The sequence below is a fragment of the Poromitra crassiceps genome (assembly GCF_964638095.1).
Source record: "Poromitra crassiceps genome assembly, contig: HAP1_SCAFFOLD_493, whole genome shotgun sequence".
NCBI lineage: Eukaryota > Metazoa > Chordata > Actinopteri > Beryciformes > Melamphaidae > Poromitra > Poromitra crassiceps.
Window position 1 is genome coordinate 58,100 of NW_028151915.1, and position 72,089 is coordinate 130,188.

The window sequence follows — 72,089 nt, forward strand, 5'->3', positions numbered from 1 at the left end:
TGGCTTGGCAGGCTTGACAGGGAGGGCCGCAGCTGCAGCCAACCTGCTGTCCAGGAGCAGCACCTGAAGACAGGTCAGTGTCTGTACTGTATCCTGATGCTCTATTCATGAGGGGAAACATTCCTCCACTATTTATTTATATTTCTCTTTTTTGTATGTTAGCCTTTTTTTTTTAGAGAGAGAGGGTCTTAATTATTTTAGAGGGTGGGGGGGGGGGTCTCATTCCCATGGATAACTGGCCAAAAAGCAATCTCATGTCACACCCAGATAGAAAATGTGGTGAAAACACAGCTCAGTGTTCAGGGCTCAGTGGTCCATGTTTGCTAGAAAAATCTTCAGGTATACGTGCTGTGCGGCTGCGGGGGTCGCGCCCAACACATTGACGTCATTTGACGCTCACGCTAAAGATCTCTCTGCAGTAGATGAACCTGCGTGCCAAGCAAACTTGCCTTCTTTCCCGACTAGAACACTCTTTGGAAAAAGTAGGTGTTTTTCAGCTAAATGGGACAACAGATACAGTTGGCTGGAGTACAGCATTAAAGTTGATGCTGTATTTTGCCAGCCTTGCCGCCATTTCAGCACCGATGTGAAGGAGGGAAGATTTAACAAAGCAGGACTGAGAGACTGGGGGCATATTAACACAGGTTGTGTTGGATCTGGTTGGATGCGTTGGAATCAGCGTCACCTAATTAGCATAATGGCAGCCACTTCCTGGTTACAAAAATAAGAACTACAAAAAATAAAGAACTACAACTCCGGCTAGGAAGGTCGTAGAGAGCTCTGGTTGGGTGCGTTGGAATCAGCGTCACCTAATTAGCATAATGGCGGCCACTTCCGGGTTAGCTTAGCATGCTAACATTAGCTTAGCATGCTAGCATCATTAGCATGCTAAAAAAAAACTACAAAAATGGAGGAGAACTACAAATAATCCGGAAGTAGCGTTTTTTGGCATTTCCGTTGCTCAGATCGAGGTAAAAAAGTGGTTTTTCGGGTTCCTCGCCCAATTACGAGTTGTTAGAGTGGTCACATGGCTATGGAAAAAAAATAATATTTAAACAAAAAAAAACGAATCAAGACGGATGTCGGATGCCACAATTCACTAAAATTCAGCCGATGAGGCAAGACCTTTCAAATTTGCTGGACACGTAGGAGACAGTCTAAAGCCTCCTCTCAGCAAAATCTAGGCTAATCGCACCTACGCTCAGCGAGCTGTGGTCCCGCACAGCTGAAAAGTCTCAGAAATCACACAAAATCAGCTATATTCAGCAACATTTCCAACTCATAGGGGCCAGGGACAAAGTTCCACTCAACATGGAGCAGTAATTCTCTCTACAGTGTAACTAGAGAACCCATAGTACATAGTCAAACAGTTGTTTTCGTGCTAGCTTCAATTACTGAATTTTACTGCATTTTCTTATATGGCACAAGACGACTTTGAGAGAAGCACAAACAAACCTAAGTACTTTTCCTAACTAAATGTTGCCAAAAAGCAACTTTCAAGGATAGTACCATTCGACTCCAAATGGCCTGAAACGTGCTCCTATCACATCCCCTGAGGAAGGATTTTGGCAAAAAACAGTAAAAAAAAAAAAAAAGCTAATGCTAATTAGCATGCTAATGCTAGTTAACATGCTAATGCTAGTTAGCATGCTGATGCTAGTTAGCATGCTAATGCTAGTTAGCATGCTAATGCTAGTTAGCATGCTAAGCTAACATGCTAAGCTAACATGCTAGCAACATTAGCATGCTAAAAAACCACTTCCTTTTTAACCAGGAAGTGGATGTAACTCCGGCTAGGAAGGTCGTAGAGAGCTCTGGTTGGGTGCGTTGGAATCAGCGTCACCTAATTAGCATAATGGCAGCCACTTCCTGGTTACAAAAATAAGAACTACAAAAAATAAAGAACTACAACTCCGGCTAGGAAGGTCGTAGAGAGCTCTGGTTGGATGCGTTGGAATCAGCGTCACCTAATTAGCATAATGGCAGCCACTTCCTGGTTACAAAAATAAGAACTACAAAAAAATAAAGAACTACAACTCTGGCTAGGAAGGTCGTAGAGAGCTCTGGTTGGGTGCGTTGGAATCAGCGTCACCTAATTAGCATAATGGCAGCCACTTCCTGGTTACAAAAATAAGAACTACAAAAAATAAAGAACTACAACTCCGGCTAGGAAGGTCGTAGAGAGCTCTGGTTGGATGCGTTGGAATCAGCGTCACCTAATTAGCATAATGGAAGCCACTTCCTGGTTACAAAAATAAGAACTACAAAAAAATAAAGAACTACAACTCTGGCTAGGAAGGTCGTAGAGAGCTCTGGTTGGGTGCGTTGGAATCAGCGTCACCTAATTAGCATAATGTCAGCCACTTCCTGGTTACAAAAATAAGAACTACAAAAAATAAAGAACTACAACTCCGGCTAGGAAGGTCGTAGAGAGCTCTGGTTGGATGCGTTGGAATCAGCGTCACCTAATTAGCATAATGGCAGCCACTTCCTGGTTACAAAAATAAGAACTACAAAAAAATAAAGAACTACAACTCTGGCTAGGAAGGTCGTAGAGAGGTCTGGTTGGGTGCGTTGGAATCAGCGTCACCTAATTAGCATAATGGCAGCCACTTCCTGGTTACAAAAATAAGAACTACAAAAAATAAAGAACTACAACTCCGGCTAGGAAGGTCGTAGAGAGCTCTGGTTGGATGCGTTGGAATCAGCGTCACCTAATTAGCATAATGGCAGCCACTTCCTGGTTACAAAAATAAGAACTACAAAAAAATAAAGAACTACAACTCTGGCTAGGAAGGTCGTAGAGAGCTCTGGTTGGGTGCGTTGGAATCAGCGTCACCTAATTAGCATAATGGCAGCCACTTCCTGGTTACAAAAATAAGAACTACAAAAAATAAAGAACTACAACTCCGGCTAGGAAGGTCGTAGAGAGCTCTGGTTGGATGCGTTGGAATCAGCGTCACCTAATTAGCATAATGGCGGGCACTTCCTGGTTACAAAAATAAGAACTACAAAAAAATAAAGAACTACAACTCTGGCTAGGAAGGTCGTAGAGAGGTCTGGTTGGGTGCGTTGGAATCAGCGTCACCTAATTAGCATAATGGCAGCCACTTCCTGGTTACAAAAATAAGAACTACAAAAAATAAAGAACTACAACTCCGGCTAGGAAGGTCGTAGAGAGCTCTGGTTGGATGCGTTGGAATCAGCGTCACCTAATTAGCATAATGGCGGGCACTTCCGGTTTTGCCTTCAAAATGAAAGAAAATGAACGAAAAAGGAAGTAGAATTTCCCTTGCTCAGATCAAGCTAAAAAGTAGTTTTTCGGGTTCCTCGCAATATTTCGAGTCTCTAGAGTACCTACACGGCTATGAATAAACATTCCTTCAAAATAAAATACCAAACAGGAAGTAGTTTTTTTTAGCATGCTAATGTTGCTAGCATGTTAGCTTAGCATGTTAGCTTAGCATGTTAGCTTAGCATGCTAACTAGCATTAGCATGCTAGCTAGCATTAGCATGCTAGCTAAAAAAAAAAAAAAAAGTTGACATCTCAAACCTGAATAACTCCTAGGGGAAGTAACTTCAAGGTCTCAAATTTTTTGTGGGAACTCCTCTCACACTCCTCTTTCCGCCCACAAGTCAAAACGGAAGTGGCATTACCTCAAAAAAAAATATGTAAAGAAGTCTCTATCTCCGGCAAGGAAGGTCGCACAGAAATGGGACTGACACCGTTGGATTCCTCGTCAAAAAGTACGTCGCGAATACCCCCCGTTTTCCTCTAAAACTTTCCTAGGGGGAGATTTTTGCACATTTAGTTTGAAAAAGTTGACATCTCAAACCTGAATAACTCCTAGGGGAAGTAACTTCAAGGTCTCAAATTTTTTGTGGGAACTCCTCTCACACTCCTCTTTCCGCCCACAAAAAATAGGAAATCAAAACGGAAGTGGCATTACCTCAAAAAAATATGTAAAGAAGTCTCTATCTCCGGCTAGGAAGATATAACAAAACCACCAAGAGCAACCGACACCAAACCATTTCATTGTATTCCTGCTTTATTGGCTCACATAGCCTACATGCAGCCTTATTTTAATTTGCCAGGCCAAAATACTGCCAAAATATGCTGGTTTTATGAGATGTCTGTCTGCCCCATAGACTGTAGGTCCACTCCCGCTTTCAACCACGCTGGCTTGTGTTTACATCTGGGCATTAGCAGGGAGGGGGCTTGCCGGGTGGCTGCGTAACATGTAGACGCAACAGTTTACAAACGTATGGCATCCATTCGTTCAGAATCAGGTCATCAACCATCCAGGTGTCTCTCTCTCTCTCTCTCTCTCTCTCTCTCTTGCTCTCTCTCACTCTGTCTATCACCCCCCTCCATATTCTCATCAGGTGCGGTGTGACAAGGCTGTGGACGGGTGGGTGTGCAGGTGTGTCCATTGATCCAAAATGACAGGTGGCCTCTGAGCCTGTTGCCTGGAGACAGTGGCTTGGCAGGCTTGACAGGGAGGGCCACAGCTGCAGCCAACCTGCTGTCCAGGAGCAGCACCTGAAGACAGGTCAGTGTCTGTACTGTATCCTGATGCTCTATTCATGAGGGGAAACATTCCTCCACTATTTATTTACACACATGTAAATCATCTACTATGTACATGACAGGATAGCCAGGCCTATAGACCATCCTCACAGCTGTTCACTCCTCACAGATCAACAGCTCTCTCTCTCTCTCTCTGTCTCTCTCTCTCTCTCTCTCTCTCTCTCTCTCTCACACACACACACACACACACACACACGCGCACAGTCGAATCAAACTACATTTAACATTGAATGCCACTATCCTTATACATGAAAAAAAGAAACATAGTCCACTATGATGTGATGTTGCACCAGCCCTTTAAAAAGAAACATTCTCTGCACCATCTCTTGACTCTCAAAACATGTTGTGAGACGAGTACAGCCGCTCAGCAGTGTGAAAGAGCGCCAAAATGCGTCATTTTGGTCCAATATCATTGCCTCTACCCAGAATGCAACACTCCTGCTCAGAGTTGCTCTCTCGCTCCATTGATGGAGTCAAATGTCAGCTGCTTCCAGTAGACTTTTTGCAGGTGGTTTTGAACAGAGAGGAGCTGGATGCTGCTCAAAACACATCCAGTATGCAAATGAGAGTGAGACCATAAGTCCTGTGATACAAGTGTAGGTGTGCCTGACGCCTGTACAATAGCGTGCGTGCGCCAGTGTCAGTGTCAGGTGGCAGTGGCAGTGGCAGTGTCAGTACAAGACAAGACTTGAGGCTGGTGTCAGTACCAGAACCAGACACAAGGCTGGCCATAATCTCAATGAATGAGTTGTTTGGATCTGGTGGCTCTGGCGCCGCCCTGTGGCGTCACAGGGTTTTACACCACTTCCTCAGTCTGCACATGTGGCCTGCAGAGAGGAGGTGAGTGGCGTTTGTTTGTGCAGCATTGTCATTGTATTGATAGCGTTTAGAAAGTAACATTGGTCCAAGTGTCAAATGTTTGTTTGCCTCGTTGTGAGCATGTAGTGAGTTGATGCTACATGTTGATTGTATGTTATTCAAGTGTCTGGTGTCTGGTGTGGATTACAATGACTCAGCACTTCCTGCAGCTCAGCTCAGCTCAGCTCAGCTCAGCTCAGTGGACGCTCATGCTGCGCAACTCAGCCGCATTTCTCTTTTCCTGCGCGGCTGTCTGTCTGTCTGTCTGTCTGTCTGTCTGCCACCGTGACTCTGTCAAGCACAACACATCAGCTCAGGGCAGACAGGAACTCCCAAAGCGCACAAATAAAACCAATTTCAAAGTGAAATAATGATTTGGTCACTCACACTCTCTCTCTCTCTCTCTCTCTCTCTCTCTCACGCGTGCGCACGCACGCGCGCACACACACACACACACACACACACACACACACAGACAAGGAGGCAAATTGTGACAAGACTGATCACTGATGTCATAAAAAAAAGTTGTTGTTCAAATAAATATACCAAGTAGTTATATAAGCTCTCTGGTTGTATTGCTTTGCCACGCACGCAATTTTGATTTATTTTAGTATTTTAATATATTCAAAGGAATATGTTTTGTTTAGAGGGAATATTGGAATATGATTTTGGGGCTATTTTGACAGCCCTACATCCCACGCTCCAGAATATCATCTAGCCTGATACGGGCTCTGCTGGGGAGTGCACTAATGCAGACAGGTGGAGCAGAGGAAAGGTGGGGGTGTCATGTTCTGTAAGAACTTGCCATTTATCTTTAAATTTGTCTCCCTCTAGTGGTCATTTGGGAGTAATTCTTTATTTTCTTGTTAATTCCTGCATTGGCTTCTCATTGGTTGTTTTTGGTCATGTGACAGTCACAACCAGGAAATGCTTTAGGTTTGCCTTTCATGTGGTCAGCTTGCAGCTCCAGCTACTTTCTCTTTTTCTTCTTCTGTTTTGTCTTGGAAAGCATCACTTGTAAGTTACATTTAAGTTAGTTATAATGATAAAAGTGTAATTTAATATATTCTGGTATGTTACATTTAAATATTTCGTTTATTTACATTGTGAATACTGCCAGTGCAAAAGTAGCCTTGTTATAGTGTTTTCTGCTAATATTTGATAGCCTAGCTGCTGCATGTCAATGCTAGTTCCTATTGGTGTTTTTTGATGGTGAACTTTGTGTATATTGTTTGGAGATATATTTACAGCTATTTACACATCACATTTAATTTGATATTTGTATGTTATGACTTAGCAGCTGTCATTTACATAATTGCATGTCGTTGTATGTATGATGTCTTTCAAATAGCATTTAGTAATTGGTGCTATCTTTTGGTTTTATTTCAGTTTTACAAAATAATTCACTCATGAGAATGACGACAACAGTAAAGGACATTCAACTTTACTCCAGCCTCCGACTTTCTCTTGAAGTCTGTTAGCTATCTGTCAATTTGTGTACAGACACACACATCGAGGACAGAATAGGGGGAGAGGGGATCCTTTAAGTCCTAACTAAAGGATAGTGTCTGTCAGACACTATCAACATGCCACAAGTGAAGAGTCACTACCATCCTGGATGTGTTGTACTTGCTTCATACAGCCTGTAGTCGGGTTCAGGAGCACTGAGGAGGCTGATTTTTGGACAAAATAAATTCAATCTACTTTTTTCCCTACCACCTCCTCCTTTGTTACAGCAGAGTCTACCACAGTGACATAGCCTATAACCAAAACCACCAAGAGCAACCGACACCAAACCATTTCATTGTATTCCTGCTTTATTGGCTCACATAGCTTACATGCAGCCTTATTTTAATTTGCCAGGCCAAAATACTGCCAAACTATGCTGGTTTTATGAGATGTCTGTCTGCCCCATAGACTGTAGGTCCACTCCCGCTTTCAACCACGCTGGCTTGTGTTTACATCTGGGCATTAGCAGGGAGGGGGCTTGCCGGGTGGCTGCGTAACATATAGACGCAACAGTTTACAAACGTATGGCATCCATTCGTTCAGAATCAGGTCATCAACCAACCAGGTGTCTCTCTCTCTCTCTCTCTCTCTCACTATCTTTCTCTCTCTCTCTCTCTCTCTCTCTCACTCTGTCTATCACCCCCCCCCCCCCTCCATATTCTCATCAGGTGCGGTGTGACAAGGCTGTGGACGGGTGGGTGTGCAGGTGTGTCCATTGATCCAAAATGACAGGTGGCCTCTGAGCCTGTTGCCTGGAGACAGTGGCTTGGCAGGCTTGACAGGGAGGGCCGCAGCTGCAGCCAACCTGCTGTCCAGGAGCAGCACCTGAAGACAGGTCAGTGTCTGTACTGTATCCTGATGCTCTATTCATGAGGGGAAACATTCCTCCACTATTTATTTACACACATGTAAATCATCTACTATGTACATGACAGGATAGCCAGGCCTATAGACCATCCTCACAGCTGTTCACTCCTCACAGATCAACAGCTCTCTCTCTCTCTCTCTCTGTCTCTCTCTCTCTCTCTCTCTCTCTCTCTCACACACACACACACACACACACACACGCGCGCACAGTCGAATCAAACTACATTTAACATTGAATGCCACTATCCTTATACATGAAAAAAAGAAACATAGTCCACTATGATGTGATGTTGCACCAGCCCTTTAAAAAGAAACATTCTCTGCACCATCTCTTGACTCTCAAAACATGTTGTGAGACGAGTACAGCCGCTCAGCAGTGTGAAAGAGCGCCAAAATGCGTCATTTTGGTCCAATATCATTGCCTCTACCCAGAATGCAACACTCCTGCTCAGAGTTGCTCTCTCGCTCCATTGATGGAGTCAAATGTCAGCTGCTTCCAGTAGACTTTTTGCAGGTGGTTTTGAACAGAGAGGAGCTGGATGCTGCTCAAAACACATCCAGTATGCAAATGAGAGTGAGACCATAAGTCCTGTGATACAAGTGTAGGTGTGCCTGACGCCTGTACAATAGCGTGCGTGCGCCAGTGTCAGTGTCAGTACAAGACAAGACTTGAGGCTGGTGTCAGTACCAGAACCAGACACAAGGCTGGCCATAATCTCAATGAATGAGTTGTTTGGATCTGGTGGCTCTGGCGCCGCCCTGTGGCGTCACAGGGTTTTACACCACTTCCTCAGTCTGCACATGTGGCCTGCAGAGAGGAGGTGAGTGGCGTTTGTTTGGGCAGCATTGTCATTGTATTGATAGCGTTTAGAAAGTAATGTTGGTCCAAGTGTCAAATGTTTGTTTGCCTCGTTGTGAGCATGTAGTGAGTTGATGCTACATGTTGATTGTATGTTATTCAAGTGTCTGGTGTCTGGTGTGGATTACAATGACTCAGCACTTCCTGCAGCTCAGCTCAGCTCAGCTCAGCTCAGCTCAGTGGACGCTCATGCTGCGCAACTCAGCCGCATTTCTCTTTTCCTGCGCGGCTGTCTGTCTGTCTGTCTGTCTGTCTGTCTGCCACCGTGACTCTGTCAAGCACAACACATCAGCTCAGGGCAGACAGGAACTCCCAAAGCGCACAAATAAAACCAATTTCAAAGTGAAATAATGATTTGGTCACTCACACTCTCTCTCTCTCTCTCTCTCACACGCGTGCGCACGCACGCGCGCACACACACACACACACACACACAGACAAGGAGGCAAATTGTGACAAGACTGATCACTGATGTCATAAAAAAAAGTTGTTGTTCAAATAAATATACCAAGTAGTTATATAAGCGCTCTGGTTGTATTGCTTTGCCACGCACGCAATTTTGATTTATTTTAGTATTTTAATATATTCAAAGGAATATGTTTTGTTTAGAGGGAATATTGGAATATGATTTTGGGGCTATTTTGACAGCCCTACATCCCACGCTCCAGAATATCATCTAGCCTGATACGGGCTCTGCTGGGGAGTGCACTAATGCAGACAGGTGGAGCAGAGGAAAGGTGGGGGTGTCATGTTCTGTAAGAACTTGCCATTTATCTTTAAATTTGTCTCCCTCTAGTGGTCATTTGGGAGTAATTCTTTATTTTCTTGTTAATTCCTGCATTGGCTTCTCATTGGTTGTTTTTGGTCATGTGACAGTCACAACCAGGAAATGCTTTAGGTTTGCCTTTCATGTGGTCAGCTTGCAGCTCCAGCTACTTTCTCTTTTTCTTCTTCTGTTTTGTCTTGGAAAGCATCACTTGTAAGTTACATTTAAGTTAGTTATAATGATAAAAGTGTAATTTAATATATTCTGGTATGTTACATTTAAATATTTCGTTTATTTACATTGTGAATACTGCCAGTGCAAAAGTAGCCTTGTTATAGTGTTTTCTGCTAATATTTGATAGCCTAGCTGCTGCATGTCAATGCTAGTTCCTATTGGTGTTTTTTGATGGTGAACTTTGTGTATATTGTTTGGAGATATATTTACAGCTATTTACACATCACATTTAATTTGATATTTGTATGTTATGACTTAGCAGCTGTCATTTACATAATTGCATGTCGTTGTATGTATGATGTCTTTCAAATAGCATTTAGTAATTGGTGCTATCTTTTGGTTTTATTTCAGTTTTACAAAATAATTCACTCATGAGAATGACGACAACAGTAAAGGACATTCAACTTTACTCCAGCCTCCGACTTTCTCTTGAAGTCTGTTAGCTATCTGTCAATTTGTGTACAGACACACACATCGAGGACAGAATAGGGGGAGAGGGGATCCTTTAAGTCCTAACTAAAGGATAGTGTCTGTCAGACACTATCAACATGCCACAAGTGAAGAGTCACTACCATCCTGGATGTGTTGTACTTGCTTCATACAGCCTGTAGTCGGGTTCAGGAGCACTGAGGAGGCTGATTTTTGGACAAAATAAATTCAATCTACTTTTTTCCCTACCACCTCCTCCTTTGTTACAGCAGAGTCTACCACAGTGACATAGCCTATAACCAAAACCACCAAGAGCAACCGACACCAAACCATTTCATTGTATTCCTGCTTTATTGGCTCACATAGCTTACATGCAGCCTTATTTTAATTTGCCAGGCCAAAATACTGCCAAACTATGCTGGTTTTATGAGATGTCTGTCTGCCCCATAGACTGTAGGTCCACTCCCGCTTTCAACCACGCTGGCTTGTGTTTACATCTGGGCATTAGCAGGGAGGGGGCTTGCCGGGTGGCTGCGTAACATATAGACGCAACAGTTTACAAACGTATGGCATCCATTCGTTCAGAATCAGGTCATCAACCAACCAGGTGTCTCTCTCTCTCTCTCTCTCTCTCACTATCTTTCTCTCTCTCTCTCTCTCTCTCTCTCACTCTGTCTATCACCCCCCCCCCCCCTCCATATTCTCATCAGGTGCGGTGTGACAAGGCTGTGGACGGGTGGGTGTGCAGGTGTGTCCATTGATCCAAAATGACAGGTGGCCTCTGAGCCTGTTGCCTGGAGACAGTGGCTTGGCAGGCTTGACAGGGAGGGCCGCAGCTGCAGCCAACCTGCTGTCCAGGAGCAGCACCTGAAGACAGGTCAGTGTCTGTACTGTATCCTGATGCTCTATTCATGAGGGGAAACATTCCTCCACTATTTATTTACACACATGTAAATCATCTACTATGTACATGACAGGATAGCCAGGCCTATAGACCATCCTCACAGCTGTTCACTCCTCACAGATCAACAGCTCTCTCTCTCTCTCTCTCTGTCTCTCTCTCTCTCTCTCTCTCTCTCTCTCACACACACACACACACACACACACACACGCGCGCGCACAGTCGAATCAAACTACATTTAACATTGAATGCCACTATCCTTATACATGAAAAAAAGAAACATAGTCCACTATGATGTGATGTTGCACCAGCCCTTTAAAAAGAAACATTCTCTGCACCATCTCTTGACTCTCAAAACATGTTGTGAGACGAGTACAGCCGCTCAGCAGTGTGAAAGAGCGCCAAAATGCATCATTTTGGTCCAATATCATTGCCTCTACTCAGAATGCAACACTCCTGCTCAGAGTTGCTCTCTCGCTCCATTGATGGAGTCAAATGTCAGCTGCTTCCAGTAGACTTTTTGCAGGTGGTTTTGAACAGAGAGGAGCTGGATGCTGCTCAAAACACATCCAGTATGCAAATGAGAGTGAGACCATAAGTCCTGTGATACAAGTGTAGGTGTGCCTGACGCCTGTACAATAGCGTGCGTGCGCCAGTGTCAGTGTCAGTACAAGACAAGACTTGAGGCTGGTGTCAGTACCAGAACCAGACACAAGGCTGGCCATAATCTCAATGAATGAGTTGTTTGGATCTGGTGGCTCTGGCGCCGCCCTGTGGCGTCACAGGGTTTTACACCACTTCCTCAGTCTGCACATGTGGCCTGCAGAGAGGAGGTGAGTGGCGTTTGTTTGGGCAGCATTGTCATTGTATTGATAGCGTTTAGAAAGTAATGTTGGTCCAAGTGTCAAATGTTTGTTTGCCTCGTTGTGAGCATGTAGTGAGTTGATGCTACATGTTGATTGTATGTTATTCAAGTGTCTGGTGTCTGGTGTGGATTACAATGACTCAGCACTTCCTGCAGCTCAGCTCAGCTCAGCTCAGCTCAGCTCAGTGGACGCTCATGCTGCGCAACTCAGCCGCATTTCTCTTTTCCTGCGCGGCTGTCTGTCTGTCTGTCTGTCTGTCTGTCTGCCACCGTGACTCTGTCAAGCACAACACATCAGCTCAGGGCAGACAGGAACTCCCAAAGCGCACAAATAAAACCAATTTCAAAGTGAAATAATGATTTGGTCACTCACACTCTCTCTCTCTCTCTCTCTCTCTCTCTCACACGCGTGCGCACGCACGCGCGCACACACACACACACACACACACAGACAAGGAGGCAAATTGTGACAAGACTGATCACTGATGTCATAAAAAAAAGTTGTTGTTCAAATAAATATACCAAGTAGTTATATAAGCGCTCTGGTTGTATTGCTTTGCCACGCACGCAATTTTGATTTATTTTAGTATTTTAATATATTCAAAGGAATATGTTTTGTTTAGAGGGAATATTGGAATATGATTTTGGGGCTATTTTGACAGCCCTACATCCCACGCTCCAGAATATCATCTAGCCTGATACGGGCTCTGCTGGGGAGTGCACTAATGCAGACAGGTGGAGCAGAGGAAAGGTGGGGGTGTCATGTTCTGTAAGAACTTGCCATTTATCTTTAAATTTGTCTCCCTCTAGTGGTCATTTGGGAGTAATTCTTTATTTTCTTGTTAATTCCTGCATTGGCTTCTCATTGGTTGTTTTTGGTCATGTGACAGTCACAACCAGGAAATGCTTTAGGTTTGCCTTTCATGTGGTCAGCTTGCAGCTCCAGCTACTTTCTCTTTTTCTTCTTCTGTTTTGTCTTGGAAAGCATCACTTGTAAGTTACATTTAAGTTAGTTATAATGATAAAAGTGTAATTTAATATATTCTGGTATGTTACATTTAAATATTTCGTTTATTTACATTGTGAATACTGCCAGTGCAAAAGTAGCCTTGTTATAGTGTTTTCTGCTAATATTTGATAGCCTAGCTGCTGCATGTCAATGCTAGTTCCTATTGGTGTTTTTTGATGGTGAACTTTGTGTATATTGTTTGGAGATATATTTACAGCTATTTACACATCACATTTAATTTGATATTTGTATGTTATGACTTAGCAGCTGTCATTTACATAATTGCATGTCGTTGTATGTATGATGTCTTTCAAATAGCATTTAGTAATTGGTGCTATCTTTTGGTTTTATTTCAGTTTTACAAAATAATTCACTCATGAGAATGACGACAACAGTAAAGGACATTCAACTTTACTCCAGCCTCCGACTTTCTCTTGAAGTCTGTTAGCTATCTGTCAATTTGTGTACAGACACACACATCGAGGTCAGAATAGGGGGAGAGGGGATCCTTTAAGTCCTAACTAAAGGATAGTGTTTGTCAGACACTATCAACATGCCACAAGTGAAGAGTCACTACCATCCTGGATGTGTTGTACTTGCTTCATACAGCCTGTAGTCGGGTTCAGGAGCACTGAGGAGGCTGATTTTTGGACAAAATAAATTCAATCTACTTTTTTCCCTACCACCTCCTCCTTTGTTACAGCAGAGTCTACCACAGTGACATAGCCTATAACCAAAACCACCAAGAGCAACCGACACCAAACCATTTCATTGTATTCCTGCTTTATTGGCTCACATAGCCTACATGCAGCCTTATTTTAATTTGCCAGGCCAAAATACTGCCAAACTATGCTGGTTTTATGAGATGTCTGTCTGCCCCATAGACTGTAGGTCCACTCCCGCTTTCAACCACGCTGGCTTGTGTTTACATCTGGGCATTAGCAGGGAGGGGGCTTGCCGGGTGGCTGCGTAACATATAGACGCAACAGTTTACAAACGTATGGCATCCATTCGTTCAGAATCAGGTCATCAACCAACCAGGTGTCTCTCTCTCTCTCTCTCTCACTATCTTTCTCTCTCTCTCTCTCTCTCTCTCTCTCTCTCTCACTCTGTCTATCACCCCCCCCCCCCTCCATATTCTCATCAGGTGCGGTGTGACAAGGCTGTGGACGGGTGGGTGTGCAGGTGTGTCCATTGATCCAAAATGACAGGTGGCCTCTGAGCCTGTTGCCTGGAGACAGTGGCTTGGCAGGCTTGACAGGGAGGGCCGCAGCTGCAGCCAACCTGCTGTCCAGGAGCAGCACCTGAAGACAGGTCAGTGTCTGTACTGTATCCTGATGCTCTATTCATGAGGGGAAACATTCCTCCACTATTTATTTATATTTCTCTTTTTTGTATGTTAGCCTTTTTTTTTTTAGAGAGAGAGGGTCTTAATTATTTTAGAGGGTGGGGGGGGGGTCTCATTCCCATGGATAACTGGCCAAAAAGCAATCTCATGTCACACCCAGATAGAAAATGTGGTGAAAACACAGCTCAGTGTTCAGGGCTCAGTGGTCCATGTTTGCTAGAAAAATCTTCAGGTATACGTGCTGTGCGGCTGCGGGGGTCGCGCCCAACACATTGACGTCATTTGACGCTCACGCTAAAGATCTCTCTGCAGTAGATGAACCTGCGTGCCAAGCAAACTTGCCTTCTTTCCCGACTAGAACACTCTTTGGAAAAAGTAGGTGTTTTTCAGCTAAATGGGACAACAGATACAGTTGGCTGGAGTACAGCATTAAAGTTGATGCTGTATTTTGCCAGCCTTGCCGCCATTTCAGCACCGATGTGAAGGAGGGAAGATTTAACAAAGCAGGACTGAGAGACTGGGGGCATATTAACACAGGTTGTGTTGGATCTGGTTGGATGCGTTGGAATCAGCGTCACCTAATTAGCATAATGGCAGCCACTTCCTGGTTACAAAAATAAGAACTACAAAAAAATAAAGAACTACAACTCTGGCTAGGAAGGTCGTAGAGAGCTCTGGTTGGGTGCGTTGGAATCAGCGTCACCTAATTAGCATAATGGCAGCCACTTCCTGGTTACAAAAATAAGAACTACAAAAAATAAAGAACTACAACTCCGGCTAGGAAGGTCGTAGAGAGCTCTGGTTGGATGCGTTGGAATCAGCGTCACCTAATTAGCATAATGGAAGCCACTTCCTGGTTACAAAAATAAGAACTACAAAAAAATAAAGAACTACAACTCTGGCTAGGAAGGTCGTAGAGAGCTCTGGTTGGGTGCGTTGGAATCAGCGTCACCTAATTAGCATAATGGCAGCCACGTCCTGGTTACAAAAATAAGAACTACAAAAAATAAAGAACTACAACTCCGGCTAGGAAGGTCGTAGAGAGCTCTGCAGCCTGTTGCACCAGCTGAACGTAAGTTCTGTCTTAAGTTAGGGTGTAAAGTCCACACTAACTGCTACGTTCAAACTAGTTAGTTTGACACTAAAGTTGTGTCTTTGTTGAGTTGCACCACGGAGACGTAAGATACATCTTAACTAGTAGTCCTTAAACCTCACACTAGCCAAAATAGTGTCGCAGAAAATGACGTGTACAGTATCTGTGACCAATCAGTGAAAAGCACGGTGGAAACGGTGTTTATTTACCGTTTAAGTAAGTGGAGTGAAAACAGGACATGTTGCAAACCGCAAATTAGTGCTTTCATAATATTTCATCAACACTAATCAAATGAGAACGTTATTGAGTAACGTTCGTTTAGGTTCATATTACTGTTAACGTTTATCTGTGAGCTCTTCATCAGTAGGCTATTGTAGGCTAATTTACCACCATCCTGCCTCGTTAAATTGTTGCGGTTATTTTAATTTGTATGCAGTGCTGCAGCTTGTGGGCAACAAAAGCGTGAGTCATAAATATCAAAGGGTGTAATTACTGTAACAATTGATCACGGAGAGCGCGTTGCGGACGCAAAACAACGATGCGCCACGGTGCCAATACTCTTGTGCCAAGTTGCAATCCGTGCCAACTGCTATTTTACGGAGGACTTTACACCTAGTAAGACGTAGGTGTAAATTTTAAGTTCTAACTTATGCCTACGTTGTAACTATTTCACTTGGTGCAACCCAAATATTTTTAGTAGTGCGTAAACTCGGACTTAGTGAGACTTTACGTTCAAACTAGCTTACGTTTCAACTTACGCACAGCTGGTGCAACCCACTGCTGGTTGGATGCGTTGGAATCAGCGTCACCTAATTAGCATAATGGCAGCCACTTCCTGGTTACAAAAATAAGAACTACAAAAAAATAAAGAACTACAACTCTGGCTAGGAAGGTCGTAGAGAGGTCTGGTTGGGTGCGTTGGAATCAGCGTCACCTAATTAGCATAATGGCAGCCACTTCCTGGTTACAAAAATAAGAACTACAAAAAATAAAGAACTACAACTCCGGCTAGGAAGGTCGTAGAGAGCTCTGGTTGGATGCGTTGGAATCAGCGTCACCTAATTAGCATAATGGCAGCCACTTCCTGGTTACAAAAATAAGAACTACAAAAAAATAAAGAACTACAACTCTGGCTAGGAAGGTCGTAGAGAGCTCTGGTTGGGTGCGTTGGAATCAGCGTCACCTAATTAGCATAATGGCAGCCACTTCCTGGTTACAAAAATAAGAACTACAAAAAATAAAGAACTACAACTCCGGCTAGGAAGGTCGTAGAGAGCTCTGGTTGGATGCGTTGGAATCAGCGTCACCTAATTAGCATAATGGCGGGCACTTCCTGGTTACAAAAATAAGAACTACAAAAAAATAAAGAACTACAACTCTGGCTAGGAAGGTCGTAGAGAGGTCTGGTTGGGTGCGTTGGAATCAGCGTCACCTAATTAGCATAATGGCAGCCACTTCCTGGTTACAAAAATAAGAACTACAAAAAATAAAGAACTACAACTCCGGCTAGGAAGGTCGTAGAGAGCTCTGGTTGGATGCGTTGGAATCAGCGTCACCTAATTAGCATAATGGCAGCCACTTCCTGGTTACAAAAATAAGAACTACAAAAAAATAAAGAACTACAACTCTGGCTAGGAAGGTCGTAGAGAGCTCAGCAGTGGGTTGCACCAGCTGTGCGTAAGTTGAAACGTAAGCTAGTTTGAACGTAAAGTCTCACTAAGTCCGAGTTTACGCACTACTAAAAATATTTGGGTTGCACCAAGTGAAATAGTTACAACGTAGGCATAAGTTAGAACTTAAATTTTACACCTACGTCTTACTAGGTGTAAAGTCCTCCGTAAAATAAGCATTGGCACGGATTGCAACTTGGCACCGTGGCGCATCGTTGTTTTGCGTCGGTAACGCGCTCTCCGTGATCAATAATTATACCCTTTGATATTGATGACTCACGCTTTTGTTTCCCACAAGCTGCAGCACTGCATACAAATTAAAATAACCGCAACAATTTAGCAGGCAGGATGGTGCTAAATTAGCCTACAATACTGATAGAGCTCACAGATAAACGTTAACAGTAATATGAACCTAAACGAACGTTACTCAATAACGTTCTCATTTGGTTAGTGTTGATGAAATATAAAAGCACTAATTTGCGGTGGGCAACATGTCCTGTTTTCACTCCACTTACTTAAACAACGGTAAATAAACACCGTTTCCACCGTGCTTTTCACTGATTGGTCACAGATACTGTACACGTCATTTTCTGCGACACTATTTTGGCTAGTGTGAGGTTTAAGGACTACTAGTTAAGATGTATCTTACGTCTCCGTGGTGCAACTCAACAAAGACACAACTTTAGTGTCAAACTAACTAGTTTGAACGTAGCAGTTAGTGTGGACTTTACACCCTAACTTAAGACAGAACTTACGTTCAGCTGGTGCAACAGGCTGCTGGTTGGGTGCGTTGGAATCAGCGTCACCTAATTAGCATAATGGCAGCCACTTCCTGGTTACAAAAATAAGAACTACAAAAAATAAAGAACTACAACTCCGGCTAGGAAGGTCGTAGAGAGCTCTGGTTGGATGCGTTGGAATCAGCGTCACCTAATTAGCATAATGGCGGGCACTTCCGGTTTTGCCTTCAAAATGAAAGAAAATGAACGAAAAAGGAAGTAGAATTTCCCTTGCTCAGATCAAGCTAAAAAGTAGTTTTTCGGGTTCCTCGCAATATTTCGAGTCTCTAGAGTACCTACACGGCTATAGTACATGGAAACAGAGTGTCCCCTGTAGTGAGACAGTACATAGTAACAGAGTGTCCCCCCCGTAGTGAGACAGTACATAGTAACAGAGTGTCCCCTGTAGTGAGACAGTACATAGTAACAGAGTGTCCCCCCCGTAGTGAGACAGTACATAGTAACAGAGTGTCCCCTGTAGTGAGACAGTACATGGTAACAGAGTGTCCCCTGTAGTGAGACAGTACATAGTAACAGAGTGTCCCCCCCGTAGTGAGACAGTACATAGTAACAGAGTGTCCCCCCCATAGTGAGACAGTACATAGTAACAGAGTGTCCCCCCCGTAGTGAGACAGGACCTGTTGTGTTTGCTTGTGTGTCCCAGCTGCCAGATGACTACCTGTCCACCGCGGTGTCGGTGATGTTTGGGACGCACCTGGTGAAGGATGGTAATCTCTTCCCTGAGCTGGCTCCTCTGCTGTCCCGGGCCAGTCCTGCTGACCTCAAGGCTTTGCCTCCACTGCAGAACAACGCCAACGTGTGAGTGACAGAAGACAGTGCTGCTATGTTTCAGTGTTCGGCTGAGTGTGAGTGATAGACAGTGCTGCTATGTTTCAGTGTTGGACTGAGTGTGAGTGACAGACAGTGCTGCTGTGTTTCAGTGTTGGACTGAGTGTGAGTGACAGACAGTGCTGCTATGTTTCAGTGTTCGGCTGAGTGTGAGTGACAGACAGTGCTGCTATGTTTCAGTGTTGGACTGAGTGTGAGTGACAGACAGTGCTGCTGTGTTTCAGTGTTCGGCTGAGTGTGAGTGACAGACAGTGCTGCTATGTTTCAGTGTTCGGCTGAGTGTGAGTGACAGACAGTGCTGCTATGTTTCAGTGTTGGACTGAGTGTGAGTGACAGACAGTGCTGCTGTGTTTCAGTGTTGGACTGAGTGTGAGTGACAGACAGTGCTGCTGTGTTTCAGTGTTGGACTGAGTGTGAGTGACAGACAGTGCTGCTATGTTTCAGTGTTGGACTGAGTGTGAGTGACAGACAGTGCTGATATGTTTCAGTGTTCGGCTGAGCAATCAAAAGAATACTGTCACTCATTTCAATATATATTTCAATATATTTAGTCCTGTGCACTGTTGTGTGAATGATCATCCAATAGCACAGTCAGAAGCAATAATTTAAGGATAAAAATTACACATCAGTGTTGGGCAAGTTACTTTCAAAATTTAATATACTACATATTACTAGTTACTTTCATTTGAAAGTAATAAGTTACGTTACAATATTACTGTCTGTGTAGAGTAACTCATTACTTATTGCACTACCTTTGCATTACTTTCACAAAAATAACTGCAGTAGCAGAATGACATCGCATCCCTGGGACCATCCCAAAAAACAATTTAAACTGTCTTGAAGTCAGTGTAAAGTTTTGTAAACTGTCCAAAATTCTAAATGTTATCCTTTTCCTTCCTGTTATTGTCATCCATAGTGGTTATTTGCATAAAACACACAATTTGATTAGTAAATGATTGTATCTTTATTATTATTTATGTGCTTTGATTTTTTTTTTTTAACTCAATTTGTAACTTGTGTTACTTGACAAAGTAACTGGTATAATAATACTGAAATCCTATTGGTAACAACTGTTATATTACTGAGTTACTGCTAAAAGTAATATATTACATGTAATATGTTACTTTTGTAATGAGTTACCCCAACACTGCACATTATCTACACACACCTACGAATACATAGGAATTCTGGGTTGCTGTTTGAATGGTATTTGAAGTAGACATATTTTTCCTCTTGCTCAACAAAATCAAGGTAGCGGGAAGACTTCCACCTGGGAAAAGCACGTTTCTGCCATTTTGCATCTAAGCTTCCTCAGTACATGCCCATGTCAACTGAGAGGAACATTAATTGCGATGAAAAAAGTGGTATATCGCTTTTTGAAAACTCAACTTCAATTTGATATGAGTAACCATTTTTTATTTGTAACCAATTTTCTTACTGAAGTCAAAATAATTAATGATACTACTTGTTACTAAGAAAATAAATATACAGAGTTGGTTTCCACTTTATGTACACCTCCCCTTTTATGCACAGCCTCGACAGTGTGTTACCTATATGAATACATCATTAGTATAAAGCATGTACCGTAGTCAAGAGGTTCAATTGAATGGAACAGTGTGCAAGACATGTGATTTAAATTATTTTGAATATGGTATTATAGTTGAGGCCAGATGCGCTGGTTACAGCATTTCAGAAACAGACCCTGGGATTTTTGTGCAAAATAACTGTCTCAGTGTCTAAGCAGAAGGACCAGTGATGAGAAGGGCATCTCAGAGCATAGAGACACTGCATGAAATAGGCCACGCCCATCACGGGGGAAAAGCTCCGTTCATTTCCACACACCAGCGTCATTTTCCTTGAATTAAACATAGCTAAAAGCTGTTGTGTGGTGGGCTGCGCAGACAACAAATGTAAAAAATCACCAGTTATAGTTTTTTTGTACTCCTGAGCAAAACAAGGAAGCCATTGAGAATTGGCGAGAAGGAAAATGTGGATCTAGCTGTCAGGAAGTAAGTTGGAGTGTTCATCTTCCGTATATACGATCTTTTTGTGCAACACGCAACCATGCACGTGACATAGGAGAACGCCAGGATTGGAGGGGGGGTTTGTGTTTTCCCCCGTCTTGGGCGTGGCTTCTGAATGATGATGCGTTATGCAGTGTCTCTATGTGAGGAGGTTGTCTCTATAACTTGTCTCAGTGTCTCAGCAGAAGGACCAGTGATGAGAAGGGCATCTCAGAGCATAACTTGTCTCAGTGTCTTAAGCAGACGGGCCGCAGCGGCAGACCAGGTTGCACTTCTGTTGGCTAGGAACAAGAATGGTGAAAGAATGGAAAAACACTGCCTGGTCCATTTTGTGTGTGTGTGTGTGTGTGTGTGTGTGTGTGTGTGTGTGTGTGTGTGTGTGAGACATGCCAATAACACGCTTTGCCAGGGGTTTTGTAAGCAACATGAACCCATGGAGCATCCTTCCTGGTGTCAATAGTACAGCTTCCTGAATCCATGCTTTCCCCCCCCCCCTTTTTTTTTTTCCTTTTTAAAATATATCTGTTGAAATTGATATGGGGGAGGTACCTTTATCAGCCATTTTTGGCTTCCAACCTCTCCTGCATAATGAGCAATTTTTTAAATGATTACTGTATGTTATGTATCTATGTGCAAATAAACATAAACATGCTGGAAGAATGGAGACTGTTCTGGAGGCAGAAGATCCTGCCCAGCAGGAGGTCCTGCCCAGCAGGAGGTCCTGCCCAGCAGGGGGCAGGAGGTCCTGCCCAGCAGGAGGTCCTGCCCAGCAGGGCTGCAACTAACCATTATTTTCCTTATCGATTAATCTGTCGATTATTTTCTCGACTAATCGATTAGTCGTTTGGTCTATAAAATGTCACAAAATGATGAAAAATGTCCCCAAAGCCCGAGATGACATCTCCAATGTCTTCTTTGGTCCTGACCAACAGTCCACAACACAAAGACAATCAGTTTACTATCATAGACTAAAGAAACCAGAAAATATTATAGATATATAGATAATTGTATTTTTTTTCTTCTTAAAAATGTCAACGATTAATCGATTATAAAAATAGGTGGTCGACTAACTGTTGCACCTCCACTGCCCAGTACTAGATAGGTACAGCATAGTACTAGATAGGTACAGTACTAGATCGTACAGTATACTGTATATGTACCTAAGAAAGTGGGTACTGAGTGTGTAGCTACCTTAATCTAGTAAACAATAAGATTTATTCTGATGGTGTACAATCATGCTCTCTCACTTTTCTACACTTGTTTCCATCTGAGCACGTCCTGGTGTCAGGGTTCTGCACATGTGAGCACGCCCTGGTGTCAGGGTTCTGCACGTCCTGGTGTCAGGGTTCTGCACGCCCTGGTGTCAGGGTTCTGCACGTCCTGGTGTCAGGGTTCTGCACTTCTGAGCACGTCCTGGTGTCAGGGTTCTGCACATCTGAGCACGCCCTGCTGTCAGGGTTCTGCACAAAGCCATGTGTCATTGTGCCCAGAGGTGTCAGGAGCATGCATTATACAGTAGATATGTAGCCGAGCCTAATTTCTTATTTTATTTTGTTTGTTTATTTGTCCCGATGTCTGTTTTATTAGTGAACTTCCCCTAAATCAATTCTTTCTAATAGGTCCCACCCTACTGGTTTAACTACGTTAGTTTTTTGTTCCCCTGGGGTGGTATTTTGGTGTTACACGCCCGGACGCAAATTGCAGTTGCACTATCTTGTTGCCGGGTAGGTCACGTTCTCCATTTGCTCTCTCGTTTGATTTAGATATTTATATTTTCTTTAACTTAAAATGACACTATCCTGCTGTACAGAGCGCTGTAAAATGCTAGCGAACTCATTGATCCTGCGTCCTTAGTGTGGAGAGGTTTTATTTCGTTTCCAGACTGTTATGTTTTATTTAGCTAAGCTAGTTAGCTTCCCGCTAGCCAGTGGCTCTGTGCCTTTGCTGACGTTGGGTCCGGGCGCAGTCAGTACGCGGCGTGTGCCATTCAGAGTCACGTTATTTTTATAAGGGTCATATGGTGTAATGTGTATAGTAGGTTTATGTGTGTTTCTGTGATACCTTTTTGTAGAGATATGTGGAGAGAGAGACGTGAAGTGGTGTGTGACACCGTGTTTTTGTCTTTACATGTGAAGGTATGTTTGCTCAATGTGTTTATGTTAAATTCATATTTTGCACTAGAAAAGAGAGAATTGGGTTTATGTGGGGGGATTGTGAATGTGTTTTGTATCTTTTATATTTTAATGCACTCTATTTTGTCTATCTTTATATGCCATTTTATATTGTATATTGTACATTAGAATTGTATAATGAAAATGGCAGTTGCACTATCTTGTTGCCGGAGATATGTGGAGAGAGAGACGTGAAGTGATGTGTGACACCGTGTTTTTGTCTTTACATGTGAAGTAAACCCAGTGATCCCAGCAACGGTGTGTGCCTGTCATTCAGCCAACATCATAACATCCAAATACACAACGCAGAATAGTGGCTGTTACAGATACAATGTAAATGAACCTACTGTAGCTCGCTGGCTAGATTTAAATCTAGAAAAGCCACCATTTGTGCGCAGGTATTTGCTGTTAAGTCAACAATCGCAAAATATAGGTAACGGATACCTAAATAAATTAAATTATAAATTCTATATTTCAGTTTGATTCAGGTATACTATTACAGCAATCTCCAGAGCAGTGCAGATGCATTCCCTTGCCAGTCCAGTTTAGGTCTTTACCGGCTTCTAACAGAGTACAGTTCCATTCAGTTTGGTTTGCAGACAGGATTTATAGTAAAAGCACATAAAAATAACATAATAAAAACACAGCACAATAAAACATAAAAACACAACATTATTCCATACAGACATCAGCTGATATGACTGGACAGCGAGTCAGCAGCTCAAAATAGTGCAAAAAAAGTGAAAAAAAACAGTTAAAATAATAAATAAACTTCATGTTTTTTCTCCCGTCTGTCCATCTCAAACGGATTTTGCCAAAACTTTGTAGAAAGGTAGATCATGGACCAACTTAGAATTGATGAACATACCACGCCCAGTGACCAAAAGGGGGCGTGGCATCCAACTGACACCTGTTTTTGTGTGTATTTATTTTCCACTAGGAGGGAGGCCATTAACATGAACCTGCCACTCATGACTGAAGAACAGCGGCGGGCGTTTGGACAGTGGTACGTCCAGGCTATAGGCCCCCTCAACATAACCAGAGGTGGTCCATCAGTCATCAGCGACACCGGTAACCTGATCGTCTACCTGCCCTTCCACAACTTCCAACACCTCTCACCTGCTCAGGTATCAGCCCTCTGAGCTCTCCAACACCTGGCTGGGAAACCTGAGAAGTGGGCGCTCTTGTCAGTGCGATTAGCCCCGGGGCACAGCAGAGCTACTGTCACACACTGGTCAAAAGCAGAGAGCAGCCACCTCCATTGTGTCTTATTATGCTTGAGCTTGTAACTGACGTTCAATAAGTAAAGATACCAACACATGAATTAAGAATGGCGCAGGGATACAATGGTAACTGACGTGCTCACATATGAATACAAAAGAAGCTTTGAATGCATCATTCATATGATAACGCTCACGGGCGTGAAGCCGCAAACAGACGCATTATTTCTTATCTCATACATTTTTGATATCTGATCTCATACATTTTTATAATCTTATCCGATACATTTTGACCACCAACAAAATGTGTTCAATGTCACATTATATTTGAGTCACAAATAGGATCTGTGCCTCAGGATGATCTGATGTGTTTTGTGTTGTCATGTATCTCCAGCTGTTGCAGGGGCTGGACGTGCTGCAGATCAGCTCCCTGACTCACCTCCAGCAGCAGTTTGTAGCTCACAGCCTCATAGGCACCTACAAGAACCTGACAGCTGAGCACTTCACCAGGTCAGCAGCTCTGCAGACACCCCAAACTCAACACTTATAACCCATTAGCTCAATAGTGGATTTAACATTTCTGAGTACATTCTCAGTGTATGAGTTGAAATTGTTGTTATATACTACATAACGTTAGCATTTAGCATTTTGGAAGGAAAGCTGTGATCTGCAGCCCAGGTGTGTGTTGTTGAACCTTTAGGCTGGGTAAAGTGAGCTGCCTGGCAGAGCCAGAGGACCTGCTGGTTTACAAAGACACTGAGGCCTTCTCAGTCATCCAGGAGAACATCATGGCCTGTGTCCGCCAGGGCTACAGCCTGCCCAGCCACATGGTAGGAGCAGCCAAGTCAATATGTGGTGTGTGTGTGTGTGTGTGTGTGTGCGCGCGCGCGCGTGCGTGTGCGTGCATTAGGGATGGGACAATATTGAAATTAAATATATTCTAATACAAAAACAAACTAAAAAAGAAAGAAATCATTATATTAGTCACATTTTTATTGTTATACTTGCTCATCACAATTTTAGTTCTCCATCAAAATGTAGTTCTCCATCAAAATTATTTGCACTTTTTTAATGACATTTTAAATTGTACATCATAGCAAGCCAATGCCACTCCTAGAAAGGCTAAGAAATTAAAAATAATTCCGCACAGACAGACTTTGTTTTCAATGAGCTTTTATTTTTTTAACTTCGTATTGTGGTTGTATCGAATCGTGAACCCCGTATTGCGTATCGAATTGTGTCGCAAGATATCCATATCGACCCATCCGTGATATACTGTATGCGTGTCGATGTCTTACATGCTCTTCTCTCCGTGCTTGTTCCTACTCTCCTATGCAGATCTTCAGTTTGTTCCTGAACAACACAGAGTTCAAAGTTCCAGCCTCTGGGCACACCTCGGACCGGCTGGCCGAGCTGGCCCCTTTCCTGCCCTGGCTGGGTGTGCCTTTTCTGCAGGGGCTCAACCAGGCCCAGCTGCGCCCCGCCCTCCACGCCCTCTCCTCGGTGTCCTTCAGCCCCGCACAGGTACAGCATGTGATGGACCTAGTAGCTACATCACATGTAGCTACATCACATGTAGCTACTACCTACATGCACAACATAGGAATTAGCAAGCGCTAGCATCACCTAGCTCTCAGTAGGACCAGGTCCCATTGCCGACAATCTTATTGTCTATAGAGAGCCGCAGGAACGAGTCCGGAAATCATCGATGCTAACAGTCCTGGTTCTTCACTGTTTTCGCCTATGGGAGTTTTGAATGGGTTTTTCGCGCGATGCTTCGAATAATCTCTCTGGGCAACGCTGGCTTAATCAAACGCGAACCAGTGTTTAGTAATATCATCTTCACACACGAGGACCACTTTTATGAGTTTTGAAGCTTTTACGTGCCGTTAAAAGGGCGGCTAGCTAGCAAACGGCTAAATGAGACTACACTGTTGAGTCGATACGTCAATAACATCACCACTTCAAAGGACGAACACGGAAATTCTCTTTCCCTCACCTGGTTCAGCCCCGTTCAGCCCGGGGTAATCAGTGCACACATCAACAACAGTCCAGGTTGAGTGCTGACGTGACGTGGAAGCCTATGCGACAGTGTGTAGTTCTGGATTAGCTTAGCTCGAGCTTTTTACTTCTAGGGCTCGCATTTACGCTACAAAACTCATGAAAGTGGTCCTCATGTGTGAAGATTATCCGACTGAACTCTGGTTCGCGTTTGATTAAGCTTGCGTTGCCCAGAGACCGTATTTGAAGCATCGCGGCAAAAACCCATTCAAAAATCCCATAAACGGAAACAGTGAAGAACCAGGAAGTCCGGGACTTCCGCATTCTGACTACAAAAATACGTCATCCCTGCGGCTCTCTATTAGACAAGTTCATTATTATGACTCGGATTAGAAATGTCTGGTGTTACTAAGCTGCTCTAGTAGTTCATCCCTTTCACTGCATAAGACCTCATTTGTCCTGCATGGCTGAGTTTGCTGGTGGGGGTGGGTGGAGGGGGTCTGGTGGGGGTGGGGGGGGTCTGGTGGGGTTATAGGCTGGAGGAACAGCTGACAGGCAGCCAACCCTCAAGACACTGACCTGACCTCAGGTGGTGCCTGAGGCCACACTGACCTGACCTCAGGTGGTGCCTGAGGCCAGGACCTGTGCTTTACTTCACCCTCAGATAACATCTGAACTAGAGCCTCTGACGTTAACGTCAGCCTCACAGCTGCTGCCTTGCCTTCATACAGGATGCCATAAGGCAGGGATACTCAACTTGCTTTGCCCGGGGGCCACCTTCGTGAAATGATAGAAGGCCAGGGGCCAGTTAATAAACAAACAATACACATTTCTCTGTAGCGGATTGTAGGTTTTTGGGGTGTCAGCCAGAGTTTAGTCTGACAATGTTGTGTGCACACATAGTTAGTTAAGTTAAGTTAGTTAGGTTAAGTACACATACATAAGTGCCTGGGTAGCAAGCAGACAGCGGTATTTGACAATTTAGCAGCTAAATCATAAATTATTGAAAGATATTCCATATTCCAGACTGAAATGCAATAACAGAAGTGGAGTATTGGCCAGAATGACATGAACATTTGTTCACATTTATGAACATTTATTCAGCGGGTATCTTGCATGTTGCCTTCAGGTGCACTGTTAAAAAAAAATGCAATTCCATCGCGGGCCGCAAGTTGAGTATCACTGCCATAAGCCATAAGGAGTCTTGAGTAGATGAAACGAGAGGGCAGACAGCAGGATTGGAGAGGAACAGGAGACAACACCCCCCCCCCTCCCCTTTTTGTTGTTGTTTTGGAAATGTTAACCACAAGCATTTTTCCTCATTTGCTTTTATCCTTCTAAATGTTTTTCAGGCTGCAGTAATTGTAGACAAGTTGAATTCAGACATAGTAAGTACTTTTCTAAACATGTGAGAATGTGAATTCCGTGTGAAGGTGCTCCCTCCTGGTGGTAGTAGTAGTAGTAGTAGTAGTAGTAGTGGTGGTATTGAGGCCAAAGTATCTTATTACTGTCATAACTCGACATCGGTGTCTATTTTTAAAAAACAGCTGAAAACTCATTTTTATAGTCTGGCATTCCTCTAATTTGCACATTTATATTTTTATTGTTTTATTGTTTTATTATCTTATTGTTTTATTGTTTTTTGTTTTATGGTTCAGTCTTTTACTTGTGCGTATACTTGTTTTAATTGGGTCTGCTTTTATTGTTTTAGCTGTGTTTGATGAAGGCCCACCATTGTTATCATTTTACCTGCATCAATGTACTCCTATGTTTTTTATTGCCTGTTAAGCACTTTGTAACATTTGTTTTGAAAAGTGCTATATAAATAAAGTTTATTATTATTATTATTATAACTCTTTATCTATATTAACTATTCTCACTACTAACACAAACCCACATACACACAAGGTGGGTTTCCATCCAACTGTTTGTATGAAAAGTTTCGATTTGCGGTTTGCGCATTAAAAACCTGGAGACGTGGCAAAATTTGAAAAAAAAAAGAAAAATAGCAAAAAAGTTTTTAGGCATGGGGGAGGTGGAAAAGTCGGTGTATCGATAAAAGATAAATGCAATTTAGTGCAGTTGAAACGGATTAAGTGAATCTTCCGCTGTGTCTGGTTAACCAAACCCTCAAGTAACCAAACTCAGTACGCTACATATCTGCACACACTAAATACATCAGGTGAATATGATGCACGCTACATATCTGCACATACTAAATACATCGGGTAAATATGCAGCACATATTTAGGCACAATCTTAATTAAGGGGTTATTAATTAAGGTGTGCACGTCTGCCTGCAAGGCACATATCAACTCCCAATATTCGCATAATAGGAGTGGATGGAAACATGCATAATTTTGCATTGTCTCTTGCTGATTTTCTAAAAATTTGTCAAAATTGTACATACATTTGGAAACCCAACTACACACATACACACACACACACACACTTACTTTTCTTTTGGTAATTGAATTTGACAAATCTTCCCTTGTTGAAGCTGGTCGTGACAGGTTGTGTTGTCTTGTTCTGTGCAGGGTTCTCCATCTGTGATCGGCTGGTTGGATAACGTGGAGCCTCTCCTCTCCAGCACACCGCTGCTCAGTGTCATGTCCAGGACCCCTCAGCTGGTGGCCGACAGCACCTCTGTCTTCAGATGAGAGTGGAACACACAGCAGGTGGAAGCCCCCCCCCCACACACACACACACCCACACACACACACACACACACACACACACACACCAAACAGCTGTGAACCTACCTCCGCCCACAAAGGATGCAGGCACCCTTTGGGCCAAGCAGTAAGAAGATGCATGTTTCATCAAATTTGGAGCAGATTTGTCGGAGTTATGGCCTTTCAAAGTTTTACATTTTGACCTTCAACTAATAGCGCCCCCATAAAAAGGCAAATGCACAAATTAATTAAAACAAGAACAAATTAAAGTTTGCCCAGAAGTTTAATCAAACGTATTAAAACTTAATAAAACAAATGATAGAGTCGTCCACTAGCAGAATACCTGTGCAGTGTATCGTAGCAGAATACCTGTGCAGTGTATCGTGCTGCCTATAGCCATTGCGCAGCATCGCAAGTTCGCCCATTAATCTGCACGGGCCTTTGCTCACAGAGTTGGCATGCAGCCTTTCCTCTCTCTCCCCAGAGGGTTTTCATAGTCCACTTCCCTGGCTGATTCCAACAGGTGTGCTTCTCCACTCTGGAGCTCTGGAACATCTGCACATAAAGCGTACAGGAGACGAAAGCTCTGAAGCAGCAAGTTACAAACGACCGTTCGCACAACATCACACTTATTATAATGTAGAGGGGGGGGGGGTGATAAATACATGTGTGTACATATGTTACATATACATACATGTTACAATACATATGTTACATATACATACATGTTACAATACATATGTTTTTCCTGTTTCCTTCCCAGGTTATAGCTATATTCAGAGAAGTGGATGATACGAAACTAAAAGTCATTAAAAAAGACTACCTGTAAGTGCAATAAGTTTCTGTGTGTGTGTGTGTGTGTGTGTGTGTGTGTGTGTGTGTGTGTGTGTGTGTGTGTGTGTGCGTGCGCGTGCGTGTGTGCGTGTGTGCGTGCGCGGTCTGTACATTTGAGATGAATGGGCATCCTTTCTGTACTCATTCCTGTCGTCCTCGATCCAGAGGCTCTGAACACTGTTAGTCTCACAGGGCTGTTGTCATGTGAAATCCCTGTAACTCCAATCAGAGTTATTTTCAATGTTCTACTTCAATTGGAGGATTTGGTGCTTCTCTACAGGATGAGAAGATCATCTGCGCTCTTTGTCTCATGAAACCTTCTAAACCCACTGAATAATGTCACAAATTCAGTCCCATCAGGCCAAAAACAAGGCTGTTTCTCTGAGTTCCTCAAAAGGGGATATTTTGGAGGTACAGGGCTTTTCAGAGTCTCCGTTCACTATGTTGCTCCTTCATGGTCTGTCAGTATTTTACAGATTGATGTGTACATGCTATTGACATGCTGTGACTATTGACTGACACTATAAGCAGGACCCTGGGGACAGTGGGTCAGGGTATGAGCTGCAAGGTCTTAGAGAAGCTCATCAAGGCCAATCGCTCGTTTGCAGCCGTGAAAAGAATCCTGGTCTTCCTCAGAAGGCAGCCTGTTCTCCTCCACACCTCACTGGTAAATAACACAGCCTCGTTCTCCTCCACACCTCACTGGTAAATAACACAGCCTGTTCTCCTCCACACCTCACTGGTAAATAACACAGCTCGTTCTCCTCCACACCTCACTGGTAAATATCACAACCTGTTCTCCTCCACACCTCACTGGTAAATAACACAGCTCGTTCTCCTCCACACCTCACTGGTAAATAACACAGCTCGTTCTCCTCCACACCTCACTGGTAAATAACACAACCTGTTCTCCTCCACACCTCACTGGTAAATAACACAGCCTCGTTCTCCTCCACACCTCACTGGTAAATAACACAACCTGTTCTCCTCCACACCTCACTGGTAAATAACACAGCTCGTTCTCCTCCACACCTCACTGGTAAATATCACAACCTGTTCTCCTCCACACCTCACTGGTAAATAACACAGCTCGTTCTCCTCCACACCTCACTGGTAAATATCACAACCTGTTCTCCTCCACACCTCACTGGTAAATAACACAGCTCGTTCTCCTCCACACCTCACTGGTAAATAACACAGCTCGTTCTCCTCCACACCTCACTGGTAAATAACACAGCTCGTTCTCCTCCACACCTCACTGGTAAATAACACAGCTCGTTCTCCTCCACAGGTCCACACCTCACTGGTAAATAACACAGCCTGTTCTCCTCCACACCTCACTGGTAAATAACACAACCTGTCCTCCACACCTCACTGGTAAATAACACAACCTGTTCTCCTCCACACCTCACTGGTAAATAACACAACCTGTTCTCCTCCACACCTCACTGGTAAATAACACAACCTGTTCTCCTCCACACCTCACTGGTAAATAACACAACCTGTTCTCCTCCACACCTCACTGGTAAATAACACAGCCTGTTCTCCTCCACACCTCACTGGTAAATAACACAGCTCGTTCTCCTCCACACCTCACTGGTAAATAACACAACCTGTTCTCCTCCACACCTCACTGGTAAATAACACAACAATGATTTTGACTTCATTGACAGCATTTGTGTTTATTTGACTTTGTTCTTCTGGACAGAAAACCTGTGTGGTCAAGCAGCTGTATATGCTTCAGAGCTTCTCTCAACTGCTTGGAGAACTTGATGCTGAGATCGCCCTGGCCCTGCCGTGAGTCTGCAGCTATCATCCATTAGTCCACCTCACATATTCATGTTACACGCTTTTCAGGCACGTCATCTTGATCACACACAAAAAAACAACGAGGAAATGCTCATCTCAAATACTGATACAAACGGATTGCTTAGGTGCATCATGAAAAGAAGTAACCATCTCATTTTGAAGCGGTACAGCAGCTTCTATAGGTGGTGTGTGTGCGTCTGTCCGTATGGCTGAGATGTGAGCAGTGTGCAGATGTAGCCTAGGCCCCTACCTTCAGCTTACCTTTCCTAATTAAGGTTCAATCAATCCTAATCCTAATCAAGGAAAACGTTTAGAATACAGTAGCTGTGAAGTGGAGTGATATACACACAGTGAAGTGCTCGTGATGTTATACGAACTAGTAGGGCTGGCACGGATCAGAAAACCCACGGATCGGATCGCGTGACGGATTTTGAGCCACGGATCACGGAATTTTCGGATCAGCAAAAAAAAATATATATCAGATTTTTTCTCTCAAAATTAGATTTTCGATTAGATTTTTTTAATACTATTATAATTCTCTAACCATTTGTTGCCCTGCACAGCTCAAAAAATATTTTTTTCTCATAAGTGACACAATGTATGCTTTTACTCTGAAGGCAGAACGACCCAACTTCCTGTTTTAGGTGGCACTGCTATGCCTAACTTCGTGGCTGTTGCTTGCACCAGTCACATGACACGGGTACAGACCTACAGACCAGACCAGGTCAGTCTGGAAATATAACGTTGATGCTACGTTAAGCTACTCAGTGGCCCCACGTGTTGTTTTGTTGTTATGTGTCCTAAGGCAACATTTCACCGTCCGGTGATAATGTGTTTGTGAAACGTGTGCGCGCGTGTGTGTGTGTGTGTGTGTGTTGTGGCTCTCGTTATCTTGTGCAGCGCGCAACACGCTGATCGCATTCCTGTGCTTTTTCAGAGGTGTTGAAATAAGTTTGTGTGACTCTGTCTTTAGTAGCCACTAGCCACAGCCTTCAGACATAGTTTACAGCAGCGACAAGGGATGAGGAAGCTCAATTGTGCTTGCCATGATTATGCCTGTCTGTGTCTGGCTGCGCTGGGCGTTCTCATACACTAACATTAAACGTTAAATGAAACGAAGGGGGGGGGGGGTCCGCGGACTATTGATGTTCCGAACCGCGTTCCGAACCGTGGGGGCTGATCCGTACGGGTCACGGATTATCCGTGATCCGTGCCAGCCCTACGAACTAGTATAAACATGTCTGAACATAAGTCTATTCTTGGTTTTCATGCGGTTGTTTTTTGTGTATGTTTGCTCACAGGGTGACCAACATCAAGAAGTTCCCCGTGAACATGATGGATACTCTAAGGAAGCTGATTGTCCAGGACCCGCATCACTTCCTTTTGCTCTCTAGACTCAAACAGACGATCCTGGTGGACAAGATAGTGCAGAGGCTGGTCAGTGGAACTTACTACACTGCCTTCTGCTTTACTACACTGCTTCCTGCTTTACTACACTGCTGCCTGCTTTTATCAAGTTAAAAGCTATGGAAAGGAATGAGTGCAAATGAATGATGAAAGGTTGATCAATGTTCAGATGTTACTGGTTTGGTTTGTGGTGTTATGTGGTGGACAGTACTGGTTTGTGGAGTTATGTGGTGGACAGTACTGGTTTGTGGAGTTATGTGGTGGACAGTACTGGTTTGTGGAGTTATGTGGTGGACAGTACTGGTTTGTGGTGTTATGGGGTGGACAGTACTGGTTTGTGGAGTTATGTGGTGGACAGTACTGGTTTGTGGAGTTATGTGGTGGACAGTACTGGTTTGTGGAGTTATGTGGTGGACAGTACTGGTTTGTGGTGTTATGTGGTGGACAGTACTGGTTTGTGGAGTTATGTGGTGGACAGTACTGGTTTGTGGTGTTATGTGGTGGACAGTACTGGTTTGTGGTGTTATGTGGTGGACAGTACTGGTTTGTGGTGTTATGTGGTGGACAGTACTGGTTTGTGGTGTTATGTGGTGGACAGTACTGGTTTGTGGAGTTATGTGGTGGACAGTACTGGTTTGTGGTGTTATGTTGTGGACAGTACTGGTTTGTGGTGTTATGTGGTGGACAGTACTGGTTTGTGGAGTTATGTGGTGGACAGTACTGGTTTGTGGAGTTATGTGGTGGACAGTACTGGTTTGTGGTGTTATGTGGTGGACAGTACTGGTTTGTGGAGTTATGTGGTGGACAGTACTGGTTTGTGGAGTTATGTGGTGGACAGTACTGGTTTGTGGAGTTATGTGGTGGACAGTACTGGTTTGTGGTGTTATGTGGTGGACAGTACTGGTTTGTGGTGTTATGTGGTGGACAGTACTGGTTTGTGGTGTTATGTGGTGGACAGTACTGGTCTGTGGAGTTATGTGGTGGACAGTACTGGTCTGTAGATTGATAGGTTTTCTTTTATATCAGACACAGGTTTGTGTTCCTACCTGACATGTTTCGACGGTAATACTTCCGTCTTCTTCAGAGGTGTCACTAGATGGTGTGTGGACACTATGAACCTTTTTGGATTAGTACTGGTCTGTGGTGTTATGTGGTGGACAGTACTGGTTTGTGGTGTTATGTGGTGGACGGTACTGGTGTTGAAGCATCCCCTCTCCCCCCAGGGCATGTACACAGGCGAGTTCACAGAGGAGGAGTTCCGCTCGCTGGGCATTATGGCCACTTTTGTGGTGGACGAGGTGTTTGTGCAGCTGGACCAAAGCTTCTTTGTCTACAATCTGGACGTGCTCCGGGAGCTCTGCTACACCTCCACCAAGAGGGACCTGGTGGCTGACATGCTAGAAGAACCTGGCACCTTCGGGTAATGCACCTCTCCAAAGACAAAATTGTCTCTCCAAAATGACTTCTCAGGAACTCGCCGGATGCAAACTAGTCACCTTTAGGTAGGGCTGGGTATCGAGTTTCGATACTTACTTGGCACCGAAATGGAAACATCGATACTAAGGGGTATCGAAGCCTCCCTTGTCAATCGATACCAATTTTCGATACCAAAACAAAACAGCGTCATTGAGCCTATAAGCATGCGACATGCTTGCACGCCGCGCTCTAATACGGCTGGTGATTGGCTGTCATGTAGAGGCATGCAGGAAACGTTACGCCCACAGCCGGTGTGTTTGTTGTGACTGTGAGCCAGGCGTGCGGTGCGGATAGTATACAAGAAGTTAGCCACTCAAGCTACTCCTATCCTGGAGTACCATATGGCGAAGATGATGAAAAGCAGGAAAAGAAACAGAAACAACACGGACTGGTTTCCACAGACAAGAGAAATAATTGAGAGGTGGGTCAGCTCAGCTTACCGCAAGTTAGCGGTTATCAGATCCCTCAGTCTGACAAATCCATGCATCTGGCTGTGAGTTGTAGCATTAGATCGTTTAATTAATTGCCGCCGTAACGTTATGCGCAAGCGGGCATTGTGTATTTTTAGCAACTCGTTAACAAACGCTGATGTCATGATAGTTTGTTTCAATTCATTTATATTGATTGGCTAGTCAGTGAAGTTGAGCTGTCTCGTCAGATTTGACAAGAATGACGTTCTGTTGCAGCAGTGAGCACACTGATCTGCAACGCTAGCGTTAATGTTTAATTAATTAGCGTTAACGTTATATGCAAGCGGGCAGTTATCGCCCATGTATTTTTAGCAACTCGTTAACAAACGCTGATGTCATGATAGTTTGTTGAATATAAATGCGATTCACTTTGTGGCATATAAGGCTATATTGATAGGCTAGTCAATGCTCAACTAGTCTTCCATGCATGAAGTGGAGCCATCTCATCAGTTTGGACAAGAATAGAGTTCTGTTGCATCAGTGAGCATTAAACCCTGATTTGCAACTCTCTGCTTTGCACTGAAAACTATTCCACTGATTTATTTGTTTTAGCTACATTTCTTTCCTTTGTAGTACTCCAATATTTTTTGTAGGGACGGCAATACGTTTAGAGAACTTAAAGTTATGTTAAATACAGTAGGTTTTATTTTTTTCTGCTGTAAAACTTAAGATGGGGGGAAAACTAAAGATTTGTAAAATAATTTCAATGTGTAATGCAGTTTTATTTTTGTTAAAATGGATTTTTCTAAAAATTGGTATCGAAAAAAGTATCGTTCAGGAACCGGTATTGAAATCGAAGTATCGAAACGGTATCGATATCGAAAAATTTTGAACGATACCCAGCCCTACCTTTAGGTGATAGTCACCTTTTTCACCCCAAAATAGGACACTTAGTGAATGATTTCTGAGTGGTTTATGTCTGCCCTGGTATCTGTCACCAGAGGTCGTAGAATCTTCTCAACCCATATAGAGGAACCATGTGACCCTTCAGTAGAAGTGACAACATGTAAATCTAAATGTAGGATTTTCACACGACAATGTACAGAGAGCAAATAGTTACTATTCACACACTATGGCTGTCTGTGTCTCTGCATGATGACCACATGTTATGTTTTGTTACCTCACAGCCCAGTCAAGAATTGGGACCATGTGACACTCAGTCAGGTGGACCGCTTTCTCTTCTTCTTACCCAAAGACAAGCTGCAGCAGATTTCCCCAGTGAGTCTTTTGCACTTTTTCCCCTCCAGTCTACTCTAGCGTCATATATATATATATATATATATATATATATATATATATATATATATATAGCCTCCAGTCTACTGTAGCATCATATATATATCCTATAGGCTATATATATGACGCTAGAGTAGACTGGAGGCTATATATATATATATATATATATATATATATATATATATATATGCTTGCTTTATGCAAGCTTGCTTGCTTTATGCGGATATATATATATATATATATATATATATATATATATATATATATATAGCCTCCAGTCTACTGTAGCGTCATATATATAACGGAACCAACGCCATGCACGGACACATATCGCCAAACCCGGACAGCTTAGTTTGGGGACCTCTTTGCGGGCTATTCAAGAGGTTAATTGTCCGCTGTCGCAAGTCCCTTTTATTTGCAGATATCTGACAGTCTATGTGTAAAGTTTCATATAAAAATGTGCATGATAAAAGGTCCAAATACCTTTTGAAAGTGCCTTTGATAAGAGAAAGTAGCAGTGAGCCGCTTGGGCGACGGTACCACAGAAGAAGAATATACCATGAAGAAGAAAGGCCCTGTAAAACTAGCCCAGGCTACTTAGCTTGCAGGTTTTTGTCAAAAAAGTGGTTGGGTTTGGCGTCGGTGACCTATATATATATATATATATATATATATATATATATATATATATATATATATATATAGCGTTACAATGTACAACATCTTGATCACACACAAAAAAACAACGAGGAAATGCTCATCTCAAATACTGATACAAACGGATTGCTTAGGTGCATCATGAAAAGAAGTAACCATCTCATTTACATGGTACATTGTAACGCTATACAATACAGGGTGAAGGTACAAGTACGTTGCTAATACATCCACCTACAATCCTGTTTGAGGCTATTTTACGCTCACTCATTCTCTCCATGGCTTTCATCCTAGCTGGCTGTGCTGTTCAGCCGCTTGTTAAACGCCACCAAGCAGAAACCTTCACAGCTGGACTCCAGCACTTTTGTGGCGATGGGATACATCGTGTGTGGAGCTAAAACAACAGAGATGCGTTTTTTCAATGCTGTGGAGTTCAGGTGAGACGTGTGTGTGTGTGTTTATTAGGGGTGTCAAAAATAATCGATTATAAGATGCATCGTCGATGCGGACGTGCACGATTCTGCATCGATTCACAAATGTCAAGAATCGATTATTAATTTTTTTTTTTTTTTTTTAACACATTCACTGCCAGACGTTTTTTTTTTACTGTAGTTAGCTTCTGCCAGAGGGTTTTTTTGAGGATTCTGGCTCATCTTTCAAGACCCGAGGATTCTTTTCTGCTAAGATTTTGTGAACACACAATATCTCAAAATAACTAATAGAATGTGTGCTTTCTCTGTCTAAAAGAGTTAGTTTGTAGAGTTAGTAGTTATGTAAGCATTAGCAGTTGAATACAGCATGGTTTTAGCGTCAGAAAAAATATTCAGAGATAAACGGCTTTTTGTGAAATTCGATAGAACAGTCACTTTAACCATTCATTTTTGGCTCTCTCTCTCTCTCTCTCCCTCCCCCTCTCGCTCTCTCTCTCTCTCTCTCTCCCTCCCTCTCGCTCTCCCTCCCTCTCTCTCTCTCTCTCTCTCTCCCTCCCTCTCGCTCTCCCTCCCTCTCTCTCTCTCTCCCTCCCTCTCGGGAGGGAGACGCACTAGGTATCATCCTAGTGAGAGGGGGAGAGGGAGAGAGCGAGAGAGAGAGAGGGAGGGAGGGAGAGAGAGAGAGCGAGAGAGAGAGAGAGAGAGAGGGAGAGAGCGAGAGGGAGAGTTGCTTCAACTCCTCCCTCCGTGGGCGTTCTTCTTGGCTGCAGCGGCCGTCACAAGCTTGTCTGCTTTGCTGCTGTCCTGTGCCTGTCTGCACGGCCGCTGTTTGAGGAAGTCGGGATGGACTCGCTCGCTTCTTGGAGTTTTGGTTGAGAGAAGCTTTTGCGATTCTGGTCATATTTATGCTGCGTGTTTCAAAGTGTGTTCCACCTGTAATCTATTATGTAAATTTGCAATCCCGCATCGCCAGCAATCAGCGCGAAAACGAAAGCGTTTTCCCCCATCCATTTTCATGAGAATGGCTGGGGTGAGAATGGCGTGACAAGTTAAAAAAATGCTTGCCTTCCTCTAGTCAGGAGAGCACTGTTGCCACTTAGTGGGTCGGTGGAATGGGTTGTAAACGTTCGGTGGCTCCAATAATTATATAAGAGATGTAAAAGGGTTAGATGCACATCCCACGGTCAAAAAAAAAAAATCATTTTTTTGACGACTCAACTCGTCGTTGGCAGTGAACAGCTGGATTGTGTTTGACGACTCAACTCGTTCTTGGCAATTAACGTGTTAATAATCAAATAAAATATAATGGAAGTACATGCAGTTGTTTATTTTAATTATGGATCATAATACAATGCAATTCCAAATGCACTTTTATTTTAAAAGTAGTCACGCAGTGAGAAAAAAGAAAGTGAGAAAAAATAAATCATTGGGGAATATTGGGGAAAGAAAGTGATGCATCGAATCGAATCGAATCGTAGCCCTCTGAATCGTAATCGAATCGTGAGGCTAGTGAAGATTCACAGCCCTAGTGTTTATACGTGTATATTAGGGCTTTCACAGTCAACAAAAAAACACTAGTCGACACTATGCATCATAATCAACTAATCGTTCATCTGTGGTGAAGAATAAATACATAAATTGAACATAGATTTGTTTGAACACTCATTTTCCACATGACGCCATGTTAAATCAACAGAATTGAAGGTACTTATTCACCTTATTCTTTGCCCACACATGGACGCTTCCGCATTACGTCATTTCGTAATAGTATTTCCGTTTTAGACTTGCCAAAAACCTCGCAGGCAAGATGGCCGCCCACACTCCTCTCCTAAACTGGCAGAATTACTCCCCCATAAACTAACATATCTTGGCCAATAAGTATGTAACATACAAAATAAAACAACCCGTAATATCTTAATTTTATGTAGAATGCAGAGGACATGTAACTGTTTAGTTAAACTTGCATTCCAGGAATATTGTGCTCTAAAGATGACGTTAGTGGAGTCGAGACTGTTTTGTCCTGAAACCCACATAGGTTGCGCGAGGCGTAACCTATGTGGGATTCAAAATAACGCATCCGAGATAGAAACGTTATGAATATAGCCACGTTTATAAAAACAAACTAACGCTGGTGATCCGTATGGAAACAGTGTTACTCGAAATGGTTAAAAGTTATATCAATTTGGTCATTCAGTGGCATTTTACTGCCATATAACATAACTAACTAGCGGCTAATATTAGCCACAACTAGCGCTGAACCGGAAGAACAAATACGTTTGCGTTGAACGCGGAAGAGAGAAAAAGTGGGTGTGGTGAATAAGGTGAATAGACAGAAAGACTCGTCTATGTTGTTACTGAAGTCAAACAGTCGCTATCTCCAACTCAGACAAGCTGCTGGGGTGTAATGGCTCATTTGTAAACAGCCTCTCAGAGCCAATCAGGACTCTGCTATTTCACATATCTCCACATTGGTCCCGCCTACATTAAGTTAACCCTTTACTGGCTGTTTTTGAGACCCTTTTGATGAGAATTGATCATTTCTATTGTGTGAAAAAAATATATCTTCAGCGGTATTAATCGACTAGTCAACTATTATTTGGAAGTAGTCGATGACTACTAAAATTCAGTAGTCGTGAATACCCTAGTGTATGTGTATATATATCTATTATTATTATACTATTATATTGTATATTATTATACTATAATATTATTATCTATTTACTAGTATAATATTATTATACTAGTATTATATATAAATACTGCTGGTTTAAAAATGGGCTGTACATTCACAAAAATATCTATATATAGTGTGTATACTGTATGTGTGTGTGTGTGTGTGTATATATATATATATATATACACACACACACTATATGTACTGTATGTGTGTGTGTGTGTGTGTAGATATATGAGGACCGCTTTTATGACTGTTGAAGCATTTTCTGAAAATCTCATAAAAAAACGCATTTACACTGTATGCTTCATTTACACTGTAGCTTCATTTACACTGTAGCCTACGCTTCTGTACTGAAAATCATAAAAGTCATAAACTTTTGTTAACCACAGACCTTATTTCAAGCATTCAACCAAAATCCTCACACATAAATCCCATTGACTTTTACACATAAGAGGCGGAAGTGTTAACATCCAGGTCCGGACTCATTCCTGTGGTACTTCTGTCCCCTTTACTTACTGTGTGACCTGCTGTCTCCCCCTGGTGGCTGCAGTAAGGCTGTGCTGTGGCTGGGTCAGCTGAGGCTGTCCTGCTCACCAGACCAGTTGCTGGCTCTCGTCGACCTTCTGCAACACAGTCTTGCATTTGGACCCACAGGTAACTGGAAGACTGATATCTTCATTGAGATTGGAGTTCTGGCAGGTAAGACACATCCACTCTCCTCATGTTGAGCACCCTGATATGAACAATCCTCTCTGTGATCATCTGCTAAATGTGATTTTTCACTCAGTTATGTTGGTGGCTGTTTAGCTCTGGGAGCATTGATGCTACTTCACTTTCTCGTTGTGCAGCTGGTCTTCCAGATATGTCCATGTCAGCTTTGGTGAGGGACCAAATTGAAGGAATCACACCTCTGGCTATCTCAATGATACCACCTGAGCAGTTTACTGTAAGTCTTAAATGACTATTATTACTAGTTTACTGTACACTGACCTGACTTCCACAAAACAAGTCTATGGAGTTCTATTCAGCTTTTGTTCTGGGACCCGAAATGTCTTGTTATCTATGTTGGTGTGTTCATCTTGACAATTCGTGCCTCCCCTCATTTGGCTCATGTCACCTTCTGCAGGTGGTGTTTAACCCGAACCAGATCAGCATGTTCTCCTATGAGCAGGCTGTGGCAGTAACAGCTGAACAGGAAGCAGCCCTGTCAGGTAACCAGCGGAAAGCCCTGGGTATTGTGCTGTCACCCTGGGAGGACAGGCCTGCCGACTTCAGAGGTAAACCACTGCAACTTGGATCATTAAAAAAATTAATTAAAAAGCCCGTTGATAAATTAGAAACATGTACTTAAAGGCCCATTCCGTTGGTTCTGGCGAGAAATAAATGTGCACAAAGTGTTTATTATTGGCACTGAGTGAATGCGCCTTGACGTCACTTAAAAATGGCGACCAGGGGCGTTTCTCTCCGAACAGCCGTTCAGAAGATACATGGAAAACCGCAGTTTCGAAGTGGATAGCATCTCCCGCCACAGCTAGAGGATGTGACGTCTCGCGCGTTCACGTCGAGCTTGTCTCTTGTCTAGACGCTAACAGGAAATGGCTGAAGTAGCTTTTAACGTTACGCTCGTCGCTAGCTGCTAGCTAAAGGAAACAACAAACACAGACTCCAGAAAAAGTCCAGACTAAATAAATAAATATTTATCTAATGAAGCCCGTCTGGCCAGACAGCAGCAATGTGACCGACATCGGGGGGGAAACTAGAGTCAGGACTGTGTTTTCGGTTCATGAAGGGAACTTGCTGCTTGTAGCTACTGTAATGTGGTTTTGACCAGATAACGTTAGCTGCTTGCTAATGGATTTTCAAGATTTTTACTGTCACTCCGTAGTACAAGTATCTGACCACCTGGTCAGAAACTCTGCTAACATTACCGTCTTGTGTGAAGTAATGCAACCCTAACGTTAGTACCGTTATGCTTATGGTCATGGAACATTATTGTTTGACTGCATTTAGCTGCGGTGGTGAGTCGTTAGCTTCATGCGGGGGTCACCCCTATGTTCCCACAGCCCAATGTTCCCACAGCCCTATGTTCCCACATTTCTAAGATTTCAGCCCTATGTTCCCACAGCCCTATGTTCCCACATTTCTTAGATTTTTTTTTCTTCCAAAATAAGGTGTTGAGTTATACGTCTTTGCAGCACGTTGCATCCGGGAGTAAAATGAGACGATGGAGAGAGATGATATCTTTAGCCTTTATGGCGTAGTTTATTTAATCGCTGTTGGTCACAAGCATCTAGCTGTCTGTGCTACAGCTCCACTCTGAATAACAAGCCCGGTATTTTCTTCTTCGGGCACCGGAAGGAAGTGGCACGGAGGTATACACTACCAATGTACAATAGCGCCTCACTGTGGCGTTAACCCTTCACATAGCCAGTAAACACTGAACACTAGTACAGAACTGTGGACATATCTGTCATTGACATTTAACACCCCCACTTTTTCACAGGTTCTTGTAATCAATACAAAAATAAAATAAATAAATGAAAATACAACATTCAATGTGGACTCTCTGTCTTACACATTTCAAACCCCAAAAATAACAGGTTCAAACTTCAGTAGTTTCATTTTAGTTACAGGCTTCGTCATAATATCAGCAACCATATCATCAGTAGGGCAATAAACCAAAGTTACTCTCCCCTCGCTTACAGTGGACCTGATAAAATGGTATTTTATATCCACATGTTTATCCCTCTGTCTGCTCACAGGGTTTTTAGCAAGAGCAATTGTTCCCTGGTTGTCTTCGTGTACAATTGGCTGTGTGTACCTGTAACTGTCTATACCTTCTAGTAGCTGCTCTAGGTATAAACACTCCTGTATGGTAGAAGCCAGTGCCATATATTCTGCCTCACATGTTGAGAGAGCAACCGTAGGCTGTTTCTTAGTTTTCCATGACACTGGTGAGCTGTTCTCACTGAGATTTACACAATATCCTGTGGTACTGCGTCGGTCACTGGTATCTGATGCCCAATCAGCATCACTGTAGGCATGTATGCCTAACTTCTCGCTGTCGTTTCTTTTTTTTTTTTATATGACCAAATTTTTATTATGACATTATAGACATAAACATTCACATTGACATGTTGGCTGCTTTCATTCCCCTTCCCCATTCACCATCTCCTGTACACACCAAAACATATAAAAGAGCATACATACAATCACATATACAATGTAGATATACACCTGCATGCAAGCACGCTATACAATATGATACACTTTACACCACTCGACGTAGGCTATATCGTTTTACTAATTCGATTGCATCTATAAGAGCTTCAATTGTTTCCCTTTTTGCACCATTTACCCTTGCTATAGATGATTCTAAAACAAGAGTACTATGAAATAAAGACATCCACTGATCTACTTTAAGGACATGAGGTGGTTTCCATCTCATTACCAGAATCTTCTTTGCAGCTGTAAGGCCAGAAAAAAATATTTGCTTGGTTTTACCAGACATATTGATAGAGGAATCATCATTTAACAACATAACATTAGGTAAACAGGGTATTTTAGAGCCAATAATAACTGATAAAATCAGTGCAATCTGAACCCAAAATGATCTTACACCTGAGCATTCCCAAAACATATGGATATAGGTGCCAATTGACTTTTGTGAACATAGCAAGCAAAAAGGGGTTGTAGTTATCTGTAATTGGCAACACTTTCTAGGTGATAGATAGAATCTATGAATCATTTTATAATGTAACAATTGATTATTATAATTGCGGGATGTGGCAGAGATGTTTCTCCATACTCTTTTCCAGTCTATTATCGGTCCATAATCTTTCAAATCAATATTCCAGACTTTAACAATTCCCATATAACTTTGGGTATTGTGTTGTATCTTTTTATATACATGCGACACAAAACCCACCCCAGGTTTAGATGTTTTAAGCATTTCCACCATTGGGTGCATTTTGAGAGGCTGGTTCCATGGCACACCATAGGTGCGCATAGCCGTCCGGAGTTGTAAATAAAAAAAAAAGGATGAGCCAGGTAAATTAAAATCTCTTTTTAACTCTAGGAAGGACTTTCATCCTTCATCATTCATGACATCCGGTAAAGTATGAATCCCTTGATTCTGCCACTGTGGGAAATAGATGGGTTTCTCCCCAATATTCAAGTGGTTATTCCTGAATATTGGCGTATCGAGGTGCCAGATCGATCCCCAATCACCAAGCTTTTCTACACAATTCCATATATGAATAGAGTGAGCGACAATTGGACCAAAATGTTCAAGACAGTAGTGGTCAGATAAATCAGAAAACAGTACATCTTTAAGTAGAAGTGGTGACACTATTTGTTTTTCAATCTCTACCCACGACACCTTAGAATTATTATTGAACCAGTTCTTTAAAGGGCGAAGCATGAAAGCATAATAGTACATTTCAAAGTTTGGCACATTTAGACCTCCAGACATTCTATCATGCTGTAATATAGTTGTTCTAATTCTAGGGAACTGATCTTTCCAAATGTATTTTGAGACACAACCTTGAAGTTTGTCCCAAAATCTAACAGGTGGTGACAGTGGAAGCATACTGGCGAAAAAGTTTACTCTTGGCAGAATATTCATTTTCACTATTGAGATACGTTCAGCCAAGGATAATGTTAAATTGACCCATTTGTCCATATTCGCCTTTATAGAGTTGAGCAAGCTTCTATAGTTTTGAGTTATAATTCTCTCTAAAGATGGGTGTATATCTATTCCCAGGTATCTAAAGTTTTGTACAATCGGAATCTCTGTACGTATATCCAAATCTGTCATTGCTGCATTCAAGGGTAGTATTAGTGACTTAGTAAGATTAATTTTATAGCCGGATATTGCACTAAATTTTTTAAATAAGTCCAGGACCACTGGGAGTGTTGTAGGAACTTGGTCCATGAAACATAATACATCGTCAGCGTATAAAGAAATTTTATGATGTGAATGATTAATTATTATTGGTTTCGCTGCCTCAGATAATCTAATTTTTTGGGCTAATGGTTCGAGGGAAATTGCAAATAAATGTGCAGAGGCGGGACAACCCTGTCTTGTGCCACGTGCAATAGGGAATTGTGGGGAACACTGATTACCTGTTAGAACCATGGCTGTAGGATTATGATACAATATTTTTAGCATTTTCATAAAAGTATCACCGAATCCCATATTATTCATTGTGCACCAAAGATAAGGCCATTCAAGCCTGTCGAACGCTTTTTCAGCGTCGACTGACATCACTGCACAAGGCGACTGCTGGTTGGATGCACCATGGACAATATGGAGAAGACGGCGGATATTATCAGATGATAACCTATGTTTCACAAAACCCGTTTGATCAGAATGTACTACTGTTGGTAATACTGACTCAAGTCGACGAGATAATACCTTGGCATATAGTTTAATATCTGCATTTATGAGTGATAAGGGTCTATAACTAGAACATAAAGTGGGGTCTTTTCCTTTCTTATGTAACAATGAAATAATGGCAGTATTTACGTCTCTATGGAAACCCCCTTGAGTAATGGCAGTGTATATCATATCCAACAGCAATGGGCCAAGGTCGTCCCAAAAATACAAATAAAATTCTGGAGGGAGGCCATCCCATCCTGGAGATTTTCCTTGTTTCATAAGTTTTAAAGAGTCATATAGTTCTTGTAATGTTATAGGAGAGTCCAGAAAGATCATATCACTGGTTGTAAGTTTAGGTAGATTCAAGCCAGAAAAAAAGTTTTCCAATTCCTTTGTTGGTGCATCAAATTCAGATGTGTATAAGGTTTTATAGAAGAGCTGAAATTCACGACTAATTAGAAGTGGGTCATTGAGTAAGATACCGTCATTGCTCATTATAGTCGGAATGTCAGCTAATCGTTCATTCATCCGAATTTTACTTGCCAGCAAAAAGCTTGGACTGCTACCATCTAGGTAACTGGATTGCCTAGCTCTATGCACTAGGAATTCTCCACGTTTTTGATTTAGCACTTTTAACTCTGATTCAATATTAAATAATATCTTTTGCCTATCTGCATCATATTGATTTTGCTGTTGGATAATTAATGCTGATTGAGTAATCTCCAGATCAGTAATGGCTTTAAGTTGTGTTTTATTCAAACCAGATGAAAATGCTATTGATGTATTACGAATATATCCCTTAATTGCACTCCACAAAAAACGGATGTCTTTGACTGAATTCTTATTAATTGAAATAAATTCTTGAAAACCAGATTTAAATTGGTCACTGTACTCCTTGTTTTGCAGCAATGTCAGATTGAGTCGCCATCTACTGGCCCTTGCTGGAATATTAGGGAAAACAAGAATGCACAGATTTGCATGATGGTCAGACATGGACATATGTTGAATTTCAGATTTCTTTACAAAAAGAGACATTCTAGAGGAAATAAAAATATAATCTATTCTTGAAAAAGTTTGATGTCTAGCAGAAAAGAAAGTATATTCTCTCCTTGCATGGTGCTTAAGTCTCCAGATGTCGACCAGCGAAAAATTAAATATCAGTTTCTTTAAAGCAGAATCAGCTGAAGAAGTAAATTGGGTGCAGTGGGATCGGTCTAGAGAATGATCAAGGACAGCGTTCATGTCACCCCCTAAAATTATCTGATAGCCAGTCATATTTGTTATAATGTTTGATAGCAAGCAGAAAAATCTAGATTCATACGAGTTAGGTGCATAACAAGTAACAATTGCAATCTTCTCACCTGCAAAAGTTCCTTTCAAAAAGGCAATTCTCCCATCTTGATCATTCCCTTTATCAACAATATGGAATTTTAAGTTATTGCGCATAAGTATGATAACTCCCTTAACTTTATTATTAGCAGAAGATGAGGCAACAACTCTATAATTATTATTTTTGATCTTATTTATATCTTTTTCCATCACATGAGTTTCCTGAAGCATCACAATGTCTGCCCTTTTTCTGCCAATAATATCAAGGGAGGCAGCAATCTTGATATCTGTATTAAGGCCTCGTACGTTCCATGAGAGAGTGGTTAGATTAGCCATAGTGTAGAAACATGTGGTTCACTTTCCTTTTTTTTTTTTTTTTTTTTTTTTTTTTATATATGAAAGTATGTACATCTTAATCAGTGAAATCAAACAGTGTACCTGGAGCCCACCCTCATCCCCAATCTTATTTGCAACTATAAAATAGATAGAAAATGAAAGAAAAAGTTCCCGGTTGCAGCTCTCATCCCCCCTCCTCCCCGACCCTCCCAACAAAACCCAGAGAGAGGCAATAAATCGTATATAGTAAGTTAGAATATATTGAATAGGAAAGAAAACCTCTCTCTGACTTCCTGTACTTTGCTTCTCCTTGCAAAGCAGTACCATGAAAATAAACAAAATAACGCTCAACGGCACCCCCCTCAGGTGCTCTCCCATTTTACACATAAGGGAAGTTTATAGCTTCTGGCTTGAGTAAAATTAACCTATAACAGGGATGTAAAATAGGTTATGTGAGACCAATAGACAACCAGCCGAATGGTAGAAAGAAACAGAAAGAGGGGTGAAAAATAATAATAAATAAAATAAAGTCATTAGCTCCATCTCACAGTCAGGTATTACTCCAGGCCAGGAAGCGATAGTCGATATGAATTCAGTCTCGTATGTTCTCTGTCAAGCCAGTGTGGGTGACGTTAGGCTTTATGATGCGTTACTGTTATGCATGCAGCATGGTATGGCTAATCCGTACCTATTAAATGTTGCATCTGCAAAATTATAGCTCAGTTCTCTCCGTCACTGAGGCTTGTTATAATGACGCTCTCAAATTCTTCCCACACAATGCATCGCAGGGGCTGTGGCAGATTCCTCTATAGCGTCGGCTCTATCTCCTTTTTATAGAACTCCATTGCCTTAGCTGCGTCGGTGAAAGAGTGAGTGTTGTTCTTAAAAGTAATAAGCATCTTGGCTGGATGAACCACCCCGTACCGTAACGTAGTTTTCCTGAGTGCTTGTCGGACTTCAGTGAAGGCTGCTTGTTGCTCGCGTTGTTCCGCTGTCATGTCAGGATATATGCTTATCTTCTGCCCTTGGTAGAAGAGCCCTTGCTTCCCTCTTTCTGCAGCCAGACGCAGGATTGTCTGTCTCACCCCGAAGCTGTGGATTCTTGCAATCATGGTTCTGCTCCTCGTCTTGTCGTGGACCTCCGGGCCGATACGATGCGCGATGTTTATCAATGGTGGAGGGCTGAGGGATTCCTCACCAAAAAGCTCATGTAGGAGTTTGGTCACAAAAGCCGTTGGGTTGCCTGCCTCGATTCCATTCGGTAGTCCAATTATTCGTAGGTTAAACTTCCTACTGTGATTCTCGAGGGCATCTGTTTTCTTTTTCAGCTTTGCAACTTCTGTTACAAGAGCACCATTTTCTTTTTCCATCGCCGTAAGCCTAATTTCGGTGTCGTTTGCAGCAGCTTCAAGCGTTTCAACTTTGTTCAGGCAGCTTGACACATTTTCTTGTAGTTTATCTAATGTGTCTTTGATGGGCTTGAGATTTGAGGCGAGACCACCGGCAATTTCTTCACGAACGATTGTTCTAATCAGTTTTGCAAGCTCCGCGTTGTCCATTGTTAGTTTGGTCAGTGACCGTGTACTTGTTGCCGGCATGCAAACAAGATAATCTGCTCATCACCAACTTGTGACGCTAGAGTTATAAAGTAAAAAACAGCGACTGCAATTTCAAAAGATAGTAAATTGCGACAATATTAGTCATTTAAGGGAGAGCTGGGTGCCGCGGCGCAAGCGTGGCGTGTTCAATCCATGCCACCGGAAGGCTGTCGTTTCTTTTGAAACATAAACCTTTATCAGCAGTGCCTTTGAGATACCTTAACACATGTTTCACGGTAACCCACTGCTCCTCTGTAGGCTCGGCAAAGTACTGTGATAATCTGCTCACCACAAAGCTCAAGTCTGGTCTGGTACAAGTTGATAGGTATATCAGGCTGCCTACAGCCTCCCTGTACAGTCTGACATCATCCAACTTTACAGCATCCTCAGAATACTCAAGTTTTTGATCACAGGGTGTTTCTCTGGTTCTACAGTTTTGCATGTTAAAACGGTGTAACACCTTGTTAGTGTACCTTTCCTGTGACATTTTTACACATCCATTTGTTTGACAGAAATCAATACCCAGGAAATGTTTAAGGCTACCCAGATCTTTCATCTTAAACCTCACTGCAAGCATCTCTTTCACTTCTTTTAGAAGCTTCTCATTGCTGGCCGCAATGATCAAGTCATCGACCCATATGATTATGATCACCTTCTCGTCTTTCGACTCTTTCGCATACACACAGTGGTCGGCTGGGTTTTGTGTGAACCCGTCTCCAGTTAAACAATCATGTAAGACTCTATTCCAGTTACGCCCGGATTGTTTAAGACCATAAAGTGACTTTTCAAGCTTATAGACTATACCATCATCCTTCTCTTCGTAACCCTCTGGTGGATTAATGTAGATGTCGTAGTCTATGGGCGCGTGCAAATAAGCCGTTTTCACGTCCATCTGGTGTAGGAGTAGATTCTCCTGTGCCGCTTTTTGTAACAGCACCCGGACACTTGTTAGGTTTGCTGTGGGTGAAAATGTTTCGCCATAATCTATTCCCATCACCTGGCTGTATCCCTTAGCCACGAATCTGGCTTTGTATTTGTCTTTTCCGTCTACATCACTCTTGATGGAGTAAACCCATTTACCCCCCACTATTTTCTTGCCTATTGGCAGGGTTGTCGCGGTAAATGTGTTGTTGTCGTTTAACGCCTTGACCTCTTCATCCATTGCTTTTCCCCATTCTTTAGAGTTAGCTGACCTCATAGCTTCCCCAAAGGTCTGTGGAACACCACATACAGCCCTGTAACAGTAATCTACAGTAGTGTGAACCCCATCACTGTCACTGTCACTGTCTTCATTCACGAAGTCATTTAGGTGACTTGGTTTTCTCCTTTCTCTGGTCGGATACCTTCCGCCCTCAGGTTCACCACCTGTCACACTCTGTTGTGTTTGGTTTCGATCAGTAGACCTCATAACTGGACCTGGACTACCACTCTGTGCACCTCTACTGTGTACACTTGGCTCTTGAGCATTCTCTGTGCTCCTGTCAACCTCCTGTGTGGTGTCCCTAGTCCTAGGCTGTCTCACACTGTCACATTCGTCATTTGGATCTGTCTCATCTGTCTGTGTTTGTTTCTCTGCAGCTGCCCTGCTTACAAACTTTACCAGCCTATGTTTTAGCACTCTGTTTGTATCTGGGTGATATACCAAGTACGCCGGGCTGTTCTTATCATAGCCTATAAAACGCCCCTGGTCACACCTGGAATCCAGTTTTCCCTTTTCTTGTTTGTATGTGTAGCATACAGACCCAAATCTTTGCATTTTTGCTAGATTAGCCTTCTTGCCTGTCAGCAGCTGGTAGGGAGTCTGCCCTGTACGTTTGTTAAAACACCTGTTACGTACCATCGCTGCTGTTTGTATTGCATAGTGCCATAGTGGTTTTGGTAACTCACTCTCCACTAACATGCACCGCCCCATCTCAAATAGAGTGCGCCAACCCCGCTCCGCAGTCCCGTTCTGGTGAGGTGAATACGGAGCTGACGTCTCGTGTCTGATTTTATTTTTCCTCATCAGTGTTTGAAAATCATTGCATGTGTACTCAGTCCCGTTGTCGGACCTGAGACATTTAACTTTCCCCCAAGGAGATACATCTGCTAGGAACTTTTCCGTAGCTAACACTGTGTCACTTTTCTTTTTCAGAAAATATGTAAACACTGCGCTCGAGTAATCGTCAGTGAATGACTGCACATATTTGTAACCTTCAATCGACTCTGTGGGTACAGGACCTGCAAGGTCTGTGTGTACCAACTGTAAGGGAGCCTCTGCTCTGGTATCGGGCTCTCTATTTCTTGTTTGGGCAAATTTCCCCTGAATACACACCTTACATTCTTGTTCAGGCCTACATGCTTTACCTTTAATTTGCATGCCATCCACCACATTCTGCAGCTTTAGGACGTCATCATAATTGCAGTGGCCTAATATTTCGTGCCATGTCTGAATGTCGTGGCATGCATTACACTGGTCAATAGACTCACCCTCAGTGTGCAAATAATACAACTTGCCATACACATGTATTTCAAACCTGGTGCCGTTTTTGGTTATCAGTGCATCCTTGTCTTCTTTGAAAACGACCGTTGCCCCGCTTGCAGTGGCCGCCTTCACTGAGAAGATGTTCTGGGGGTACGATGGTATGAACAGAGCGTCTCTCAGCGTCGCTTTGTGTCGTTGTCCTCTGTCGTCGATCAGGCAAACCTCCGCAGTCCCCCTCTTCTGCGCGACCCCACTGCAACGGGTGCCGTCTGCCAGCTCGACGCTGTGCTTTTCCGGTCTGAACGCGTTGTCAAAGTTTTTAAACTTGGTCACGTCGGTAATGATGTGAGAGGTGGCGCCCGTATCCACCATCAGTCCTCTCCTGGATGCCTCCAGCTGGCTGCTGCTGGGTACGGTTCTCTCCGTCCCTCATCCTGAACGCGAAGTCCTCGTCACCGTCTTCTTCCGAGGCTTTACATATTTTCTCTCATCTCCGTCGAATGCCAGTCGAGGCAACCTGCTTGTCCCTCGTCTATCCATGCTAGCCTGCGGCTCTTGTTACGCAGCTAGCTCGTTAGCACGCTCGTTTACCTTGCGTCTTTACACGTGGAAGTCGGCAAACTTTTCTCCCGAACGACTCCTGGGCCCATAACCTGTTGAGTTATACGTCTTTGCAGCACGTTGCATCCGGGAGTAAAATGAGACGATGGAGAGAGATGATATCTTTAGCCTTTATGGCGTAGTTTATTTAATCGCTGTTGGTCACAAGCATCTAGCTGTCTGTGCTACAGCTCCACTCTGAATAACAAGCCCGGTATTTTCTTCTTCGGGCACCGGAAGGAAGTGGCACGGAGGTATACACTACCAATGTACAATAGCGCCTCACTGTGGCGTTAACCCTTCACATAGCCAGTAAACACTGAACACTAGTACAGAACTGTGGACATATCTGTCATTGACATTTAACATAAGGCCCTGTGTTCCCACATTTCCCAACAATAGTCTTGTTGCACAACCACACCAGTCTCAAAGTTTTGTGTGCCTTTGATCATGCAAGAATACACATGATCATGAAAAAATACACAATATGACTAGCACTAGTTAGCAATTCATCCATATCAGATTTGGCCCCAGCCCCCTAAACTACAAGAAGTGGTTTGCACTAGTTCTCATAATGTTCCCACGTTTACTAAGATTTACTTACTCTTTGTCTGTGTGCATTTTAATTTTTAATTTAATTTTATTGTATTAATGAAGAATCAAAAAGGCATTCACAATCCAACTTACACAATGCATCACTACGAATGACTGAGTAAGGTCAAAGAGACAAAAAACCACAAAAAATAACAAAACACAATGTGATCTAAACGTTTCGATGCAGAATGTTCCAATTTGCACCAAATTTGGTGAAGGCGTGTTGCGTGGAACACTTTTGTGTTGATCACGATCCGTCCATAGTTGTTTCTATTGCGACAGTTTGAAAAACCAAATGCACAATTTCGTAAATACTACAGCACGGATTTTCACGATATTTGGTGGAGAGGTGTAGTTCCGACGACCCCCTTATATTTTGATCGTAATTCGCGGCCATGGTGCTGAGTGGTCCACAGTGTTTGCTCAGATGGCTGCTATTCATGGAAGCTTGATCCCTGGAAACCGTGGAGGAAAGGTTTTAGTTGTTCAGAATTTCTGTTTCCACCGTCATGAAACGAGAGGAGAAAAGATCCATTGGCGTTGCTGGCGCCAGAAATATAAATCTTGAAATAGTCTTCAAAGGACAGCACTTGCAGATTGCCTGTTCCTGGCACAAAAATGTTGAGTGAACTGCATAAATAGTGCAATAAAGGTTGAGTTAACTGCATAAATAGTGCAATATTTTTATTTATTTAAATAAATAAAAAATTAATCTTATTTTGATTGTTTGCTAGTAGCCCTGGCTTGTGGACATGTGCTGTTCTCTGGCATAATTTTGACACGTCCTTTGCTAAACTTAGCTCCTTAAGGCCAAAATACACCGAACATGTATGTCGCGCAAAAAAACGCGCCGCGCCTTTTAGATTCAATTATATTTAATGTAAAGTCTCACACCGGCCGTGGCTTGTCAGCATGCAACGCGCAGCACACGCGCTGCTCTATTTTACGCCACTGTTCTATTTTCAACGCGTTGCTGCTCTATAAAATAGTCAAGAAAGGGCTGTGGGAACATAGGGCTGTGGGAACATAGGCACGCTCCCCTTGATGCTAACTAATAGATTTAGCTATATTTATAGAAATTACCACCAGCCCCACTAATAACGTTACTGTCTTGTGTTGATAATGAATGAATCTAACAGTCGGAAATATGCCTAACGTTAGCCTACTGTCTGTTATGCTTACGGTACATTGTTTGACGGTACCGTACACACAGGGGGAGCAGGCTATTTCCTGGCTTGTGCAAACATGAGTATCCACTTCCCGCAGCCAGCAGGCTCTGACTGCAGTGGGACTGCACATACTAGTAGCATTAGCTTGATTTATAGAAATTACCACCAGCCCCACTAATAACGTTACCGTCTTGTGTGGATAATGAATTTAACAGTCCTAAATATGCCTAACGTTACTGTTATGCTTATGAAACATTGTTTGATTGTTCAGTTTGGTCAACTCCAGGCATTACCATACATACAGGGGGAGCAGGCTATTTCCTGGCTTTTGCTAACATGAGTATCGACTTGCCCGCAGTCAACGCAAGCCAAAACACGACCAAACATGCCACAATAACGTCCCCTAATTCATCCAGAATCCTTCCTGGGCATCTCGAGGCTGATCTGACCGATAAATTGTCCAGGTTGCCGTTTTCAAGTGACTTTTATGAGTTAACGTTACAAAGCAACGAACAGCTCTGCTGTTGCCAGGCAACTGCTTGTGCGCGTGCGAGTATGGTGCCCGCGCGTCAGCTCGTTCACACGCTGCCTGCAGTTACACTAACGGCCACCGGCGTCAGTAATAGTGAGTTTTGACGGATTGGGCCTTTAAGTTCACAAAAATCACATCATTTGTATGATCTTGGGACAATCCACCAAAATGGGTAAACATGAACAAACCTCTCTCAAAGCTCAAAACATTCACTTAAATCGCATGATTTGACAGTGGCTTTTCTTTATTTGTAAGACGTTTATTTAAACTCTGTTAGGGAAATGTTCTTTGATTTTTCGAGCGCCTTCATTACATTACATTACATTACATTACGTCATTTGGCAGACGCTTTTATCCAAAGCGACTTACAATAACACATTTTTTGTCAGCAATAGAGCAATCAACTATGGAGCACAGTCTATGACAACTACAACTTCTGAAGGAACAGTGGTACAAGTTTAGGTTAGTGGTACAAGGTTGGTTAGTTTTTTTTTTTTTTTTTTTTTAAGAAAGAGAGAGAACGAAGTTAGATCAAGAAGGGCCCAGATGGAGCCTGAACAACACTATCCAGCCACACATTCTAGCAAATAAACTGATTCAATATAAATTGCATAATTCAACCATCGCCTGGTGCATGAGATATCTTGTGCCTCGACCTCAGTTTGTTAGGCTGGACGACACTGTATCAGATATCATCTGGACAAAAACTGGAGCCCCTCAAGGAACAGTTTTAGCTCCTTTTTTCTTTATTCTTTATACTGCGGACTGCAGACATAGTGAGGCCATGTGTCATATGCAGAAATTCTCTGATGACACTGCTCTTATTGGTCTCATCAACAAAGGTGACGATCGGGCCTATAAAAAGGAGATTGATTTATTTGTTTCCTGGTGCGATGACAATTTTTTACTGCTCAATGTTGAAAAGACCAAAGAGCTAGTTATTGATTTTGGGAGGAAGAAGGCAGAAGTCTCCCCTGTCATTATTAAAGGGCTGGAGGTAGAAATAGTCCAGTCTTATAAGTATCTCGGTGTCCACCTGGACAGTAAGCTGGACTGGAAGAAGAACACAGATTCTGTGTTCAAGAAGGCCCAGTCTGGACTTTTCCACTTGAGGAAGCTTAGATCATTTGACATCAGCAGGTCACTTCTTCATGTGTTCTACCAAGGTATCCTAGCTAGTGTCCTTTTCTATGCTGTGCTCTGCTGGGGGGGCAGCCTCACTGTCATGGACAAAAATAGGATAAACAAAATGATTAAAAAGGCAGGCTCAGTGATTGGCCTTCCCCCTGATTCTTTGGAGATGATTATAGCCAAGAGAACAAGGAGAAAATTGAATTCTATTCTTTCTTATGAAGGTCATCCTTTGTTTAATGTATTTAATGCCCTGCGCAGTTCGTTTAGTAATAGGCTTTTGATGCCTCGGTGCTCTACTGAGCGATTTAGAAGATCTTTTGTTCCTGCTTCTGTAAAATTCTTTAATGAACACTGCTAGCCTTGCTTTGTGAGGCTCTCTCTCTCTCCACTGTATTATTGTTATTGTGCTGTATGTTACTGTTTCTTGTTTGTATCTGTTCTCGCTCTGGTGGCAAACCATGTTTCCCCTCGGGGATTAAGAATAAACACCATACCATACCAAAAGAGGCCTGAAACACAACATGTAGCTAACAGCTCTGAACACATGTAGCTAACAGCTCTGAAACACAACATGTAGCTAACAAACATGTAGCTAACAGCTCTGAAACACAACATGTAGCTAACAGCTCTGAAACACAACATGTAGCTAACAGCTCTGAAACACAACATGTAGCTAACAGCTCTGAAACACAACATGTAGCTAACAGCTCTGAAACACAACATGTACCTAACAGCTCTGAAACACAACATGTAGCTAACAGCTCTGAAACACAACATGTAGCTAACAGCTCTGAAACACAACATGTAGCTAACAGCTCTGAAACACAACATGTACCCAGAATTGCTGGAATCAGGTGTTGCCACATTTACAAAGCAGCTCCTCCCATTCAGTCTTAATGGAGCAACAGAAACTAAGTGTGACGGCATCATCTAAACTGGAACTCTGTTTACTTTGCCTTTTGTTTGTGACACGCCCAAATACAGTGTGACCAATGGGCATTCTATTTTCCAGTTCTATTGGTTTGACCCCTGTGTGTGTGTGTGTGTGTGTGTGTGTGTGTGTGTGTGTGTGTGTGTGTGTGTGTGTGTGTGTGTGTGTGTGTGTGTGTGTGTGTGTGTGTGTGTGTGTGTGTAGGGAGAGACTCATCGGGGCTGGCACTGAGCCCCAGTCCTCTGTGTCTCATGCTGATGCTGCTGCCCTGCCCCACCATGCCCTGATCTGCCCCCATCCACCCTGGCTCATGACCTCACTCACCCCTGGCAGATGACCTCGCTCACCCCTAGCTCATGACCTCACTCACCCCTGGCAGACGACCTCGCTCACCCCTGGCAGACGACCTCGCTCACCCCTGGCAGATGACCTCACTCACCCCTGGCAGACGACCTCGCTCACCCCTGGCAGACGACCTCGCTCACCCCTGGCAGATGACCTCACTCACCCCTGGCAGATGACCTCGCTCACCCCTGGCAGACGACCTCGCTCACCCCTGGCAGACGACCTCACTCACCCCTGGCAGACGACCTCACTCACCCCTGGCAGACGACCTCACTCACCCCTGGCAGACGACCTCACTCACCCCTGGCAGATGACCTCACTCACCCCTGGCTCATGACCTCGCTCACCCCTGGCAGACGACCTCACTCACCCCTGGCAGACGACCTCACTCACCCCTGGCAGACGACCTCGCTCACCCCTGGCAGACGACCTCACTCACCCCTGGCTCACAACCTTGTTTAACCCTGGCAGATGAGCTCACTCCTGCTCCAGCAGGAGAAACCTCTTCCACCGTGAAGATGATCTCATCTGTCTGTGCAATACGGTATCTCTCTGAAATGAGCAGCACTTCACCATTTCTGTTTGCTTATGAGTTTTGTCATTTATTTGTGTAACTATCTCTTTGACATATCAGCAAACCGCACTGAAGAAACCAAAGGAATATTATGTAATTTAAGAGATTAAAAAATATAGATTTGCACAGTATATCATATAAACACCCACTGTAGAATGAGTATCCTTACACATGAACCTGAATGAAACCCAGCTGTACCGATGTAGCCTTCTCAGGGATGCAATGCCATACCCAGAACAGCAACTAAAATACTTTAAAGATTTAAAAAGAGTTATTATGAGCAACTCCTTATGCAATACTATGTTGTGCGAACCTGAAAAATCTATTTTTTTAGAAATGACAAAACGTCTGCTATAACATAGCTATAACATTTGGTACATTTATATCTATCCTAAATTATCTTGTTTAAGTAGCCTTCATAAAGCTTAATAACAACTGATTCACTTGGACTTGTCTATTCATAGTATTCCCATGATGTCACATGCATTTCCGACCAATATGGCACTTTACACTACACACAGCTCATTGGCTGTGTGGTTAATCACCTGTTAATTGATTACAAGCAGACCAAGATGTCTGTGTGGTGATGTCACAGAATACTATCAATAAACCACTGGTCTACTTGTTGCTGTGAGTTTTGTATTGTTGTGCTAACATTCTGGTATGATAAACATGGACCTGGAACCATTCTGCCTATGTTTGAATCTGGTTTTCTATTTTGACACTTATGAGCACTCAGTGCAGACTCAGAGTAGTTAACTGTTTTAATACATGTCAGTTCGTGAATATATTAGTTAATCATTAGATAGTTGCTGATTAGTCGGTCAATTCCTGAATAGAGTGGTTAATGATTAGTAAATGTGAAAATAATATTAATAATTGAAAACAAAATATTCAAAAAAGACTTGAAAGGTTTTAGTGTCCGTACCGGGATTCAAACCACAAACCTTTGGGTTGGAAGGCATGGTCTTTCACCACTGGACTACAGCCCAGCTCAAACACACAGCACATGCAGCAAGTCAAATAGATGTGGTTAAGATCAGGGTTTTCTTAACCACGACCACCATATCAATTGGGTTAGGGTATGGTCGTGGTTAAGAAAACCCTGATCTTAACCACATCTATTTGACTTGCTGCATGTGCTGTGTGTTTGAGCTGGGCTGTAGTCCAGTGGTGAAAGACCATGCCTTCCAACCCAAAGGTTTGTGGTTTGAATCCCGGTACGGACACTAAAACCTTTTCAAGTCTTTCATTGGGAAAGCCATAACAAAACTGCCTAGAGATCCATTGTAAGTTACCTAGCTGATGGTCTAGGGGTTAAGGCGATCACCTTAACAGCCGCATTGTATGCGGAGAAGTGCAGGTTTGATTCCTGCAGGGGATTTGAAGTCGTCTCCCCACCCCTCCCTCCTCCCCCCCCCTCCTCCCCCCCTCCTCCTCCCCTCCCCACCCCTCCCTCCTCCTCCCCATCCTCCCCCCCCCCATCTCCCACCCCTCCCTCCTCCTCCCCATCCCCCCCTCCCTCCTCCTCCCCCCCCCCCCATCTCCCCATCCCTCCCTCCTCCTCCCCCCCCCCCCCTCCCTCCTCTGCCATCTCCCGGCCTCCTTCCTTCACCGTGTTCTCACTCAACCACTCTCACCATCTCTGCAGGGACTGTGCCTGCTCCCCTCTCTCCTCTGCAGGCTCAGTCCCTGCGGAGATGGTAGAGTGGTTGAGTGCGAACAGGGTGAGAGGAAGGAAGCCGGGAGATACATAGATAGATGGCAGAGGAGGGGATTTTGTTGGAGACGGGAGGAGGAGATGGGGGGGGGGAAATGGTGGTGGACAGGTTGTAGGAGGGAGGGAGACAGGTGGGAGTGAAGGGAGGAGGTTGGGGGGGAGGTGCCTCTCTTGCTATTCTCTACGCAGGTGCAACCTCCTGCATTGTGTTTGTCCTCTCCTGTCTATCCTATCCCTACCTCCTGCCCTCATGCCTCTCTCCTTCCTCCTCTCTCTAGCCTCCCTACCTCCTGTCTGTCCTCTCCTGCCTCCTCTCTCTAGCTCCCTACCTCCTGTCTGTCCTCTCTCCTGCCTCCTCTCTCTAGCCTCCCTCCTGCCTCTGTCCTCTCTCTAGCCTCCCTACCTCCTCTGCCATCTATCTCCCCGCCTCCTTCCTCTCACCCTGTTCACTCTACCATCTCTGCAGGGATTGCGCCTGCAGAGGAGAGGTCCTCCGCCTTAACCCCTACAGCCTGGGTAACTTACAATGGATCTCTAGGCAGTTTTGTTATGGCTTTCCCCACAAAGGTTTTATTGTACTTTATAAATTCAACAGATCACTATTAAAAACTTGACAAGACAAAACTGAACTAAACCAGTAGGCTAAGCCCCTGCAAATGGGCAGCAGTCCTGGTGCCTTCCCCTGTCAGAAGCAGGGACATGAATCCCCCATTGAAGGATGCAGCCCCTCCTATGCAGAGACAAACATAATTAGTTTTCAATTAACCACACAATACAACAAGAGTCCCCTCCAACACAACTATTATTACATTGACTTTCCCATACATCAAACCTAATCATTTATAATGACTCCAAGTAGTTTAACCCCTCAAAAATTGGTTTTACAGATTTTCAGATTTTCACAATTGTTTAAACACATTAGACACAATGTGCACAACCTGAAACTGAACATGCAAAGGCATAATTCTACTGATAAAGCATTCATATAGTGTTTTCCATTCTGCACACCAGTGTTCAATGGGTGCTTAGAAATGTCTACTCATATGATGTATGTGTTTGTCATTTGAAAAGAAAATACCATTTAGTGAACAGTTAACACCGTTTTGAGGGCAAAGTGTGCTTTTGCAAGAGAAGTGTAGGATTTAGCATTTTGTGTGTGAGTTTTGAGATGGGTAGTGAGGTAGTCTATCAGGAAATGTGTTTAAGCAATTGTGAAAAACTGTAATCAATTAACCCCCCCCCCCCTACTCAACCACACTTGGCATGTTCCACTGCTCCCCGTCTACAAGTGAGGTTGGACCATGGGTTGGACCCATCTGCCTCCGTTTCGCCTCCTCAGTCCAGACCAGGACACTGAGAACTGAGAAGAGGTGAGAAAACACACGTTTTGCACAATGTTTCCCAATAAAGTCATTAGCTAATAAAATGTCTCTGTGTTGTTATTTAAATAGTTGATGATAATGAGTTGATAGTTGATGATAATGTATGAATGCTACTCTTGAAGATGACAATTTTGACATTTTATCATTGTGTACGTTTAACACAGAGGTTCTCAAATGTTTTTCAGCCAAGGAGCCCTTACAAGATAGAAAATATACCTCATTCTGATTTGTGATTTTGGGCTAAGCTTAATTGTTTCCACGGTAACGTGCTTGACTTTTAAATTGATAGGTTTGTTAGATTAGAATGTAATCCATGAACCATTTTAGATTTAAAGCATACAATATTTTCGTGGAGGCCAGGGGGCCACGGACCGCTGGGGGTCCCCGGACCTCCATTTGAGAACCAATGGTTTAACAGAGCGATCACTCACAGGTAGGTAGAAGAGATCTTCCATGTGCTGGTGGGAGCTATTTGCATGGCGGTCAGGACTATCACTGGAACATGTCAAATCTGGCTTGATGAAGCACTAAGGGGGAGTAAAAGGATCAAAGGATTTGATTGACATACAGCCACTGGACAGCAGGCTTTGAAGTTTGCTATTTCAGCTATGAATTGCAGTACATCTATAAATAGCAGAGCATGTGATGGCATTCTACCAGCGGCTCAAAGTGGTGGAAGCGGAGTCGTCTTACCAGGATGAAAACAGCCAGGATGACGATGACCGCGGTGGTGATGGTGGCCAGAGGGAGGCGCACACACGGGCGCTTCACCACCTTGATTACTGCAGACACAGCTGGCAGCTCGACAGCTTCTCTGGAAACAGCCGCTGTGATCGTGTGTATTTTTATGCCCAATATTCCCTACTGAAATGTCATAATTTGTAACTGTGACTCTCAAAATACGATCAAGCTCGTGTCTAGTCCATCCAACCCTGCCACAACAACACAGAACGTCTTTGCACAGAAACATCAAACAAGAGGTCCCAAACTGAATGGGAGCAGCTCACCTGCTATCAGGCCGGGGCGTTCGACAGCTATAGACGGCCCCTCAGTCGGTGGTGTGGAGGCCAGATCCAAACAGCCTCAGCTCATAAGACACTTCTCAAAACAAAAGTCACACACACACTAACACCCACGGGGGGAACGGGGGGAAAACTACTAGGGAACAGGGGCTCCAGAGAATCAATCATATATCACCATGTAACACTAACCAATAAATAAAAACTTGAAGAGAAAGTAAAACTCAACACAGTTTATTGGCATCACACATCAAACCTTTTTTTCTTTCATATAAAGAGGGAATGTATCAAGTATAGACTATGAAAGTGCAAATCTCAATGCATTTCAAAATATGTTTGCCATTTAAAAATAAATCACCTTGACATTGGAAGTGAAATACAAAGGAAAATCCAAATCCCATTTAGATTTGTACCCATTTCATGCACAGCATACTGTTACAGAAAAAGGACAAAATGTGTTTACGCCTCTGCTTAACCCATGTCCAACAAAGTTAGCGCCACTAACCATATGGCACTCAGTTTCACAACTTCAAGACACATTTCAAAGCAATCAATACATTTAGATTTCAGTGGCTCTCAGTCGGCTAAAATATATAGCCGAGTAAAGAACAGTCAGACATAAGTCTGGAAAAGAAAATCTATAAGTGAGACGTAATTTCTAAAATACCAACCTTACTTATTATACTCCACACACTTTGTAAACAATCAATACATTTGAACTCATTGTCAAGGGCCGCTTTTTTTTTCTTTTTTCAAATAAATACCAACTTTATGTTGTGAGTGTCTTCCATTTAGTGTCTTCAGCTAAGATACATGGAACACATAAGTCAACTCAGTCAATACAATGTTTTTAGTTTCCAAACCACAGACAACTGTATCAAAAAGAGCAAATCCAAGAAGCTCACTGCACAAAATGAGAGATAAATAAAACGTGTGTGTGTGTGTGTGTGGGGGTTATCCATGAACACTACAGGCTACAAATATTTAGATGAAGAAAAAAAATTAACTTGATGTGAGAAAAATAATTTTAAAGTAACAGGTGTTTTAATTTGTATACACCGTTATTAAAGGAGAATTTAGTTTTTTTTTAACCTGGACCCATCTCCTGGCAATAATTATGATTTGGCCACTCACCCAGCGATGTCCGCGGCGTTTCTGGCCGTCCTAGCGTTGTTTTGAGATCAATAGCATCCAAGTCAGTTGTAAAATGGAGCTGATTTGGGGCCAAGTGTGAGCCTGTCTTTCCTGCATCTAAATAGCTATTTTTATTCCCGTTTTCGCCACATATCGTCGTAATGTGATCCCTCAACAGCCACCAGAGTGATATTTCGCCCCAGGCCATTTCCTGGAGTCTCCCAGGGATCAAATTGCCTCAAACGTGATCTCGGTCACCAAGTCTCGTAAAGTCCCGCGATACTTTCCTGCCGACTGGCCAACTACAGGTAGGACGCTTTGCGGTGGTGGTTTTAGCGCAACCTATGTGGGGTTTGGCATAACCATCGTTATTTCGAATCCCACATAGGTTACGCCTCCTACTGGAGGAATAGGTAGAGACTATCCATATTCCTCACTTCTACTTTGCCATCCAGATTGGTTTTTGGCCTTCCAAAACAAAACAAAAGTTCCTTCCTGTCTCAACCAATCAGATCACACCAAGTGCACTTGGTCCTCCCACTCGGAGGAGCTGCTGCTGGGCAGGTTAGCGTTGCCCGCCGCCGCCGAGGACGGGTCGCGGCTGTCGCACGCGGTCCAGTCTGTGGTGTCGCTGGAGGACGAGAAGAGGCCCGTGGACGAGTTGCTGCCGCCCGGGGCCACCGGGATGGGCACGGAGCCGCCGTAGCTCCGCCGGTGACTCTCCGAGTGCTGAGACGCCACGGAGACACTGGCCGAGTACTGGCTGTTGATGTTGCCCAGCCTGGCCAGGTTATCTCCCAGCTCCAGCAGCTTTGAGCTGCTCAGCAAAGCTCTGGGGAGGACCTCCACGCCCGGAGCGCTCCGCTCCAGCCAGGAGGGCAGCGAGGTGCCAATGGCGCCGAGCGACGCTTCGTTGGCGAGGAACTGGTGGCTGCTGGTCCCACACGCCATCGCAGAGTCCTGGAGTGACAGCTGGATGGCCAGGAGAATGTTAGGGTCATCGTCGTCTAGCCTGGAACAGGACAGAAAAAACTGTTTAGCATTTATGCAACCAGGTGAAAAACAATCAAAACATCTGGAAGACTGACCGCAAAGGCGAGACCCTTTTACTTGATTATCATAGTTGTCGTCGTCGTCGTCGTGGTGCTTAGAATTGCACCAGTTTGACAACTATAGTGTCACTACTTTTTCAACCATTTTTTGTAAGGGAGGATGCCCATGGAAATGGCACTGAAAGAAACTAGGAAAGTACCTGTGCCCACACACCTAACACCCACATTCAGAGGAATCCTGTTAAGTGAGAAATGAAATGCAGACGTTGCATAAAATAGGCACAGCTATGGCAACGTTTCACAGATGTTGCTCTTAAAAGCGGATTATACTCCATTAGCCCTTCTCCTAATGTCTCCCGCGGGTGGGGCTTGAGCAGAGCACACACATGCAGACGCACAAACACACACACGCAGACACACTGACAAACATACATTTGCATAATGTCCCAAGATGCATTGTGGCATTCACAAGTTGACAAGGAAGCAACCAGATGAAGCTAAATAAGTGGTAGATGTATTTAAGAGTATTGTTAACTGGTGAGATGATGCAATGCATGTACCTGCACCTCATTAAGGCAGTGTGTTCAGTTCACTTCAGTGTGCCCCACATTTTAGTTCAGCTTGACCATGTTGCCGTTTAAACCTCCTTAGTTCGTCCTGTGTGTTCCAGTTTGTGACATTGGTTCTAGGATTGAGTCCATGCTGTAAAGTGTCTGTTGTTGTTTTTATGTTAAATCTTGCCAGTTTCACCGTGTGTCTACGTGTGCTCAGCATGAGGAGAGATATTTCCGTTGCAATTGTCACAATGCTTATCTGGTAGCTAATTGACTGGAGTATTCAGTTTATTGTGATCTGTGCTTAAGTTGAAGTGTTTATTTCTGCTGCTGTAATTGTTAAGTAGATAGCATTCCTATGTATGGGGGGAATGTGTGCTCAACTCCATTGTGTGCGGACGCCATTAGCAGTACCTTGTTTGGCCACAGGGCGTCGACATTGCCCTCCGTGATCTTATTAACCATACATAAGGTTAAATTGGTTTATTTCTGTTAACACGTTAACTGCCAGCGACGTATGCATACGTCAAAAAAAATCCAGCGCTTGACTGCCAGCGACGTATGGATACGTCAAAAAAAACGTTTTTTTTTTTTTGACGGTGGGGCGTTGATCAATCCCTTTTACGTCTCCTGTACAATTATTGGAGGTATTGAATGTGTATAATCTATTTTACCGACCCACTAAGTGTTGACAGTGCTCCCCCAGACGAGCGAAATCAAAGAAAAAGGGAGCAAGCCATTCAAGGAAATGGCAAGGCGATTTTACAGTATTACATTCTCATGAAAATGGTTGGGGGAAAACGCTCTCGTTTTCGCACTGATTGCTGGCGATGCGGGATTGCAAATTTACATAATACATTACAGGTGGAACACACTTTGAAACACGCAGCATAAATATGACCAGAATCGCAAAAGCTTCTCTCAACCAAAACTCCCAAGAAGCGAGCGAGTCCATGCCGACTTCCTCAAACAGCAGCCTGCAGACAGGCACAGGAGAGCAGCAAAAGCACTGAGACTGTGACGGCCGCGGCAGCCAAGAAGAGGGAGGAGTTGAAGCAACTCTGCCTCTCGCTCTCTCCCTCTCTCTCTCTCTCGCTCTCTCCCTCCCTCCCTCTCTCTCTCTCTCTCTCTCTCTCCCTCTCCCCCTCTCACTAGGATTAAACCTAGTGCGTCTCCCTCCCGAGAGGGAGGGAGAGAGAGAGAGAGGGAGGGAGAGCGAGAGGGAGGGAGAGGGAGAGAGAGAGAGAGAGAGAGAGAGAGGGAGGGAGAGCGAGGGGAAGGGAGAGAGAGAGAGAGAGAGAGAGAGCGAGAGGGGGAGGGAGAGAGAGAGAGAGAGAGAGCCAAAAATGAATGGTTAAAGTGACAGCTCTATCGAATTTCACAAAAAGCCGTTTATCTCTGAATATTTTTTCTCATGCTAAAACCATGCTGTATTCAACTGATAATGCTTACATAACTACTAACTCTACAAACTAACTCTTTTAGACAGAGAAAGTACACATTCTATTAGTACTTTTGAGATATTGTATGTTCACAAACTCCAAGCAGAAAATAATCCTCGGCGCTTGTAAAATGAGCCACAATCCTCAAAAAACGGCTTGGCAGAAGCTACCTACAGCAAGAAAAAAACGGCTGGCAGTCAATGTGTTAAGAGTCGACTATAGTAACTTACTCGGCTGTATGCAGCTTTATGTTATGGTTAAAGGAGCATTACAATGCTTATTGTTATATTTTATGTTTACTGTAAATGGGTCTTGGTTTAATTTCGTAATATGGGGAAATATATAGCTTTAATTTCACTGTATTTTATATTCTGTAGCCCTGAAGATCTAAGTGCCTAATTGTGGTTTATTTGTGTTATTTCAGACTAATGATAATACTACATGTCACAACAATAAATACTGGATCGCAGTACTGTTCAACCAAGAAGTTATGTCTCCTCATCGTCATTCTGTGTCCTGACCGACACTCCATCCTGTTCACTGCTAAAACCTGAAAGAGCTAGCCCTACCTAATTAGCTCAGTAACAGTAGATAATAATGATATTTATTTTTACCACACCGTGCAATTGTGGAATATTTCAATGTTGGCCAAAATAAAAAAATACAATTTGACTATATGAATTAACACCCTAAGTCTAAAGCACATTTTTAGAAGGGGGGTATATATATATCTCACAACTAGAACGAGTTGTAAGCAGCGTTTAATACATTTTTCAAAGGAAATCATTTAAAATATTGTTATGGTGCAGCATCTCTTATCATCAGTAAATTAAAAACCATTCTTCAACAAACATCGAGTTCATGAAAGGTTAAACACTGGTGGTGAGATGTGGTGAAAAATGCAGTGAAATACCTAAGGTGCTCTCGCTAGGGTCATCAGGGTCAGGAGTGTTGCTACGCAGACTCGCCATGTCACCTCGCCTCCTTTGCCTGTGTCTCTGCCTGTACTGGAACTCTGCATACTCCTTTAAGCAACAAAATACCAAATTAAAAACAGAATTCACCAAAAACACTGATAATGGCAACTTCATAATCCTTCACTGTTGTTTTCATTGCAACAGATGGTCTTATGTCCCTTTTATTCACATTGCATAGACTTTTTTTTCTCAGGTTCAAATCTGAGTGTGTGACTTGTGCTAGCTAGCTAGAATTACGGTATATATACATATATACCATATATATATATATATATCGTAATTCTTCCAATAAGCGCCTGTATTCTAATTGCCACCGGTCTTCCATTTCCCGCCGGGGGTCCAAGTTGATTTAGCATAATATGCAGACTTGTATGTGTGCGCGCACACACACACACAGAATTCTAATCCAACCTATGTGTTGCATAACGTAATTTTGTAATCGTCTTTCCGTTTTAGACCCGGAAGTCTACGTAATAATTTTTAGACTTTCCAAAAAGCTGTTTTCAAGCAAAAGAACAAACTGTTTTAAAGTTTTAATATTTTTTCAGATGACAACGTAACATTCCAAATATGTGACCAGTTTATCAGAATAACGCCTATTTGGAAATATTTAACGAGCAGCGAGGACAGAGCGCTGGCTGTGTGACCAGTCGGACTAGCTAGTATCTGTCAACCTACTGTAAGCTACAGTAGAAAACACTGTCGACGTGCTTTTGTAACTAACGTTAAATGCCGACCGGGTACAGCCATTGGCACCTCGCAGCAGTAACGCTATGAACATGTAACTGAAGTTGGCCGCAGTGTAGCTTCTGAATGTTACCAAACTTAATTCATAGTTACATTGTTTTGAAATTGGCCGCCAACTAGCGCTGAACCAGAAGAAATAATACAATTGCGTCCAACACGGAAGAGAGAAAAAGTGGGCGTGGTGAATAAGGTGAATAGTCGAGGACAGGGGTTTTCCAAGTGTGGGAGAGTGGGCCTCCCCCCAGAGAACATACAGACAGCTGCGCCTACCCCCCCCAACCCCAATTATTATTGCCATTATTGTTGTATGCTCCTCTCGGGCATAACGACGAGTTCCAAGAATGTTGTAAACATCTTTATCAATATATGATAAAGATTTAAGATTTTAAAACTTCCTTTTTTCAATATCTTCTTTTAAACATTTTAAACATCTTTATCAACTCTGAAGGATTTTTTTAACCACATCTTTATTATAACTAGCGGGAAACCTGCCCCATGCAGTGTATCGAGTGAAATGTTGCATTCTCTGCATGTTCAACCCATTGACTATGGACTGTGTGCTGCCGGCTGGCCAGGACGAATAGCAGGGCCGTGCAGAGACCCTTAGAGGGGCAGGGGGCTCAGAATTTTAAAAAGGGCACAACACCACGGTGCGGGCCGGTTTCACTGTTGCTGATCCGCCAGTCAGTCGGAGCTGGGCAGTGGGCAGGATGGCGAAAGAATGACCCGCCCATCTCTGCCTCTGATTGGCGCAGGAGACGAGGAGAGACGCAGGATAGGATAGCCAAGCGAATGTGATTAGATCAACGTTTGATGCTATAGGCCAATCAGAGGCAGAGAAGGGCGGGTCATGCCTTCGCCATCCTGGGGAAAAAATATTGTGCACGTCACAGAGACGCAGACGTTTACTTAACTTCCGGTTGAAAGGTCAACATGTGTAAACTGTCCAGACATTTTATTTATTGCTAAACTGTTATTTATTGTTATAAGTTCTTCTTGAAGGGTGCTGGGCATGCCTTCACTGTAAAAAATAAAAGGGGGGCCCTTTGGGCATAAGGGGGACAATGGGCAGGTGCTTGGGCACCCCTAGCACCTGCCTGGCGAATAGACAGTTCCCCAGTCCCATAAGGACAATCAGGCTCCATCTGGGCCCTTCTTGATCTAACTTCGTTCTCTCTCTTTCCTTATATTAAAAAAAAAAAAAAAAAAAAAAAAAAAAACTAACCTTGTACCACTAACCTAAACTTGTACCACTGTTCCTTCAGAAGTTGTAGTTGTCATAGACTGTGCTCCATAGTTGATTGCTCTATTGCTGACAAAAAATGTGTTATTGTAAGTCGCTTTGGATAAAAGCGTCTGCCAAATGACGTAATGTAATGTAAATGTAAATAAATCTCGTAAAATTCATCGGAAAAAGCTCCCCAACAGATACAAAAACAAGAGCATGTGGTTGATGTACATACAAAGAACTGCCACGATCGGATTTGTGAAATACCCATTTAAATCTTGATTTCCTTCTCCCTGGTTTCTACTCTGACAGCATGAGCTCGCCTCAACAGAGGCAGCCAGACTGCGGGCAGTCCACCCCCAGTAGTCCAGTAGGAACAGGGCTCCCCATGCACCCCAAAGATATATTTTTCTAACAGGTTTTTGTACTCTTCAAGGTGTCTCTAATAAAACACATTTTGTTGTTACCCCGTTGAAATAGGGTCCCATGTTTGGCGGCCATCTTTGCGGGCATATTGAAATGTCTGATGAAAATGGATAAGGGGTCATAACTTTTGAACTAGACGGAGGTTGCCTGATTCCAGTAGAAGCTGGCCGGCAGCAGTGCCCAGTTGACATGCTGAATCAGTGCATCTTGGGTGGGAGGCAAGTTCTCGAGGGACTTGATACATTTGAAAAAAGCTGATGTCTGGCTTCATCTACTTGGCTGGAGCCACAGCTTTTGCTGTACATGACGACCCCAAGGTGAGGGCGATCAGGGTTTTGGGGTGAACTACTCCTTTCTACCAAGAAGGATGTAATACTCTCCAACAGATGTGAATATGACATATAGTAAGTAACATCTGCGCTTCAGCCTTGTAACCATCCTGAAGCAGACACTACAGTAGAATGAGTTATAGCGCCTGGCGCATGCTGCGGCCAGTAGCCATAGAAACTCAGGATCCATACGTCCGACAGTGATGTTGTAATACTTGCAATACGCTTCTTCTACACATTAGGCCTCACAGAGCACTGGATCGGCTTCACATGTGGAAAGTACATTTATGTTCACAAAATCTGCAATGTTCTTGGTCACTGTCATTACATGTCTTCCATGTGCTAAAATGATGTGATACTACATCAGCCTTCCAGGGCTATGGGAAAAGGAGTGCATGGGCAGCTTGGGAAGCAACATCGGATCTCACTGAGACCGTGGACGCCTTCACCTTGGAGTCTGAACAGATCAACTCAGATGTCCATGTCCAAAGACTGGAAGCATTATGGTCGTCATGTACAGCAAGAGCTGCGTCTCCAGCCAAGTAGATGAAGCCAGACATCAGCTTTTCTCAAATGTCCCTTGAGAACTTGCCTCCCACCCAAGATGCACTGATTCAGCATGTCAAATGGGCACTGCTGCAGACCAGCTTCTACTGGAATCAGGCAACCTCCGAGCAGCAAAAGATCCAGAGTTCAGTACGTGTTCACTACGGCTGTAGTGTGGCAATTTAGCCCCAACGAAGCAAAGGGGTTGAATACTAAATAGATTTCTCTGATCTTAGAATTTTTAAACTTCCACATCAATTTATAGAAATCATTTTTCACTTTGACATGATCAAATTATTTGCATAGAACTCAATACAAATCCTGTATATATGCATTCTAACTGGATAGCACAACAAAATATGCAGTATGAGTACTTTTCCAAGGCACTGTACATAGATACAGTATGTATTATGGCCCGACAGATAGAACGCGCAGCCGATATTATCTGTTGATGCAGATAATAGATGCACCATTATCGGCACAAGTGCCGTCAATGAGGCCTCGATAGAAGTACTCTTTAGAAACCGCTAAATTAACGCAGAAACAGCTGTGGCAGGTCGGCACAGTAAGAGGCTGCTGGTCACTGTCAGCACTAGGGATGTTAATGATTAACCCACCAATTGCCGTTAAGATTTTCACAGATTAAAAATGTATTAACTCATTGAGTGCCAGCCACTTTTGGAGAATGGACGCTCCCAGTGCCAGAGTTTCAGAGCGTTTTCAGTGATTTCTCGAGGCCCACAGAATATTGTGTGATATTACTATGTAAACACTGAACACGCACAAAGAACGATGAGACTCTATTCTATCATCTGCAAAAAAAAGTATATTGATCCCATTTTCCGTTCTTTAGTTATGAGCCGGAGAAAATAGCTTGATTCATCCAAAAACAGCAATTTTTTTCTAGAAGCTGAGATAATTGGCCTTTTGTGAAATTAAACATTTCAAGCACATCACTGACTCTGAAGCTTGCTGCTGGTGGGCATCGGATATTCTGGCTTGCGTTTGTCAATCCTGTCCTGCTGCCTGGGTCTGTCTGGGTGTTGCGTGCTGCTCTGCGTGCCCCCCCCCCCCCGCCCCGCCCCGCCTCGCCTCGCCTCAACTGCACACTCCTCCTCCTGTCTGTGGTGGCTCTCTGCTGAGTTTGCTGTGCGCGACATCCAGCTTTTTTACAGCGTTCCGCGTGTGTTTGTCACCGGCAACGATGCTTCCAGTTGAGAATAACAACTCCACGGTGTGGATGTGCGGATGTGCTGTCGCAACCGACACGGAGCGGCTCAATTGTGGGAGCAGATTGGCTGCTGCAGGCACAGCTGCAGTAACGTGCTTCAGCATATCGATGCATACGGATGCGATGCGATTTCCGTTTCCATAACGACTTCTTCTTTGTTTTTTCCTTGCCTTTCTGTTATGTGGAGAGCACTGTCGCCACCTAAGGGTTCTGTAAAATAGGTTATAGACCTCCAATAGCTATAATATTTGTACAGGAGAGGCAGAAGGCTTTGATCGACGCCCCACCGTCAAAAAACGCAATTGACGAACATGTCCGTCCTTGGCACTCTACGTTACTATTTGAAATGACGAACATGTCCGTCCATGGCACTCAATGAGTTAATAACTGATTAAGCGAAAATGTGTTCTGTGCATCATTTCTGTGGCGGAGCTCACATACATGTAGTAGGCTATATTAACATTTATACCAGCAGAGGGCGTAATGTTACTTCACCCAAACTAGCGCTCACCATCCAATCCAACTTTATTTATAAAGTGCTTTCAGTGTTTCCCCTACCATTCTACAGGCATGGTGGGCCCGCCAGCCGGCGCCAGGCCAATGGCGCCCCCGGCAGGCCAGAAAAAAGATTGTTTTGTTTTTTTAGATTTTTTTTCTGCTTCCCCCAAAATTTCAATAAACCTTTATGGCATATTATTACAATACAACAATACTGGTGTTGACAGGGGACAGTAATAGAAGATGCCAAATCATTCAAAACAATAAGCATTTTGCTTTTAGGAGCATTGTGCCAGCGTGCAGCGCTGTTCCAAAACGTGTCAACGGGTGTAATTCACATCGCATCCCATAATAGTATGAGGATACTTGGGATGCCATTGCGAACATAGATGTGAACAGGTTAGCTAAAAGTGTAGTGTCGCCAGTGAGCAGTGTTGGGCAGTAACGCGTTACTTAGTAACGCGTTACTGTAATTAGTTACTTTTTTAGTAACTACGGTAAGTAATATAAGGCGTTACAATTTCCAAAACAGTAATTAGATTACAGTTACTAATCCAAGTAACGCATGCGTTACTGCGTTACATCATTGCCTGCCAGAATGCAGTGTTTTCTATGTAAAAGAAGAAAATAAAACATTTTATCCTCACGGACTCAGGTAGACCTGTCGCGCGCACATATACGTCATAGTGTGTGTGCGCGATACAGCGTCAGAGCGTGCACGCCGGCTTTCAAAACAAACCGAGTCAGAAGAAGGAGACGACGAGCAAGAGAAATATGCATTCAAAAGCTGGAACATTATTGTCCTTTGTAAACTATGTGCGAGCAGCTTGGCAGATGCTACCTATTTGCACTGTTGACTCGCCCTCATATCGATGCATCATAGAGAAAATAGCCACGAAGAACAATATCAAGCTGCCGCAGCCACACAGAGGAAGACGTTTGCTGGCTACCTCAGAGAGAATATGCGGGATAGGGATGGAGGCTAAATTGAAGGCGACGCTGGGTGAGGTAGACTTGGGTGGTGTAACAGTTCACTGGATTAACAGATACACTTTGGGTAAGTGTTGTACACTTTGTTACTTCCTAACTTTCTCGTCAAAGC

At 43.3% G+C, this 72,089-nt stretch overlaps 3 protein-coding genes across 3 annotated transcripts; 2 read left to right on the forward strand and 1 right to left on the reverse strand.

The window, feature by feature from the left end:
- Window positions 1–21,311: 21,311 nt before the first annotated feature.
- On the forward strand, window positions 21,312–28,704 carry LOC310771278 (uncharacterized protein; the record flags this gene model as incomplete). Its single annotated transcript, XM_083663927.1, has 7 exons — window positions 21,312–21,411; window positions 21,941–22,109; window positions 23,764–23,950; window positions 24,438–24,553; window positions 24,744–24,873; window positions 25,382–25,567; window positions 28,582–28,704. 7 exons carry the CDS (start codon window positions 21,312–21,314, stop codon window positions 28,702–28,704), a joined length of 1,011 nt encoding a protein of 336 aa, XP_083520053.1.
- A 1,405-nt stretch (window positions 28,705–30,109) lies between these two features.
- LOC310771279 (stereocilin-like) lies at window positions 30,110–56,175 on the forward strand (the record flags this gene model as incomplete). The annotated part of the gene is made up of 10 exons (XM_083663928.1): window positions 30,110–30,220; window positions 31,262–31,350; window positions 32,664–32,799; window positions 33,993–34,189; window positions 35,843–35,933; window positions 36,900–37,042; window positions 40,264–40,412; window positions 40,562–40,659; window positions 40,840–40,990; window positions 55,988–56,175. 10 exons carry the CDS (start codon window positions 30,110–30,112, stop codon window positions 56,068–56,070), a joined length of 1,248 nt encoding a protein of 415 aa, XP_083520054.1. The 3' UTR covers window positions 56,071–56,175.
- A 4,872-nt stretch (window positions 56,176–61,047) lies between these two features.
- On the reverse strand, window positions 61,048–66,024 carry LOC310771276 (uncharacterized protein). The gene is made up of 2 exons (XM_083663926.1): window positions 65,919–66,024; window positions 61,048–62,969 (listed from the first exon to the last, which is right to left on the reverse strand). The coding sequence occupies exon 2, from the start codon at window positions 62,906–62,908 to the stop codon at window positions 62,471–62,473; it is 438 nt and encodes a 145-aa protein (XP_083520052.1). The 5' UTR covers window positions 62,909–62,969; window positions 65,919–66,024; the 3' UTR covers window positions 61,048–62,470.
- Between the last annotated feature and the right edge of the window lie 6,065 nt (window positions 66,025–72,089).

Coding starts and splice junctions, on each gene's coding strand:
- LOC310771276 (XM_083663926.1), bottom strand. CDS start 62,908: ATGGCGTGTGGGACCAGCAGCCACCAGTTCCTCGCCAACGAAGCGTCG.